Source organism: Hippopotamus amphibius, chromosome 9 (genome assembly GCF_030028045.1).
Source record: "Hippopotamus amphibius kiboko isolate mHipAmp2 chromosome 9, mHipAmp2.hap2, whole genome shotgun sequence".
Classification (NCBI taxonomy): domain Eukaryota; kingdom Metazoa; phylum Chordata; class Mammalia; order Artiodactyla; family Hippopotamidae; genus Hippopotamus; species Hippopotamus amphibius.
The window spans coordinates 120,057,269-120,129,357 of NC_080194.1; the positions used below are offsets into that span (position 1 = coordinate 120,057,269).

The window sequence follows — 72,089 nt, forward strand, 5'->3', positions numbered from 1 at the left end:
TATGATTTGCAAATATTTCCTCCATGGGTTGTCTTTTCATTTTCTTGATGGTGTCCTTCAAAGCACAATTTTTTTTTATTTTGATGAAATCTTTTGTTGCTCATGCTTTTGCATTATACCTAAGAATCCTTTATCAAATCCAAAGTCATGATAATTTACTCCATCTTTTCTTCTAAGAATTTTATAGCCTTAGCTCTGATGGTTTCTGATCCATTTTTTAATTAATTAATTAATTTTTATTTGCTGCGTTGGGCCTTTGTTGCTGCACACGGGCTTTTAGTTGTGGTGAACAGGGGCTACTCTTCATTGTGGTGCATGGGCTTCTCATTGCAGTGGCCTCTCTTGTTGCAAAGCATAGGCTCTAGGCATGTGGGCTTCAGTAGTTGCAGCACATGGGCTCAACAGTTGTGGCTCACAGGCTCTAGAGTGCAGGCTCAGTAGTTGTGGTGTACGGGCTTAGTTGTTCCACGGCATGTGGTATTTTCCTGGAGCAGGGATCGAACCCGTGTCCCCTGCATTGGCAGGCTGATTCTTACCCACTGCGCCACCTAGGAAGTCCCTCTGATCCATTTTTTAATAATTTTTGTATAAGGCAAGGATTCAACTCCATTCATTTACATATGGATATCCAGTTTCCTCAGCACAGTTTGCTGAAGTGTCTGTTCTTTCTCTATTTCTTGGTCTTAGAATCTTTGTTGAAAATTAATTGACCATAACTGTATGAGTTTATTTCTGGACACTCCTAACTAGTTTTGTGCCAGTACTACATTATCTTGATTATCATTGCTTTGTAGTGGGTTTTGAAACTGGGAATTGTGAATAATTTTACTTTGTTTTACTTTTCCAGTATTGTTTTGGTTTATTCTGAGTCACAATTCCATGCAAACTTTAGAATAAGTTTGTTAACTTCTGCAAAGAGGTCAACTAGGATTCTACTAGGGGTTTTATGGAAACTGTATATCAATTTGGAAAGCATTTCCCTCTTCATAATTATAGTTCTCTGATCCATGAACATGGGATTTTTTCCCATTTATTTAGGTCGTTAATTTTTTTCAACAATACTGTGCAGTTTTCAAAAAACAAGTTTTGGACCTCTTTTGTTAAATTTATTTTGAAGTATTCTACTCTTTTTAATGTTATGGCAACGGAATTGTTTTCTTAATTTCACTTTTGAATTGTTTGTTGCAAGAGTACAGAAATGTACTTAGTTGTTGTATCCTCATCCATCCTTACTAAACTTACTAGTTGTAATATTTTTCTAGTGAATTCCTTAGGATATATACAATTTTATCTGCAAATAGAGAGCATTTTATTTCTTCCTTTCCAATCTGGATGCCTTTTATTCCTTACTCTTACCTAATTACCTTGGCTAGAGTCTCCAGTACAATATTGAGTAGAAGTGGTAAGAGGAAACATTCTTGACTTGTTTCTGATCTCAGGGGGAAAGTATCCAGTTTTTGACCATCAGGTATGATGTTAGTTGTGATTTTTTTCAGAGATGACCTTTATCAGGTCAAGGAAGTTCCCTTATATTCATAGTTTTTTGAGTAAAATAACTAAAATTTTTTAAATTGATATTATCACCAATAGGCACAGGTGTGAAACACCTGAAACCTTAGTCATCTTCTAAGGGGAACCACTTCCAAGAACTGGAACCATCTACTAATATTGAACATATGCATGTGCTACAATTCATCAGTTTTACTCCAAAGCATCCCACAAATTCCACCCTCAATAAAACTGTATGTTCCTGTGCACCAAATAACATACACAAGAATACCCACATATTGTACATAATAAAAAAAAATAGAAACAACACCAATATAATAATGTAGAAATAAACTGAGGTATATTCTTATAATGTAATCTGATACAAGCAAGAACATACCAGTGCTATAGCAATAGTATCTCACAATTACAGTAAGAAGATAATCCCCACCCCCAAATTCATATAAATCCATGAACAGAAACTTTTTCAAAAAAACAAAATTAATCTATGAGGTTTAGTGATCAGAATAGGTGTTAGTTTGAGGGAAGAGAGGGGAGGTAGTAATTTGGAGGCGACATGAGAATGTTTTCTGGGATGTTAGTTATGTTTCATTTCTAGAGCAGAGTGGTGGCTCCATGAGTGTTTTCACTTAGTAGTAATTCACTAAGCTATATACTTATGATTTGAGCTCTTATGTGTACGTTATATATTTACTAAAAAGTAAGTTGTCTTGGGAAGATGTAGATATACTAGTCAAGAAGCAATTCTGGAAGACTCAAATCAAGATGGCAAAGTAGGAGGATGTGGAACTAACCTCCCCCAACAACCCATCAAAATACATCTGCATGTGGAACAATTCTAACTGAAATCTAACTGGAGACTAACATAAATAGTCCTATACAATGAAGGCTGTAAGAAAGATATACATGGAATCCAGCAGGAGGGGAAAAGAAGCAATCAAGTCAGGACCTGTGCTCCTAGGAGGAGACTCAGAGGCAAAGGGAGATTACATGGGCAGAGACCCTCTCTGGGGAGTGAGCAATTTGAGCCACAGATTGGGTGCTCTAGCTCTGGGGTCAAACAAAGGGAGTACAAGCCCCCATGGGTGGTTTGAGGGCCAGTGGGATTAACAGGAAGACTGTGGGAAGTTAGGATTCTGCTCATGAGGAATGCACCTATGCTGGCTACTAAAAAACAGCTCAGTGGTGAGTTGCTGTGGCAGCTCAAACCCTAAGCAGCAAATAAGAAGGGAGGGGGCAGCCATTCCTGATGATAGCATAGGCAGCCCATCAAAAGCATACCAGATCTCTGACATCAGCCACACTGCCACACCAGATACCTTGAGCGTCCATAAATGTCCACACCAGCCCCTCTTGCTCCAGGCACTGCTCCCCTCAGGGGCAAGGGTGCTATACTGGGAGGCAGAAGAGCATACACTTAGAGGCAACAGAGACAGCTCTGACCTCAGGCAAGTCTGCTCCAGCAGCTTGGGACCTGACCCCACCACCTATATGGTGGTGATGACCACTGAGCAGAGAGAAAGCCCTACCTCACACCTGGCTCCAGCCTTAGCATTTCCTTCTCCAGCCCCACCTCATACCAAGCAAAGAGCTGCCAATACATCCTGAAGAAAGATGCGACTTGTGTTCATGTCAAATTCAGCTCTCTCACCAAGCCACTGGGAACATGCAGGCTGTACAAGAACACTCCCACATAAGGACATGCCTTCAAGACTGCAATAGGTAACTGTTTCAGCTAATTTCATAGAGACAGAGAAAGATAAACAAAATGAGAAGACAGACTTATTTGTCTCATTTGAAAGAGCAAGAGAGAACCCCTAAAACAAATAACGAATCATAAATAAACAATTTACAAGATAAAGAATTCAAAGAATTAGTAATGAGTGTTAACTGAATTAAGAAAAAGAATAGATGAATACAGTGAGAATTTTAATGAGGAACTAGAAAATATAAAAAAGAACCAGTCAGACAGAAGATATGATAAATGAAATAAGAAACAGACCAGGAGGAATGAACAGCCAACTAGGTGACACAGAAGAATGCACAAGTGATCTGGAAGATAGAATACTGGAAATCATCCAATCAAAAGAGCAAAAATAAAAGAAAAATTTAAATGAAAACAGTTTAAGGGCTCTCTGGGATAACACCAAGCATACCAACATTCACATTATAGGGGTCCCAGAAGGAGAAGAAAGAGAGAAGGGGGTCAAAGTGTATTTAATAAAATTATGGCTCAATACTTCCCAAGCCTGAAAAAGGAAACAGATATCCAGGTACAGGAAGCAAAGAAAGTCACAAACAAGATGAACCCAAACAGACCCACACCAAGACATATCATAATTAAAATGACAAAATTTAAACATAAAGAAATAATTCTAAAGATAGCAAGAGAAAAAGAGAGTCAAATACATGGGAATTCCCATAACACTATCACCTGATTTTTCTGCAGAAACTTTATACAGGCCAGAAGAGAGTGGCATGATATAGTCAAAGCGCTGAAAGGGAAAAAGATGCAAGGTAGGATACTCTACCCAGCAAGATTATCATTTAGAACTGAAGGAGAGATAAAGAATTTCTCAGGGAACAATCAGACAAGAAAAAGAAATAAAGGGTATCCAAATTGGAAGGGAAGAGGTCAAACTGTCACTATTTGCAGGTCACATGATACTCTATATAAAGAACCCTAAAGTCTCCACTCAAAAAATATTAGAACTAATAAATAAATTCAGGAAAGTTGTAGGATACAAGATTAATATACAGAAATATGTTGCATTTCTACACACTAATAATGAAATATCAGAAAGAGAAAGTAACAAAGCTATCCCACTTAAAATTGCATTAAAAATACCTAGGAATAAATTTAACCAAGTATGTGAAAGAACTAGACCCTGAAAACTATAAGAAATTGATGACAAAAACTGAAGATGATTCCAAGAAATGGAAGGATATCCCATGCTCTCGGACTGGAAGAAGTAATACTGTTAAAGTTGCTATAAACCCAAAGCAATCTACAGATTTAATGCCATCTCTTTCAAAATACCGATGACATTGTTCACAGAACTAGAACAAATAATCCTAACATTTATATGAAATGACAAAATACCTAGAATTGCCAAAGCAATCCTGAGGAAAAAGAACAAATCTGGAGGTATAACCCTCCCAAATTTCAGACTATACTACAAAGCTACAGTAATCAAAACAGAGTTGTATTGGCACAAAAACACACAGTTCAATGGAACACAATAGAGAGCCCAGAAATAAACCCACACACCTACAGTCAATTAATCTACAACAAAGGAGACAAAAAAAAAAAAGATACAATGGATAAAAGGGAGTCTCTTCAACAAGTGGTACTGGAAAAACCAGACAGCCACATGTAAAACAATGAGATTAGAACATTCCCTCCACATCATATACAAAAATAAATTCTAAATGGTTTAAAGACATAAATAAGACCCAAAATCATAAAACTCCTAGAAGAGAACATAGGGGGAACACTCTATGACACAAATCATAGCAATATTTTCTTGGATCAGTCTTCTAAGCAAAAGTAAACAGATGGGACCTAATTAAACATAAAAGCTTTTGCACAGCAAAGGAAACCATGAACAAAATGAAAAGGCAACCTACTGATTGGGAGAAAATACTTTCAAGTGATGAGACTGACACGGGTTGATATCCAAAATACACAAACAGCTCAAACAACTCAATGCCAAAACACAAACAATTCAATCAAAAAATGGGCAGAAGACCTGAATAGACATTTTTTCCAAATAAGACATACAGATGGCCAACAAGCACATGAAAAGATGCTCAAAATTGTTAATCATTAGAGAGATGCAAATGAGATATCACCTCACACCTGTCAGGATGTCTATCATCAGAAAGCCTACAAATAATAAATGTTGGCAAGGATGTGGAGAAAAGGGGATCCTAGTACACTGTTGGTAGGTTCGTAAATTGGTGTAGCCAGTATGAGAAAACATATGGAGGGTCCTTAAAAAACTGAAGGCAGAGAATTCCCTGATGGTCTAGTGGTTAGAACCCAATACTTTAACTGCTGAGAGCCCAGGTTCAACCCCTGGTCAGGGATCTAAGATCCCACAAGCTGCGCAACATGACCAAGAAAGAAAAGAAAAGAAAAAAAAAAAAAAACCTGAAAGTATAACTACCATATGATTGCAATTCCACTGCTAGGTATATACCTGAAGGCAATGAAAACACTAATTCAAAAAGATATATGCACATAAACTACAAATAGAACTACCATATGATCCAGTAATCCCACTTCTGGGCATATACCCAAAGAAAACCATAATCCAAAAAGAAACATGTACCATAATGTTTATTGCAGCACTATTTACAATAGCCAGGACATGGAAGCAACCTAAATGCTCATCAACAAATGAATGGATAAAGAAGATGTGGCATATATATACAATGGAATATTACTCAGCTATAAAAAGGGATGAGATGGAGCTATATGTCATGAGGTGGATAGAACTACAGTCTGTCATACAGAGTGAAGTAAGTCAGAAAGAGAAAGACAAATATTGTATGCTAACTCACATATACAGAATCTAAAAATGGTACTGATGAACTCAGTGACAAGAACAAGGATGCAGGTGCAGAGAATGGACTGGAGAACTTGAGGTTTGGGAGGGGGCGGGGGTTGAAGGGGAAGCTGAGACGAAGCGAGAGAGTAGCACAGACATATATATACTACCAACTGTAAAGTAGATAGCCAGTGGGAAGTTGTTGTATAAAAAAGGGAGTTCAACTCGAGGATGGAAGATGCCTTAGAGGACCGGGATGGGGAGGGTGGGGGGGACTCGAGGGAGGGTGGGGGGGGAGTCAAGGGAGGGAGGGAATATGGGGATATGTGTATAAAAACAGATGATTGAACTTGGTGCACCCCAAAAAACTAATTAATAAGTAAAATTAATAAAAAAAAAAAAGATATATGCACACCAATGTTCACAGCAGCACTATTTACAATAGCCAAAGAAAACTAAATCATTGTCAAAACTCTGGGTACTGGGGAAATTAATAGGAAGAGACTTGTGTGTGTGGCCTAAGATTCTAGTGTTTGGGAAACACACTTTCTGGTGGAGAGGGAATAGGGATATAGAAAACCACACTTGGAGATTTTATGGCAAAGGGGAAAAAGAGAAGAAAGATGGAAATTAGAAGTTCTCTAGAAAGAAAAGAAAATCACAAAATCAGAAAAATCCATCAACCTCTTACCCACCAAAATAAAGAGCTGCATCAACTTTTAAAACTGAGCTTACACATGCAAACATGAGAGGGTGTTCCAGAAATAAGAAATCTTGTAGGCCAAGCAAAAATCTCAACCTTAAATATATACAACTTTCGTTCCTGCTTCTAAAATATAAGACACTTAAAAGTTAACAGAATCCTGAGTAGCCAAAGCCAACCTGAGAAAGAAGAACAAAACTGGAGGCATCACACTTGCTGATTTCAAACTTTGCTGCAAAGCTATAGTAGTCAAAACAGTATAGTACTGGCATTAAAAAGACACATAGACCAACCTGGTGTACCCCCCAAAAAAATAATAAAAAATTAAAAATAAAAAAAAAAAGACACATAGACCAATGGAACAGAGACAATAGCTCAGAAATAAGCCATGTATATAAGGGGAACTAATATTTGAGAAGGGAGCCAAGAAAAGTCAATGAGGAACAGATAATTTTTTCAATAAATGGTGTTGAAAAACTGAATATTCACCTGTAAAAGAATGAAGTTGGACCCCTATCTTATACTACTCACAAAAGTTAACTCAATATGGATTAAAGACTTAAATCTAAGATCTAAAACCAGAAAACCCCTAGAAGAAAACAAAGGGGGAAAGCTCCTTGACCCTTGTCTTAGAAAAGATTTTTTGGACATGAAACCTAAAGCACAAGCAACAAAATAAAAAATAAACAAGATGCTATCTCAAACTAAAAAGCTTCTGAACAGCAAAAGAAATAATCAACAAAATGAAAAGTCAACCTATGGAATGGGAGAAAATATTTGCAAACCACATATCTGATAAGGGGTTAATATCCAAAATATATAAGAAACTCATACAACCCAACGGCAAAAAATTATAATAATCCAATTTTTAAATGGGCAAAAGAATTGAATAAACATTTTTTCCAAGAAAGATATTCAAATGGCCAACAAGTACATTGTACAATGAAAGATGCCCATCATTAATCATCAGAAAATGCAAATCAAAACCATAATTAGATATCACCTGTTAGAATGGCTATTATCAAAAAGACAAGAGATAAGTGCTGATGAGGATGTGAAGAAAAAAGAACCTTGTACACTGTTGGTGGTATATAAACTGGTATAGCCACTATGAAAAACAATACAGAAATTCTTCAAAAAATTAAAACTAGAACTACCATGTGATCCAGCAATTCCACTTCTGTGCATATATCCAAAGGAAACTAAATCACTATCTTAAAGATATATCTATGCCCCACTATCACTGCAGCATTATTTACAAATATCCAAGACATGGAAACAACCTAAGTGTCCACTGATGGGTGAATGAATAAAGAAAATGTGGTATGTATGTGTATATACACACACACACACACACACACACACACATATATATATATGATGAAACATTACTCAGTCATAAAAATGGAGAGAATTCTGCCATTTGCAACAACATAGATAAACCTCAAGGGCATTATGTTAAAAAACATGTCAAAAAAGAAAAATACTGTCTTTCACTTATATGCAGAATCTAAGCAAAAATAAACCCATAGAAACAGAGACTAGATTGGTGGTTTCCAGAGGTGTTGGGAGATGAGAGAAATGGGTGAAAGTGTTCAAAAGACAGAAACTTCCAGTTACAAGTTCTGGAAATGTAATGTACAGCATGGTGACCATAGTTACCAATACTGTACTGTATATTTAAATTTGCTAAAAGAGTATATCTTAAAAGAATAAAATACCTAGGAATAAACCTAACCAAGGAGGTAAAAGATCTGTACTCAGAAAACTATAAGACACTAATGAAAGAAATCAAAGACACAAAAAGATGGAGGGACATACCATGTTCTTGGATTGGAAGAATCAACATAGTGAAAATGACTATACTACCCAAAGCAATTTACAGATTCAGTGCAACCCCTATCAAATTACCAATGGCATTTTCCACAGAACTAGAACAAGAAATTTTATGATTTGTATGGAAATGCAAAAGACCCCAAATAGCCAAAGCAATCATGAGAAGGAATGACGGAGTTGGTGGAATCAGGCTTCCTGACTTCAGGCTATACCACAAGGCTACAGTGATCAAGACAGTATGGTACTGGCACAAAAACAGAAATATAGATCAATGGAACAGGATAGAAAGCCCAGAGATAAACTATGGTCAAATACTCTACGACACAGGAGGCAAGGATATACAATGAAGAAAAGGCAGCCTCTTTAATAAGTGGTGCTGGGAAAACTGGACAGCTACATGTAAAAGGATGAAATTAGAACACTCCCTAACACCATACACAAAAATAAACTCAAAGTGGATTAAAGACCTAAATGTAAGGCCAGACACTATAAAACTCCTAGAGGAAAACATACGAAGAACACTCTTTGACATAAATAACAGCAAGATCTTTTTTGATCCACCTCCCAGAGTAATGGAAATAAAAAGAAAAATAAATAAGTGGGACCTAACGAAACTTCAAAGCTTCTTCACAGCAAAGGAAACTATAATCAAGACGAAAAGACAACCCTCAGAATGGGAGAAAATATTTGCAAATGAATCAATAGCCAAAGGATTAATCTCTAAAATATATAAAGAGTTCATATAGCTCAATATCAAAAAAACAAACAATCCAATCAAAAAATGGGCAGAAGACCTAAATAGGCATTTCTCCAAAGAAGACATACGGATGGCCAAGAGGCACATGAAAAGCTGCTCAACATCACTAATTATTAGAGAAATGCAAATCAAAACGACAATGAGGTATCACCTCACACCGGTTAGAATGGGCATCATCAGAAAATCTACAAACAGTAAATGCTGGAGAGGGTGTGGAGAAAAGGGAACGCTCTTGCACTGTTGGTGGGAATGCATATTGATACAGCCACTATGGAGAAGAGTATGGAGGTTCCTTGCAAAACTAAAAATAGAGTTACCATATGACCCAGCAATCCCACTCCTGGGCATATACCCATTCATTGTAGCACTATTTACAATAGCCAGGACATGGCATACTATCAGGTACTTACCCTAGTTTAAGAAGCACAATCAGAGACAAAAGATTTAGAATTACACAACTCAGTCATCTAATTTTAAATATTATATTTTGTTTAGATTATGCAAAGAATGTGTTCGATGTTATTTGACAAAGTTCATAACATTATATTTGAGATTAACATACAAGTTATAAAGGTCACTGAAACATGCCTCTTCTTAAACAAATTAATAATTATACTATAAAAAATATTTTAGACATCACAATTTCTAACCTGTAAGATTGGCATTTAAATTGTTTTTCACCATCTCAGTAATATTTTTTGCCACATCACTTTCAGAAGGCACATAAACCAATTCATATTTATGTTTCCCATCAGTGAGGAAAGTAGGAAGTCTATTCAAGGGAAGAGGACTGAAACGCAAAGCTTTTTGAAACTCCCTTATCGAATCTCTGCGATGAAACAAAATCAATCCACAGAACAACACTGTCATAGAAATTTCCACAATTAAAGAAACCATCTTCCGCTTCTGCAAGAGAAACAAAATTATGTTAATTAACCTTAGAGTATTGTGTGTGTGTGTATGTGTGTGTTTATACTCGTGTGTACACATGTATTCAATACATTTGTATATTACTCAGCTTCATTCTACAAAATGAATGGTTCTCTGGATGGTCTTTTTCACCCTTTTCCCATTTTATTATTGATTTTATAGGTTTACCCTATTGATATTCTTCAGGTTTAGAAACCTACCCTCAGCCATGGAACAAAAGGGGAAAAAAACCCATAAACTAAAATGAAATAAAGGAGCTATTAAAAATTTTTCCTTCCAATTTCATTAACATTTGCAACCAACTCTCATAGATACTTCCACTTACCTTTAACATGAAATTTTTCCAGAGGAGGACTGCAAACTGGTTAAGCCACAACACATCCATTTTACCACAAATAATGAAAGTTCAACTCTAAAAAGGAGGAAGAAATTTTAAAAATTTAGGTTACCTGCCAAAATGCTAAGTTTAGTCAAGTAAAATGATTAGCTAGCTCATTGTTCTACTCTTTTCTTTCTTCAGTCTTGAAAGATAATTTTTAAAAAATAACTTGAAGTAAGTACTTCTCTGCTCCTGTTTTATATTAATTCATTAAGTTCACATCTAATGATTTTCTAATATGTATGAAGATATTAGGCAAGAGAGATGCAGAGATCAATAAGTTGCAGCCCCATGTTCACAAAGAAAGATGTAAACTGAAAATGTAAAATATCAATTATTATTTTGAAAGGTTCTGAGAGACATTCTCACAAATTATAATGCTGAATATTATTTATTTAATATGTACTCTGTGCCTTGTTCTATGCTAAGCATTAAGTGTATTCAAAACAGTCATGATTTTTTCCTCATGGTGTGGGTAGAGGGCATAGTAACTAAAAATCTGAGATCTGAAGTTAGGCTTCTTGAGTTCAAATCCTAACTCTTTCACAAGTTGTATAATTTTGATCAAAAGTATTAACCTATATCTGCTTATTATCCCTAAAACAAGAAAAATTATAGTACTTACTTTATAAAGTTTTCCCCCCCGATATCATTTGCTACTGTAGCTGAAAGGTTAAGAACTTTTAATTATGATAAAATGTACATTTTAACCATTTTTAAGTGTACAATTCAGTAGAAGAAATCACATTCACATTGTTTGTGACTGGCTTATTTCACTTAGCATAAAATGTCTTCAAAATTCATCCATATTGCAGTATGTCAGAATTTCCTTCCAAAGCAACACTTTTAGCAGCCTCATTGGGCTATCAAAGTCAGAATTGACTTCAAGAAAACCAAGGAAGGATAAGGTTCATTAGTACTAAAAGGTGTTATATACTTTGAGTGAAGCAGAAAGAGTAGCCAAGGAATGCAAGGAACACCACCAGAAGTGGTACTTCTGAACTTTCAGTGGCAGTGGTGATTTCTGGCCAGAAGACAAAAAATGAGTGCCTCAGAGAAACTGAATGTACTAGGAAGACAGAGAAGCAGGAGTTCAGCCTTGATCTGAGCATAAGTGTATCTGACCCCAGTTAGAATGTCAATCACTTTGATTACTCAACTGACAGACTCTGCCCAGGTCCCGGAAGGATCCAAAGAGAACAATAAAATTTTTTAAAACTGAATTGACATTGCAAACACAGGCCACAGAGGTGGGTTGGAATTTGTGGCTTAAACCTAACCAAGAGGGTAGCCAGATAAAATAGAGGATGCCCTGTTAAATTTGAATCTCAGATAAATAACATTTTTGTTTTGGACATACTTACTCTAAAATAATATTCATACATTAAAATTCAAATTTAATTAGGTATTCTGTATTTTACTTGCTAAATCTGGCAACCCTAAAACCAGGTCAATTGCTTACTAAACGGAAGTACTGAGATTTTCCATAGAATTTTAAACAGGATCTAGAGTCTCATAGTTTAATACACAAAATATCCAGAATATAATCCAAATTTATACAGCTCACAATAAACCACCAAATCTCATCTTACATAGGAAATGATTATCAACAGATACCAATAATGACATGGCACATGTTGTAATTATCCGAAAAAGACTTCAAAGCAGCTTTTTCAAAGCAGATTGCTCAAGAAAGTAATCATAGACTGGACACAAAATTTAAAATAGAAAGATCGGCAAACAAATAGAAGATAAAAAGAAAAATCAAAGAGAAATTTAAAACCCAAAGTAACCAAAATAAAACATTCACTGGATAAATTCAATAGCAGAATGAAGATGACAAAGGAAAGAGTCAGTGAACCTGAAGATAGGTCACTAGAAATTATCCAATATGAAGAAAATGGGGGGGGGGGGCAGGAGAAAATGAACAGAATCTTAGAAATATGTGAAATAACAAAAATAAATAAAGCCTAGCATACAATTCATCAGAATCCCAGAAGACAGGAAAAAGTGTGATGCTCTTCCTCTTCCCCCTTTATACTATATTTTTCTCATATTGCATTTTAATTTATTGTGTACTTGATCAGTCCATGTTTTATTCTTTTTTTCAACCATCAAATATTCTAAAGAACTCAAGAAGTCAAGAATAATATGTTTTATTTGTCTAGAATCTTCCCACTTTTGTTGCTTTTTTTTTTTCATTTCTTATGTCCCAAGTTTCCTTCTGTTGTCATTTCTCTTCTCTCTGAAGAGCTTCCTCTAATAATTCTTGTAAATTAGACCAGCTGTCAATGGAATCTTTTAGTTTTCCTTCATCTGTAAATGTCTATTTCAAACTTGAAGGATTTCTTTGCTGAATATTCAATTCCAGATTGAAATGTTCATCCCTCCTTACTAGCCTCCCCAGTTTCTAATGGCAGTCTGCTGTTTTTCAAATTTGCATCTCCTTATAGGTAATGTGTTGCTTTCCTCTGTCTTTTTAAAAAGTTTTTGTTTATCTCAGTTTTTATCATTTTGATTATGATGTGGCGAGACATAAATTTCTTTGGTTTATCTTACTTAAGGATTTGCTCAACTTCTTGAATCTGTTGGTTTGTGTCTTTACACAAGTTATTTCTTTAAATATTCTATAAAAAATTTCAAAAACAATAGTTGGAGACTTCAATACTCCTCTTTCAATAATGAATAGGACAACTCAGGAGAAGATTAACAAGGAATAGAAGTTATGAACACTATAAATCAGCTGGACCTAATATATATAGAACAATCTAGCCAACAATGACAAAATAGACATTTTTCTCAAGTGTACATGTAACATTCTTCAGGATAGACCATTAGGCCACAAAACAAGTCTCAATAAGTTTTTTTTTTGAGGGTATTAAATCGTTTATTGATTACACATGATAATGGATGATACACAAGTTTCATTCCCATCTGGAATGAACTATATCTGGTACCATAATTCAATTTAGATATATTGCATAGGATGTGCCAACAATCATATTAATAACCAAAAAAACTCCATGACTTTGCTTGGGTGACCCTTTTAAAGGTGCACTCCAGGTCACAGAACAGTAACTGTCAGTTCAACTACACCACGGTTTCTGAAGACAATAGCTTCTCCACCAAAGCAGGTTGTAAATAAATTTCAAATGGAACCTGTCATCACCCTGAAGGAATTCTAACTTCACACTGTTGGGGTAATTTACCAAAATGGCTTCAGAGTAGACTAACTTTACACAGTACATTTTTAAAAAGACACATTTATTCAGCATCATGATCAGACCATTACATTTAGCAATCAACAGCATGGGTGCAAAAAAAAAAGTCTACATTAAAACCTTTTGTTGGAATGCTTTACACTTTCCACAGAACAGAAACTAAAATAACATGTTATACAATCAGTCACAAATACAGTCCTCGAGTTTTCTTTGCGCATACACATGAGTATTTTCTAAAACATGTCTTCTTCATAGTAGCTAGGCCCTGCCACTACTGTGCTTGGCTGAGTTCACAAATCTGTTGTAACCTATAGCTTCCCTGTCACTTCTCTGGCTCTCCTCTCCTGCTAAGCTTTGTCTCCTGGCAGTAATTAAAACCCACTGCCACTGCCATAGCTACTGCTGCTGCTGGAACCACCATAGCCGCCTTGGTTTCGTGGTTTGGCAAAGTATTGGCCTCCACTACCACAGGGGCCAGAACTTCTGCCGCTAAAGTTTCCTCCTTTCATGGGTCCAAAATTTGAAGATTGGTTGTTGTAATTGCCAGAATCATTGTAGCTTCCACCACCTCCAAAATTGCTTCCATCATTACCAAATCCATTATATCCACCCCCACTGCCACCATATCCACAAGCACCACGGCTGCCACCAAAGCCACCTTGACCACTGAAGTTTCCTCCACAACCAAAGTTGTCATTCCCACCAAAACCACCTCCACGACCACCACCAAAGTTTCCAGAACCACTTCGACCTCTTTGACTGGATGAAGCACTAGCCATCTCTTGCTTAGATAAGGCTTTCCTTACTTCACAGTTGTGGCCATTCACAGTGTGGTGTTTCTAAACAACAATCTTGTCTACAGAGTCATGATGATCAAAGGTTATGAAAGCAAAGCCTCTCTTTTTGCCACTGCCTCGGTCAGTCATGATTTCAATCACTTCAATTTTCCCATACTGTTCAAAATAATCTCTTAGGTGATGTTCTCCAGTGTCTTCTTCAATGTCACCAACAAAAATCTTTTTCACAGTTAAGTGGGCACCAGGACTTTGAGAATCTTCTCTTGAGATGGCCCTCTTTGGTTCCACAACTCTTCCATCCACCTTGTGTGGCCTTGCACTCATGGCCACATCCACTGCCTCCACAGTGGCATATGTGACAAACCCAAAGCCTCTGGAGCACTTGGTGTTTGGATCCCTCATTACCACACAGTCTGTGAGCATTCCCCATTGCTCAAAATGGCTCCTCAGACTCTCATCGGTTGTTTCAAAGTTTAAACCTCTGATGAAGAACTTCCACAGCTGTTCGGGCTCTTTGGGAGACTCTGACTTAGACATGAAGGCAGTGGAGAGGGGAGACGTCAACAATGCTTACTTGGCGGCATCCATGGGCAGAAAAGCCCAATAAGCTTTAAGAGACTGAAATCATAAGAAGTATTTTCTATGACCAAAGTGAAATGAAATTAGAAATCAGAAGGAATTCAAATTCCAGTATCAGAAGGAAATCTAAAAAATTCACAAATATGTGGAAATTAAAAAACACACTCAAACAACCAATGAATCAAAGAAGTCGTGAAAGAAATTAGAAAACAATTTGGAATAAATGGAAACAAAAAGACAACATACTAAAACTTATGGGATGCAGTGAAAGCAGTTTAGCTGTAAACTCTACATTTCAAATCAATAATAACTTCAAATTAATAACCTAGACTTCCACCTTAAGAAGCTATGAAAAGAAGAGCAAACTAAAATCACAGATACCAGAAGGAAATAATAAATATTGAAGCAGAGATAAATGAAATAGAGAACATAATAACAATATAATTTTTTTAAATCCTTAGTTCCTTAAAAAGATGAACAAAAGTAACAAAACATCTTGACTGACCAAAATAAGAGAGAAGACTCAAATTACTAAAATCAGGAAAGAAAGAAAAGACAGTTACTACTAATCTTACAGAAATTAAAAAAAAAAGATTTTAGGAGAATACTATGAACAATTGTGAGCCAACAAATTTAATAACCTAGATGAAATGACAAACTCCTAGAAACACACAAACAACCAAACCAACTCAAGGATTAAAGACCTAAATCTAAGACTGGATACTACAAAACTCTTAGAGAAAAACATAAGCAGAACACTCTGACATAAATCTCAGCAAGATCTTTTTTGATCCACCTCCTAGAGTAATGAAAGAAAAAACAAAAATAAACAAATGGGAGCTAATTAAACTTAAAAGCTTTTGCACATCAAAGTTAACCATAAACAAAAGGAAAAGACGACCCCACAGAATGGGAGAAAATATTTGCAAACGAAGCAACCAACAAGGGATTAATCTCCAAAATATACAAACAGCTCGTGCAGCTCAATATCAAAAAAAAAAAAGACACAACCCCATCAAAACATGGGTGGAAGATCTACATAGACATTTCTCCAAAGAAAACATACGGATGACCAAGAGGCACATGAAAATATGCTCAACATCACTCATTATTAGAGAAATGCAAATCAAAACAACAATGAGGTATCACACCGGTCATAACCGGCCATCATCAAAAACTCTACAAACAATAAATGCTAGCAAGGGTGTGGAGAAAAGGGGACCCTCCTACACTGTTGGTGGGAATATAAATTGGCACAACCACTATGAAGAACAGTATGAGGGTCCCTTAAAAAACTAAAAACAGAGCAACCATATGATCAGCAATCCCACTCCTAGGCATATACCCAGAGAAAACCATAATTCGAAAAGATACATGCACCCCAATGTTCATTGCAGCACTATTTATAATAGCTAGGACATGGAAGCAACCTAAATGTCCATTGACAGAGAAACGGATGAAGAAGTTGTGGTACATATATACAATGGAATATTACTCAGCTGTAAAAAAAAATCAAAATAATGCCATTTGCAGCAACATACATGGATCTAAAGATTATCATACTAAGTGATAGAAATTATACAGCCAGAGTGCAGATAATTTTTGACTCACCCTTGTATATATGAAATGGAATATTACTCAGCCATTAAAAAAATGAAATAATGCCATGTGGAACAGCTCCTACAGAACACCTACTGAATGCTGGAAGGGGAACCTCAGACTTCCAAAAAGGCAAGGAAATCCCAACATAAGTGGGTAGGGCAAAAGAAAAAAGAAAAAAAAGAGAGAAAGGAATCAAGACAGGACCTGCCCCTCTGGGAGGGAGCTGTGAGGAGGAAAAGTTTTCACATACTAGGAAGCCTCCTCACTCATGGGGATGGAGTTGGGGCGTGAGCTTTGGAGCCTCAGAGGAAAGGGGAGCAACAGGGGTGTGGAGGGCAGAGCAGAGAGATTCCGGCACGAAGGATCCATGACGATCAGCACTCACCAGCCTGAGACACTTGTCTGCTTGCCCACTGGAGTAGGTGGGGGCCAGGCACTGAGGCTTGGGCTTCAGAGAGACCCCAGGGAGAGGACTGGGGTTGCCTGCATGAAGACAGTCTGGGGGGTTAGCCCTGCCACAGCTAGCCAGGAGGGAGTCTGGGAAAAAACCTGGGCCTACTGGAGAGGCAGGAGACCATTGTTGCTTTCTCTCCGGGCACTCACAGATGGCAGGGCAACGCTTACACAAGTGCAAGCCATGGCTGTTGTCTTAGACCCAAGCATCTGCCACTGCAGCCACCAAGTGTCCTGTGTTCAAGGCAGGTCACTGCCCAAACCCTCCCAGCAGCCTGTGCAGCCCACCACTGCCCAGGGTCCCACAACCTGGGGCCAACTTCCATGAGAGAACGCATGGCGCACCTCAGGCTCCTGCAACTTCATGCCAGCTTCTGCCACCACAGGCTCTTCCCACACATTTCAATTGTACTGCCATATCCCTGGCCCCAGCCTGAGTGAGCAAATGAGCCTTAATCAGCCTCTGCTTTCTCCCCCTCTTGCCTGAGTGGGGAATAGATGTCTGAGGGTGGCCCACACGCAGAAGCAGGGCAAAAACCAAAACTGAGCCCTGGGGGCTTTGCAACCAAAGGAAAGAAATAGAAACCTCTCCATGCAGCCCCAGGACCAGTGGGTTAAATCCTCGCAATTGGCTTGGTAAACCCTGCATCTGTGGATTACCTGAATAGACAACTAGTGTTTCTACAGTTGAGGCTGTGGACTTTGGGGGCAACTGTGGACTTTGGAGGCAACGACATGGGGGGAGTCAGGGCAGATCAGAGTCTGAGCTGGCACCACAATGCCCACAGAAAATCCAGAGACCTACCAATAAGTACTGGAGCACTTCTTGGTTTGCTTTCTGCATTTGATTTGTTTCTGGTTTTATGCTTTTGTTAGTTTTTAGTGTTTGTTTTTGCTTTGGGTTTGTTTATTGGCTTGGTTGCTCTCTTCTTTCTTTTCTCTCTTTTTTTTGGTTCTTTTTTCTTTTCTTTTTGTGAGTGTGTGTGTATATATTTATTTGTGTGATTCTCTCTTTAGTTTTGCTTTTACCATTTGTCTTGGGGTTTTATCTGTTCCTTTTTTTTTTCCTTCCTCTTCCTCCTTTTCTTCCATGCTGAGCAGCTTGCAGTGTCTTGGTGACCCAGCCAGGAATAAGGCTTGAGCCTCCGAGGTGGGAGAGCTGAGTTCAGGACGTTGGACCACCAGAGAACTTCCAGCCACATGGAATATTAAGTGGCAAGAGCTCTCCCAGAGGTCTCCATTTCAATACTAAGATCAAGCTCCACCCAACAGCCAGCAATATCCAAAGCTGGACACCTCATGCCAAACAACTAACAAGACAGGAACACAACCCCAACCATTAGCAGACAGGCCTGCCTAAATTCATACTAAGTTCACAGACACCCCAAAACACACCACCAGATGCAGGCCTGCCCACCAGAAGAACAAGATCCAGCTCCACCCACCAGAACACAGGCACAAGTTCCCCCCACCCCCAACCAGGAAACCTACACAAGCCACTGGACCAACCTCACCTACTGAGAACAGGCAACAGAAGTAAGAGGAACTACAACCCTGCAGCCTGAGGAAAGGAGATACCAAACACAGTAAGTTAAATAAAATGAGAAGACAGAGAAATAAGCAGCAGATGAAGGAACAAGGTAAAAACCCACAAGACCAAACAAATGAAGAAGATACAGGCAGTCTATCTGAAAAAGAACTCAGAGTAATGATAGTGAAGATGACCCAAGATCTCAGAAGTAGAATGGAGGTACAGATGGAGAAAATGCAAGAAATGTTTAAGGACCTAGAAGAACTAAAAAGCAAATAAACAATAAGCAAAGGCACAATAACTAAAACTAAAAATACTCTAAAAGGAATCAATAGTAGAATAACTGAGGCAAAAGAGCGGATAAGTGAGCTGGAAGATAGAATGGTGGAAATCACTGAAATGGAACAGAATAAATAAAAAAGAATGAAAAGAACTGAGGACAGTCTCAGAGACCTCTGGGACAATATTAAATACACCAACATTCGAACTATAGGAGTCCCAGAAGAAGAAGAGAAAAAGAAAGGGTCTGAGAAAATGTTTGAAGAGATTATAGTTGAAAACTTCCCTAACATAGGAAAAGAAATAGTCAATCAAGTCCAGGAAGAGATTTCCATATAGGATAAACCCAAGGATAAACACACCAAGACACATATTAATCAAACTATCAAAAATTAAATACAAAGAAAAAATATTAAGAGCAGTAAAGGAAAAGCAACAGATAACATACAAGGGAATCCGCATAAGGTTAACAGCTGATCTTTCAGCAGAAACTCTGCAGGCAAGAAGGGAGTGGCAGGATATATTTAAAGTGATGAAAGGAAAAAACCTACAGCCAAGATCACTCTACCCAGCAAGGATTTCATTCAGATCCAATGGAAAAGTCAAAAGCTTCACAGACAAGCAAAAGTTAAGAAAATTCAGCACCACCAAACCAAGTTTACAACAAATGCTAAAGGAACATCTCTAGGCAGAAAACACAAGAGAAACAAATCCAAAACAATTAAGAAAGTGGAAATAGGAACATACATATTGATAATTACCTTAAATGTGAATGGATTCAATGCTCCAACCAAAAGACACAGACTGGCTGAATGGATATAAGAACAAGACCCCTATATAGCTGTCTACAAGAGACCCACTTCAGACCTAGGGACACATACAGACTGAAAGTGAGTGGATGGAAAAGGATATTCCATGCAAATGGATATCAAGAGAAAGCTGGGGTAGCAATACTCCTATCAGAAAAATTAGACTTTAAAATAAAGACTACTATAAGAGAGAAGGAGGGAATACATAATGATCAAGGGATCAATCCAAGAAGAAGATATAAAAATTGTAAATATTTATGCACCCAACATGGGAGCAACTCAGTACAAAAGGCAACTACTAACAGCATAAAAGGGGAAATTGACAGTAACACAATAATAGTACAGGACTTTAACACCCCACTTAAAATGGACAGATCATCCAAATAGAAAATAAATAAGGAAACACAAGGAAACACATTAGACCAGATAGACTTAATTGATATTCATAGGACATTTCATCCAAAAACTACAGAATACACTTTCTTCTGAATTGCACACGGAACATTCCCCAGGACAGATCACATCTTGGGTCACAAATCACGACTCAGTAAATTTAAGAAAATTGAAATTGTATCAAGTATCTTTTCCAACAACAACACTATGAGACGAGATATCAATTACAGGGAAAGAAAAACTGAAAAAAAATACAAACACATGGAGGCTAAATAACATGCTACTAAATAACCAAGAGATCATGGAAGAAATCAAAGAGGAAATCAAAAAATACCTAGAAAGAATTGACAATGAAAACATGACGACCCAAAACCTATGAGATGCAGCAAAAGCAGTTCTAAGATGGAAGTCTTATAGCAATACAATCCTACCTCAAGAAACAAGAAAAATCTCAAATAAGCAACTTAATCTTACACCTAAAGCAATTAGAGAAAGAAGAACAAAAAGAATCTAAAGTTAGCAGAAGGAAAGAAATCATAAAGATCAGGTCAAAAATAAAAGAGAAATGAAGGCAACAATAGCAAAGCTCAATAAAACTAAAAGCTAGTTCTTTGAGAAGATAAACAAAATTGATAAACCATTAGCCAGACTCATCAGGAAATAAAGGGAAAAGACTCAAATCAACAGAATTAGAATGAAAAAGGAGAAGTAACAACTGACACCGCAGAAATACAAGGATCATGAGAAACTACTACAAGTAGCTATATGCCAATAAAATGGACAACCTGGAAGAAATGGACAAATACTTAGAAAAGTACAACCTTCCAAGACTGAACCAGGTAGAAATAGAAAATATGAACAGACCAATCACAAGCACTGAAATTGAAACTGTGATTAAAATTCTTCCAACAAACAAAAGTCCAGGGCCAGATGGCTTCACAGGCAAATTCTACCAAATATTTAGAGAAGAGTTAACACTTATCCTTCTCAAATTCTTCCAAAATATACCTGAGGGACGAACACTCCCAAATTCGTTCTATGAGGTCGCCATCACCCTGATACCAAAACCAGGCAAAGATGTCACAAAAAAAGGAAATTAGATGCAAAAATCCTCAACAAAATAAGACCAAAAAGAATCCAACATCACGTTAAAAGGATTATACACCATGATCAAGTGGGGTTTATCCCAGGAATGCAAGGATTCTTCAATATACACAAAACAATCAATGTGATACACCATATCAACAAACTGAAGGGAAAAAAACATAATATCAGTAGATGCAAAAAAACCTTTTGACAAAATTCAACCCATTCATAATAAAAATGCTCCAGAAAGTGGGCATTGAGGAAACCTACCTCAACATAATCAAGGCCATGTATGACAAACCCACGGCAAACATCATTCTCAATGGTGAAAAACAGAAAGCATTTCCTCTAAGATCAGGAACAAGACAAAGGTGCCCACTCTCACCAGTATTATTCAACATAGTTTTGGAAGTGTTAGCCACAGCAATCAGAGAAGAAAAAGAAATAAAAGGAATCCAAATTGGAAAAGAAGTAAAACTGTCACCGTTTGCAGATGACATGATACTATACATAGAACATCCTAAAGATGCCATCAGAGAACTACTAGAGCTCATCAATGAATTTGGTAAGGTAGCAGGATACAAAATTAATGCACAGAAATCTCTTGCATTCCTCTACACTAACAACAAAAAATCAGAAGGAGAAATTAAGGAAACACTCCCATTTACCATTGCAACAAAAATAATAAAATACCTAGGAATAAACCTAACCAAGGAGGTAAAAGACCTGTATGCAGAAAACTATAAGATACTGATGGAAGAAATCAAAGAAGATACAAACAGATTGGGAGATATACAATGTTCTTGGACTGAAAGAATCAACATTGTGAAATGACTATACGACCCAAAGCACTCTGCAGATTCAGTGCAAGCCCTATCAAACTACCAATGGCATTTTTCACAGAACTAGAACAAGAAGTTTTACAATTTGTATGGAAAGACAAAAGACCCCAAATGCCAAAGCAATCTTGAGAAAGAAAAATGGAGCTGGAAGAATCAGGCTCCCTGACTACAAAGCTACAGTAATCAAGACACTGGTACTGGTATTGGCACAAAAACAGAAATAGAGATTATGGAACAGAATAGAGAGCCCAGATAAAAACCTATGCACGTATGGGCACCTTATCTTTGACAAAGGAGGCAAAAATCTACAATGGAGGAAAGACACCCTCCTCAATAAGTGGTGCTGGGAAAATTGGACAGCTAAATGTAAATGAATGAAATTAGAATACTTCCTAACATCATACACAAAAATAAACTCAAAATGGGTTAAAGCCCTAAATGTAACGCCAGACACCATAAAACTCAGAGGAAAACATAGGCAAAACACTCTCTGACATAAATCACAGCAAATCCTTTCTGATCCACCTCCTAGAGTAATGGAAATAAAAACAAAAATAAACAAATGGGACCTAATGAAACTTAAAAGCTTTTGCACAGCAAAGGAAACCATAAATAAGATGAAAGACAACCCTCAGAATGGGGGAAAATATTTACAAATGAAGCAACTGACAAAGGATTAATCTCCAAAATACACAAGCAGCTCATGCAGCTCAATATCCAAAAAACAAACAATCCAATCCAAAAATGGGCAGAAGACTTACATAGACATTTCTCCAAAGACAACATACAGATGGGCAAGAAACACATGAAAAGATGCTCAACATTACTAATTATTAGAGAAAGGCAAATCAAAACCACAATTAGTTATCACCTTACACCAGTTAGAATGGCCATCATCAAAAAATCTAGGAACAATAAATGCTGGAGAGGGTGTGGAGAAAAGGGAATCCTCCTGCACTGTTGATGGGAATGTAAATCGATAGCCACTATGGAGAACAGTGTGGAGGTTCCTTAAAAAACTAAAATTAGAACTACCATATGACCCAGCAATCCCACTCCTGGGCATATACCCTGAGAAAACCATAATTCAAAAAGCTACATGTACCACAATGTTCATTGCAGCACTATTTACAATAGCCAGGACATGGATGCAACCTAAATGCCCATCAACAGATGAATGGATAAAGAAGATGTGGCACATATATACAATGGAATATTACTCAGCCATAAAAAAGGAACAAAATTGAGTTATTTGTAGTGAGGTGGATGAACCTAGAGTCTGTTATACAGTGTGAAGTCAGAAAGAGAAAAATACCGTTTGCTAACACATATATATGGAATCTAGAAAGATGGTACTGATGAACCTAGTGACATGGCAGGAAAAAAGATGCAGAAGTAGACAAATGACTTGAGGACATGGAGGGGAAGGGGAAGCTGGAACATAGTGAGAGAGTAGCATTGACATATATACACTACCAATTGTAAAATAGATAGCTAGTGGGAAGCTGCTGCATAGCACAGGAAGACTGGCTTGGTGCTTTGTGATGACTTAGAGAGGTAGGATGGCGAGGGTGGGAGGGAGGCTCAAAAGGGAGGGGGTATGGGGATATAACTGATTCACTTTGTTGTACATCAAAAACTAACACAACATCGTAAAGCAATTATACTCCAAAAAAGATGTAAAAAAAATGTTTTTTAAATAAATAGAGGGGGCAACTTCGTGAGGTGATTTATATGTTAATGAACTTGAATGTTGGAATTCTTTCACAAGGTATATGTCCATCAAATCATCATGTTGTACACTTTAAATATAGTACAATTTTGTCAATTATACATAAATAAAACTCAGGGGGAAAGAAATTAAAGAAGACCTAAATAAATGAATACATCCCATGTTCACAAGAAATTCAATATTGTTAACATGGCACTATTCCCCATATTGATCTACAGAGTCAGACAATTCCCAACGGACTTTTTTGCAGAAATGAACACACTGATCCTAAAATTCATGTAGAATTGCAAGGAACCCTGGATAGCCAAAAATTTCTTTAAAAAAGAAGATTGAGGTCTCACACTTCCTGATTTCAAGACTTCTACAAAAGTCACAGTAATCAAAGCAGTATGCTAGTTGCATAAGCATAGATACACAAACCTAATGAAATAAAATTGAGAATCCAGAAATAAACCCATACATCTATGGTCAATTGATTTTCAACAATAAATAATAGCGTTTTGAACAAAAAGTGCTTAGAAAAACTAACTAGGCATGAGACTGGAAGACAAGAGTACGGCCATTTTTGAAAAGGATGGAGAGAATGGCCTTACACAAGCAGGCTTCACAGGCCCCTTAAAACAAAATGCCTAAAGGCTTCCAGTTCCCTGAAAGATATAAAGGCCTGACAGACATTCCCAAGTTGTTTTTGCAGGAAGCAGATCCCTACCAGATGAAAACTGCTGACTGAAGATGCATAGACCCCACACCAGCTGAAGGTTAATGATGCTTGAAACTTCAATTTTGATGCCAACCAACCCAAGAATGAGCACAAGCTGATCAGGCACGCTGCAGCCCCCTCCCTCACACTACCTTTAAAACCTGTTCCCTGAAAGTCCCTGGGGAATTGGCACTCTATCCTGCCTTCTCCTCTACACACAAACTATCCTTTTAATAAAAAGCTTCGCTTGCCTAAGAGCCTTGTGGGAGTGATATTCATTTCTATGGTATTGCTGTCCAAGAATCCGGAGAGGGCCTGGTAACAGGCACATGCAAAAGAATAAAATTGGACTCGTACCTCACAATACACACAAAAATTAATTTAAAATGGACCAAACACACAAAAGTAAGTGCTAAAATGATAAAATCTTAGAAGAAAACATAGGTAAATCTTCATAACCTGGATTCAGCAATGCATTCTTAGATATGACACCAAAACAAAATGTACATTATTTGGGCTTCATCAAAATCAAAAACGTTTGAGCATCAAAGGACAAGAATGTGAAAAGACAAGTCACAGAATGGAATAAAAGATTTTCAAATCATATATCCGATAAGGATTTCATATTATGAACATACGAAGAACTCTTACAACTCAACAACAAAATGGCAAACAAATAAAATAAAGGGCAAAAGGATCTGTAGACATTTCTCCAAAGAAATTATACAAATGGCCAACAAGCACATGAAAAGATGCTCAACATCATCGGGAAATTTAAATCAAAACCACAATGGGAAACCACTTACCCACTAAGAGGGCTATAATTTTTAAAACATTTTAATTTTTTAAACAGAAAATAAGTGTTGGCAAAAATGTTAGAAAACTGGAACCCTCGCACAGTGCTAGTGGGAATGTAAACTGGCAGAGCAGCTGTGGAAATTTTGGTCATTCCTCAAAAAGCTAAACATATAATTACCATATTGTAATAGCGGCCTCCCAGCCGGAACCGAAGCGTGATGGGCCCTTCCCTCCTTTCTCCCTGGCGCCAGCCCTGCGCGGTTGGGGCCCCAGCCGCTCTGCCGCGCCTCTTCACTTTGGGGGGTGGGAGGGGAGCTTAGCTCACCAGACTGGCGGGCGCCTGCCGCCCACCCACTGCACATGGAGGCAGGCAGGAGCTCTGCTACCAGGACACCAGCTCTCGGGCCACCTCACTGGTCACGAACTGACCGGTGAAGCCAGCGGCGGGCTGAGGCCACGAAGCCTGCCACCTCAGACAGGGATCCCAGTAACAGGTGCGACAACCGCCTCCACATGGCCGCTGCGTTCTCCAGTGCTTGCACCCCTCCCTCCACCAAGAGCTGGAGGACGCCTTTGCTAGGGCAGCCCTTTCAGACCTGGCCACTTTCTGGCGTCGCGCCTTTCTACTCAGCGTGTAATAGCGGCGAAGCAGCCCCGCTCAGGCACTGGTTGACGCCATAGTGGCCACTTCCCCAGAAGTGACCAACCAGTGACCACCGTTAGTGGGCCCGCCCGCTCAGCCATTGGTCGGTGCCAGCGTTGGCCCCTCCCCCTTCCCCTCCTATTTGAAAGGAGCGCAAATTTGGACTGAGGTAAGATGGCTTGGTGCCACCTTCTCAGTCGGCTAGCTTTCCAATTAAAATCATTATTCCCTGTTCCAACAACTCATCTCCCGATTTATTGGCCTGTTGTGCGGCTAGCAGAACAAGCTTGGGCTCTGTAACAATAGGACCTTGCAATTCCATTCCTAGGTTTCTAGGAATAGAAAACATATGTCAACACAAAAACATGTACACAGGAGCATTATTCAAAATACCCCCCAAAATGAAAACAACCCAAACGTCCATGAGAATGGATAAGCAAAATATGGTATTATCCAAAATATAATATATGACACAACACTCATGAATCTTGAGAATATGCTAAGTGGAAGAAGCCAAACACAAAATCACATGTTATATGATTCTATATATATATGTGATGGAAGAAATTTTCACATATTCAGTTATGAGCAAGTCGTTCTAGCTTATACATGATTTAACTTGAATTTTATGCTAACTAAAACAGCCTGTTTGTAGCCTATCAAACTTACATTGTACATCTGTTTTAATCATTAAAGAAAAGCGTACATTGACCTGAAGTATAGAATGTCCTTGTTAAAAATAAAGATTAAATGCCTCGCTTCCTGGGATGTCAGTGCTGTTACTTCTTTGATGGTAACACTGCCTTCCCAGGTGCCAAGGCCATACTGACTCATTGCATATATATATACTGATCTGTTTTTTTGTTTTCTGTGAAACCTTGAAGGAATGTATTCCTGGCTTGTTTGGTGTTCTTTGATCTGCTGAGATATAAAACTATGCGGAAAACCATGCTTCTCTGGAGCAGTTCCTCAGTTATCTGAAAGGCCGTCTCCTGGGCTATGGTCCTCAATTCAGCGCAGATGAAACTATTTTTTATTCCTATTGTTGATATACAAGTAAATTGGCTTATTGATTATTTCCATCCAAGTAAGAAATGCCCAGAATTGGCAAATCCATGCAAACAAAAAGTCAATTTGTGGTTGCCAACGGGTGGAAATACGAGGAATGAGGAACGACTGCTCAGCGCGTACAGGGTTTATTTTAGGAAAGATTAAAATGTTCTGGATTGAATGGTAACAGTTTCACAACATTGTAATAAAAGGCACTGAATTCTAATACTTTAAAATGGTAAAAATCGTGAATTTTACCTCAATTCTTTCAAAAAGAGAAAATCCTATGGGCTTCATAAAATGATATTCCTACATTACAGCTGAGATTCAGAGGTCAACTCACTTGCCTAAAGTCAAATTAAAATCAAAGCTGACTGAACCTCCTAAAATCTTCCTTCTAATCACTGTTACAACCAAAATAAAAACAGTTAAAAGTTAACTCTAATAGTGGGCTTTTGCGTATTTGCGTGTGTTTGGGGGGGGGGAGGGGCGAGAGCATGCTCTTGGGCTGGCAGGCCGACGAGGTAGGCGGAGCATCCCAACTGGGAGGGTTTAGGGAGGAGGAGGAAGGCCGAGGTGGAGGAAGGCCGAGGAGGTCCGTACACTCACGGCTGAAGCCTCGATAACTGCCTCCGCTCCGCCGCTGAGGGGCGCCAGTCGACTCGGCGCGGCGCCTGCTGGCAACGCTTTCCCCAACCGCCCCTCCAGAGGCCCCGCGGACTGGTTTGCAGCCTCTGCCTCGCGCAGACCCCGCGCGGCCGGACCCGTACCAGGCGGGCGGGAGGAGCCAGCGAGGGATGCCTCGGCCCTTTCCCCGCCCACGAGCCCTGGCTTCTCAGTCCCCAGCTCTCCCTTCCTGGCAACCTGCCAGCTCCCGGGACTCCGGACCCACCTTTCTCAGGTTTCCTAAGTATATATTTCACCATTTGCTCCTCCTGCCCCACCACACAGTCCCCCACTTCTTGAAGGTAGACTAGGAGTGAGTGGAGTGAGGCCCTTGCCTTGGCTATGCCATTTTAGGGGAAACCAACTAAATAATCAAGGTAAATATTTCAATATGACACTTAAAACTTTTTCAAAATAAAAAACTTAAAAGTATCATGAGGTGCTATGTGGGAGGCTAAAACAAAAGGAAAAATCAGAAATCCTGATCCTATCTTTATTTAAAATGTTGGTATTTTGCTTACCATGGAATTTTTTTTTCTCTCAATATTGCATTTAAAAAAATTTTTTTTTCACCTTCAGTACCGAGGATCTTGAATTCTGAGTGTGTCCCCTAAATTTTGCGCTGGAAGTACTGAAGTGACTGTGCTTGCCTCACCCTAAGTGACAGCACTGCCCTAGTGTCAGCTTCAGTGTGGTAGTGGCAGGAAGGCTAGGGAAGTGCAAGTGGCCACCTTCTCCCCAGAGTCTGTAGGGGGTTAGCAAGGAACTTCCAAAGGTGCAGGCACAGGGACCTGCAAATCCTCTAGGCACGTCTCAGCACAAGGTATCAGTGTTTAATTGGTATCAATTAAACATTACTAATAAGTTTATTAATATTCTTTCTATTAAGTCATCACTACTAATAGTAGTTTGATTATGTTAATAATATACACTAAAAGCACCAATAATACTTGTATAATACTTATTAAACACCTACCAGCTAAACATTTTACAGAATGATTTCGTTTATTCACCAAAACTCTGGGAGGTTGGATTTAATATTACTAATACTATTTGATTTAATATAGTGCAGGAAACAGGATCAGAGTGGTTAAATCTCTTGTTTAAGGTCATCTAGCATGTACAGTGGCAGAGTTAGGATTCAAATCCAAACGGGCTGACCCCAGAGTCCTTACTTGGGAATCACAAAGGACACAGCTCTTAATCCTCTACCTGCAAGTGATTTGGTGGGGATTTTGGGTAAAAAGTATTAGAAATCCAATAAAAACCTTAAAAATAAATTGAGATGTTAGAATATCTGTTCACACAAGGCATCACATCAATGAGTAAAAAAACAATAAGATCATTTCCATGGAAGCTCTTTCTAGGCTTGTAAACTAAGCCTAGAAAGGTACTTGTTTACATGTTATAAAAAAGTATGCTAACTCCATAGCCCAGCCAAGTGGTGTGACACCAGCAACCCCCTCTCCCTCTGGAGCATTTGGGCCAGTGTTGTACACACGGCAAAACAGCTTTTAACCTATATTCTAGATCATTGCTCTACACTTGGCCAGCAGACCTGTGCCGGTCCCTTGGAATCCCACCAGCCTCCCCAGAACCACTGCAGCTACCACCAGACTGGGGAGGAGGAAGAAGGCTGCCCTCCCCTTTTATGATGACTTCTTTTCAGACTCTTGACCTAAAACCAGAGCAGCACGTTTGGCAGCTAAAACCTTGCTGAGAACCTGGATGATATTACCCAAAGCCACATAAAGAAGATGATTTGAGGTGATTCACAGATCTACTGCCTTTTGAATAATCATGCATTTATTTTGATGCAGATTCAAAATGACTGAAATAGCAATAGGCTAATATTGTTCCTAGTGAAGCTAAAAAGAGTAGTAAAAATTTTAACACAATATATTTAAAGTAAATAATAAAAGAGTTCTCAAGGAGGTATTAGAGCTTCCACAGAATCTGGCAGTTGAACCCCTAGCATATATGATCACCTAAGAATTCCCTTCTATCTGCCCAGGTTGTACAATTCCTAACCCTACCAGATATTGCATATTGCATAACTTTCATTTTGGAAAGGCTCTGGATACTTGGGACCAGTTAGTTCCCTGGATCTCCGGTCCCAACAGAATTCATTCAAACAAGACCAATTTTCCTAGTGCTACTTTACTGAGGTCCTGGGTGATGTTATACAAAGCTTTATAAGGAACATGATTTGAGGTGATTTACAGACTAGTCCTATTCCTACAGGATTTGCTAGAAACAAATACAAAAGCTTCCTACTTGACCAGGGCTCAATGTTTAAATTCAAAATGGAAACAAACAAAAAAACCCACCTGGTTTTCCTATTTCATTTCTCTTTTAGTTGGTATTTGGTTTTGCTTTTTTTTCCCCCTCAAGAATATTGAGCCAAACTGCTATTTTCTTTACACCTCTGTCATTTTTTAAGCCCAGTAAATGTTACATCATAATAATTAAGCCATAAACACTTCTGTAAGGCCAGCAGGCCTGGGCCTGCATTTCTAGGGATGATGAACTGAAGAAACAAAATTGTGTAATTGAAATAATCTTTTCCCAACCATCACCTGTTTTGCCGAAAGCCTTACTTTTGGTTTCAAGGTTGGTAGGATTTGCTGGCAAAATAACCACTCTACACTCAGTTAAATAAGAATTTAGAGAGAGTTTATTGAATTAACAAAGATTACAGTATACTAAGAATAGTAAAGACAGTTTATACATCACCGAGTTGGGGAAGCAACTACTTCCAGATCCAAGCAGCACTGGGAAGTCCTGAGTGACAGTAATCAAGAGCCCCAGTTGGTAAGGATCCCGGGCAGTGTGTCCACCCCACCGGTGAGACTTCAGAGTTCTGGGGGTTTCTGCTTATAATTCCAGGCCTCAAACCGATATCATCAGTTTGCGTGCAAAAATGCAGGTCTGGATTTAGTTTAACAATGTTGTTGGCTTCACCATGTGAATTACAAGACTTTCCAGACCCTGGGGACTGGCCAGGTCCCCGGGGCTCAAGAAATCCCGAGACCCATTCCCTCTCTTATTATCGTAAGTGCTGCTTGACTTAATAGCAGCAATTGTTAGGTCTATAAGCAGGTGCGCAGTCCAGGCAGGGTCACAGGTCGGTCAGAGGCCTGCTTCTGTCTCTGAGGCCTGAACAAGACTATATTACTAACTTCCCCAGTACCACCACATCGTCTCTCTTTTTTGATAATACAAAAGGTTCTCATTTATTATGTGCCTACTCTGTGCCAAGCATTGTGCTAAATATATTACATATGATTTATTATTTCACTGGTACATATTTTGACACGTACTACACTGTTTTTCATTATGATGTGACCATTTCCTAAGAAATGTGCTATGTAGCTCCCAGTGAAAGTATCAGGGGAGCACAACTTAAGCACTGGAGTCTCCTGACCTGCCTCCCAGGCTACACTCTTGATCATTTGTTTCATCCTCTGCATTGTCACAAGACCCATCTTTCTAAATGTTTAATCTCTTTAACCATGTAATTCCCTTCCAAAGAATCACCCTTCTTAGCTGCTTGACTTCAAGAAGCATCCCAGTTTTGTGTCTTGGTGCTCCTAGATATCGGTCCCTGGTTCCAGTCCAACACTGTCTGGCAAGACACTGTTCCCATGGAGGAGACAACATTCCTTCCACCCCTGGGTTTCACCTGGCGGGAAGTGTCCTCTTCCACCCTCTCTGCCCATGTAGCCTAATGGTTAGGAGTAGAGTTCTGGAGTCTCACTTCAAGGGCAAATCCCAACTCCTCTGCTGACATGACATCTTATGTATTTGGCAATTTGTGGCTAAGGCCATTATATCTTGTCCTGGGAACGTCCCCGTTTTCTAAAGGTGAAGGTTAGTTGAGTGAATTAGCCGAGGAGAAAACTGTGCACTGGAAGCAGTCAACAGCCGGGAATCTGGGGGTGGGGATGGGGGCAGGGGTGGGAGAGAGGTTGGGATAAGAGACTCCAGATGGGGACAGAATTGAAAGGAAAATGGTTCCTAATAACCTTCTATCTCCTTTCATCTAAGATCTCCTAAGAAGCAGGCAATAATTTAAGAAATAAGGGAGCCCGTCTTTGCCCCATCTCCTCTGTCTCCTTTTCCCCAGGCAGCTGGACCTAGACAGCAAATAGTGGAGTTGGTGGGGAGGGAAGAAGGTAGGGCGCCAAACTAACATGTTTTGTAAGGAATGTGACTACAGCTAACTACAGGAATTGAGAAAGTGGACCCAAGAATACTCACTCCCAGCCAGCCCGCCGCCTCACCTCCAATCCTGGGGAACCGGTGGCTGGAGGAGACGCAGCTCGCCCACCCCTGGGGATGGGTATTGGAAGAAACCGGCTTCGCTCCGCCCCCGGAGCTGGGCGGTGACCTGTAGGCGGCAGCGCTCCCCGGGCGCTCTCAAATAGGGCGCAGTCCTGAAAACGCCGGATCGCCGTGAGCGCGCTGAGGTTAGAAGGCAGGCGGCGACATGAGCTCGGTACCAGCGTTCCTGAGCGCGGCCGATGTGCAGGACCACCTCCGCAGCTCCAGCCTACTCATCCCGCCTCTGGAGGCGGCTCTGGCCAACTTCTCCAGCGGCCCCGACGGAGGGGTCACGCAGCCCATCCGCACCGTGGTGCCCGTGGCCAAGCACAGGGGGTGAGTGAGGAAGGCCGGGCCGGGGGGGCTGGAGAAATTGGAAAGGAGGAAGAGGAGGGGTGAGGAGGAAAGCAGCGGGAGAAAGGAAGGGAGGGTTTATCTAATCACTGCTAATAACAGCCTCCACCTAATCAGTGCAGCCCCACGGTGCCAAGTGGGCGCTTTACAGGAATTACTTTGTTTAATTCAACACACTTCATATATAGGTAGGTACTGATGCAACCATTTACTGATGGGAAAAGCGAGACTCAGAGAGGTTTTGAATTACCCAAGGTTACGCAGCTGATAAGTGGCAGAACTGGGGTGCTTTTTCTCCTCCAGAGCTAGACTCTTGAGCATACTCAGCATACTGCCAAAGGGAACGGCAGAGGGATGCAGGGGTGGGGAGTGGAGGGAGAAGGCCAGTAGGGCAGTGACTGAGGAAAGAGGAAGGAAGGCACGTGGGGACTGGAGAGGACACCTCCACATTGACGGGAAGGGATTAAAGCTGCTCCCTCTCTTCTTGTAGTTTCCTGGGGGTCATGCCCGTCTACAGTGCAGCAGAGGACGCCCTGACCACCAAGTTGGTCACCTTCTATGAGGGCCACAGTGCCACCTCCACTGTCCCCTCCATTCAGGCCACTGTGCTGCTCTTCCAGCCAAGCAATGGCTCCCTTCTGGCGGTGAGCAACTCCCTGCCCAGGGGTAGGGCGGGGCCCCTGTGCACAGAGCTAGGCTCAGAAGTTAGGTCTCCATTGACCAGGGGGAGTTTGACTGTGACCACATATGCCCCTCTCTGAGTGACTGGATGCCAGTGAAGGTTATCTGTGACTGTGTATCTGTTTCTAGGACTGCCTGCGGATACCTAACCCAGCACCAGAGCCCACTGCTGCTTCGGGTGTGTGACAGTGTGGAAGTAATAATCTCGTCATTCTTGTAATATTCTTCTCCTATACCAGTTACTCCAAATATACAGCTTGCACAAACCCAGTAGCCAAGGAAACATTTATTTAGTGAATCTCTGTAACGTGGAGTTGCAAGAGTTACAGTGGAGGGGTGCTCTCTAATACCTGGAAGTTTTTTTCTAAGGGGTAGATAGTGACCTGTTTTAACATTTAATGATAATATCAAAAAATAGTAGTAGTCCATATTTATTAAGCACTTTGTGTGTGTCAGGCACTGTTCTAAATACTTCATACGTGATAACTCTCTTAATACGTAGAACCACTCTGTGAGGTAAGTAAATTTATTACCCCCATTTTACAGATGTGAAAACTGAGTCATAGAGCAACTCTGCCAAACTTACCCAAGTTTACATAGCTAATAGTGGCATGGTTGGACTTCAGACCTACTCTGTGTAAATCTAAGACGTATACTGTCTTAAGACTATGCTCTACTGCCTTTCTAACTGCCGCTTACTGAGCACTTATCGTGTGCCAGGCAGGAGAAATTGATCTCATTCAATTCTGACAACACTCCTCTGTAGGAGTTTTTATTACACCCTCCCCTGCCCGCCCCCTTTCTTTTGAGGTTCCTGAGGCTCAGAGTATTAGAGTCGCTTTGTTTGAGGTCACAGAGCTGGTTAGTGAAAGTGCTCTGGGCCCTCCAGCCTGACTCTGTGGGCAGCCAGTGAGGCCCCCATCAGATACAGACTCCTTAATGCTACCCAAACCTCCCCTGGATCCTTAGACTCTCCTTCTCAGAATTTCTGGTTCCCCAAGGAAGCTGGCCATTTACTACTCCTCTGAAAAGAGTATTTAGCTCTTCCCAACTTCTGTTCATCCAATGGAAATGGCATCCATACCACCTACCAACAGTGCTTCCCCAGGAAATTGGGACCACCTCAGGCTTTGGAACTAAATGACAAGGCTTGAGAATTTTCCTGAATCTGATCGGTAGCCAAGAAATTCACTTCCTTGTCCATAAAATGAGAATACTGATGTTACTTGGTGAGGACAAATTGAGGTGAATAACATAAACAGAGGAAGACAGTGCAAAGGATGGTAGTTATTACTAGCCACGCATAATTCAGAATCACCTGGGGAGCTTCTAAAAACAACGATGTCTGGGTCCCATCCCTAGTGATTCAGGTTCCGTTAACCTAAGGGTCATGTCTGGGCATCTGTACTTCACAAACTTCCCCACATGTGCAGGAGAAGTTGAGAGCCACTGAGGCAGAGTTTCAGGACCCTTGCACAGATGCCAAGTGACTTACTCTTATGCCTAAAGTTTCTCCTTAATTTGATGTTTTGAGAATCCCAGGGCAAGTAAAGCAAATGGGCAATTCTTGAGGGCTTGCCATATGCTAGATGTTTTCATGTATGCCAGTGCATTTAATCCTCACAAAAACCCTCTGAATGGTTGCCATGATCTTTGTTTTTACAGTTAGGAAACCGGAGCTTAAAGATTAAGATATTTGTTCGAAGTTGCATTTCTTATAAGTGGAGGAACTGGATCCAGACAAAATACTCTCTTTGTAGAATATTATGATGCCTCCTGGAGCTAACTCTTTTAGAGCATCTTCTCTCTGCTTAAGTGGTGGATGGGGTGCCCGTTGCTCACTCTATCCTTTCCTCCAAGGTCATGGATGGAAATGTCATAACAGCAAAGAGAACAGCTGCAGTGTCTGCCATCGCCACCAAGGTAAGATTAGTGCCTGGCTGTGCTGAGCTGGTGGGTAGGATTGAGTGTCTCAAGTTTGAATGTCTCAGATAGAGGTGAGGAACTCATTTTGATCTTCTTTGGACATAGTTGGAACTTTATATGCCAAATATGGGATGTCAGGTGAGCACAGTGACTCACGAAATGATTGGCTACCATTTAATGCCGAAGATTCCAGGTACCTTACATGTGCTATTCCTGATCTTCACATCAACCTTGCAAAGTAGATATGATTATCCCCATTTGCCAGGTATAGGGAATATGGCTCAAAGAGGTTGTGTGAGTTGATCAGGGTCACACAGCTAATAAGTGGTAGAGCAAGAATTTAAAACTTGACCTTTCTGATTCCCAGGACCACTTTCTTGCCTCTGTACCAAACTTATTCTGGCAAATCAGTGCAGTTGCCCCATAGGCCAGGGTCAGTACTGCACAAGACGTAGAGGGGGAGATAAACAGATCCGAGCCAGACAAATGTATTCATTCAGCAAGTATTGACTGAGATCCTACCACGTATCAGGCACTGTTCTAAATGCCAGAGATGTGGTAGTGAACAAAACAGGGTGACATACAAGGGGAGGTGAGACAATAAGTAAAATAAAAAGTAAAATACATAGTATGATTTGCTAAAAAATAATTAACCAACAACAAACCTCTGTTGAGTTTAATAATAGGCTAGGACTTCCTTTAAAAAAAACTACCACCATCCCCACCACCAGTTAGAAGGATGAAAATAAAGCAGAATTAAGAGTATTGGGAAAGGGTGCTATTTTAGATTATTGAGGAAAGACCTCACTGAGAAGGTGACATTTGAGTAAAGACAAAAAAAGAAGTGAGTGAAACAGGAAGAGGGGAGGAGCTCTCCAGGCAGAAGGAAAAAGCAAGTGATAGAGGTAATGATGTTTCTAAGCACTGCAAGCACATCCTGCAAGAAGAACAATATGTTTAGAGGTTAGGGGTTAAGAAGAAGAGGTATCTGTAGGAACAGTTAAAGTCTGGAATCTTTCACATTAAAGGTCTGGGAATGCTGGTTTATGAGGCCTAAGCATAAAGGAAACGTGGGGTCTAGCAGAGGGTTGGAGCAGCAAAGACCAGGTGTTCAGATTGTGAGTGTATTAAGGTCTTCTAAACACAAGATGGGGAGGCAAGAATGTGGGAATGAATCTGGTAGTTATATAGGAAGGGAGTAGACTACAGTATGCACCTTGATGAACTGGTTTTTTTAAATTATATCCAGACCTAACTCAGATTGAAATAATCAAGGGACTCTGAGGTATGTTCCCTGGTAACTTAGGAACAGAGGGACTCTAACAATACTGCCCTACATTTGAAAAGGGCTTTGACCTTTGCCAAAATAATTTCCAAACCATTGTCTCGACTTATTTTTGGGTTTCTGTGAAGAAGGCAGAGAAAGTATTACTGGCCTCGCTTTGTGCAGAGGGAAATGGAGACTAGGGTTTCCTGAAGTCAGACAACCCAGGTAGCTGTGGGTCTTCTTGTCCCAGAGGTTTTGCCAAAAGACCTGCCTTCAGCTTCAGGTTCAGAGGATTCAACAGCAAAATAACCACTCCACACTTTAATAAGCAAGAAATAAGGAAATTTATTATATTAATAGTAAGTTACAGTATGAGGACAAGCTACATATATACACACACACACACGGACATCGTCAGTTTGGGAGCACTTACATCGCCATGTAGGTTACTAGTTCAAGAGAACATTTATCACAAATTGAGAGAACAAGCAACATATAAAGAGATAGAAGTGCATACATCACCAATTGGGGAGAACTTCATCCAGATCGAAGCAATGCTGGGAAGTCCCTGGAACAGCAATCTGGAGTCCCAGGTGGGAAGGTCCTGGGCGGGTCCACCCTTTGGGTGAGACTTCAGATTCCTGCTCAAAGGAGTTCTGCTTTTAAAGCCAAGCCGCAAGCGGATAATCATCAGCTTCCGTGCACATGTGCAGCTCTGGCTATTATGTTAAATGCTTGTATTTCTAATTGTAAGTCTCAGAAGGTTCACTGATCCCCGGGAACCAGCCAGATTCTCAGGGCCCAGGAAGCTTTGTGATCTACTCCCTTTGCTGGTTCTCAAGACCTGCCGGACTTACTCCCTTCCTTATCTATTGGTTCTCAAGACTTACTTTCCCAGCTTCTGCTGGCCTGCAATTTGACATGTAACTCTTTTTAGGGTCTCTGTTCAGTCAAAGGCCTATTACTGCCTCTGAAGCCTGAGCAAGACTACTTTTATTAACTTTCCTGACACCAGATTAGTAGTTTCCAACCCAGGCTATGCAGCAGCAGCATCTCGGGAATTTTTTTTTTTAATTCAGATTCCCAAAAACACTGAATTGAAATAGCTGAGGGTAGGGCCCAAGAAACTAGATGTTTTGGTTTTTTATGGTCTCTGGCTGATTCTGATGATCAACCAGGTTACTTCTTCTAGACCCAGCTCTCAGTTACACTGTGCTTTTTGCATGGATAAAAATCCTTACTCCCAGAAGAGTTGAGAATCATTGAGTTGATGCGTCAAAGTTTAGGCTGAAATTCCACCACTTTATTCCTAGGGGCTCAGAAGGGCTATTTCAATAAGGAACAAGGATTTATTTTACTTTTTGTGCTGTAAGAGTAGAATGTTTTCTTTTCCATCACTTCTGTTTCATTTAGGGCTTTTGGGAGAAGGATGAGAAATAATAGGAAGTTCTCAGGTTTGACAGACACTGTAACTTTGAATTTGGATTGCACATAGCCTGAGTTAGGGACTCTGACATGCTTTCTCAAGGTGACAATACATATCAGGGTTTATCCCTGATATGTATTTGTTCAACAAATACTTAGGTGCCCACCAGGGGCCAGGCCCTGTGCTCAGCATGGACATAGAACGGTGACTAAAACCAGATACGTGAGCTGCCATCATGGAGCACAGAGTGCATTTGGGGAGACAGATATTAATCCAAAGATCACACCAATTAATGTGAAAAGTACACCCCTGATGAATACAGTGAATGAAAGGAGCGAAGTGCTGTAAGAGCGTAAAATGGAGGCTGTGGGGTCTGGGAAGGCTTTTCCTGTGTGAGGAATATCTGAGATTAGATTTGAAGGGTAGTAGGACTCACTTGTGAGGAGCAGAGGGGAAAGTACTCTCAGCAAAGGAAAGAGCCTGTGGAGAGCAAAGGCCTGTGGTTGATGAAGACCTACGTGTTCAGGGAACTGCAAGGAGGCCCGTGTGGCTGGAAGACAGGAGGTGCAGGGGAGCGTGTCCTGGGGGGAAGCTGGGGAGATAGGAGGACCCGACCGTGCAAGGCCTTAGTGGACGCACATGAAACACAGTCTTTCAAACTCTTTAAGAAACCTAGCAGATTCATACACATGTTTTTAATTATCTGCATGCTGTGGGAAAAGAATGAAGTTCCACTAATCCTATGATGATTTAATAAATTTCATAAATGTTATATCTTTTAGGAAAAGAGATGTCAGTTACAACATTATTATCAGGGCAACATAGTATCAAGTAAGACAACCAAGCAGAATTACAGATTTACTCTCAGAGGTTAAAGGTTACTTTTACCAGATACGGCAGCCATTTCTGAAGCCCATGTGTACTTCCAAGAATAGATTCATAGTAACTGAGAACAGGGGAAAAAAATTTATTTAGTTAAGGAAAAATTACCTAATTCTCCTTATTGGACAGGAACATAAGATTACTAGTCTTGTGGATATTGTCATTTTGAAACCTTTTTAAATCGAGGTTCTTTGAACTATCATTGATGGCACAAAATGGTATCTCTCCCTTCTGCAGCTACAGGAGAGATTTTCTCTAATCACCTGCTAATATTTGAGACTCCTTTTTGCTAGTGATTAATAATTAAGAATAGTTTCATTTTTAAGGTTGCACTCCAGAATCTCAATAATTAGCACTGTAAGAAAGAGCAGACCCAAGGAGCTCTACTTTCATTAAGTGAAATAGAGAAAAGACAGAATATGGTCTTATTTAATATGGATGGTTTGAGGGGCAAGTGATGTCCTTCCTCAATGCCGGTAGTTCTTAACTGAAAACAATTTGGCCAACTGCCCCAAAGACAATTAGCAATATCTGGAGACATTTTGGTTGTCACAACGGAGGGCAGAGGGGGTGCTAATGGACAGAGGCCAGGGATGCTGTTAAACATCCTGTAACGTACAAGACAGCCCACTCACCTGCCAACTCCTCACCCCCTGCCAGCAAAGAATTATCCAGCCCAAATACCAGTAGTGCTGAGGTCAAGAAACCCTGCTCTACAATCTGTCATACAGAGTGAAGTAAGTCAGAAAGAGAAAGACAAATATTGTATGCTAACTCACATATACGGAATCTAAAAATGGTACTGATGAACTCAGTGACAAGAACAGGGAAGCAGATACAGGGAATGGACTGGAGAACTCGAGGTATGGGAGGGGGCGGGGGGTGAAGGGGAAACTGAGAAGAAGCGGGAGAGTAGTACAGACATATATATACTACCAACTGTAAAATAGTCAGTGGGAAGTTGTTGTATAACAAAGGGAGTCCAACTCGAGGATGGAAGATGCCTTAGAGGACTGGGGCAGGGAGGGTGGGGGGGAATCGAGGTGGGGGCGTCAAGGAAGGGAGGGAATATGGGGATATGTGTATAAAAACAGTTGATTGAACCTGGTGTACCCCCAAAAAAAATAAAATAAAATAATAAAAAAAAAAAAAAAAAAAAGAAACCCTGCTCTAGTTCTTGTAGGTAATAGTAGATATGTGCCAATTCTGTGCAAATAAGACTGTCTCTGTTTTCATGGGGCTTACATACCAGTACAAGAGAATAAATCTGTAAACAAGTGCTATGAAGTGGTAAATTCTATCAGGGAGGTCAGAAAGACTTTACTGGAGAGTTGATTGTAGAACCTCACTCTGAAATAAAGGCACACATACACCCTTAGTAGGTGCCACAAATGCCATCTCTACATTCCTCTTTAAAGGAAGATAGAGGCTGAGACAGAATCAACAGGGAGTGACCACAGCAAATATAGCTGAGAACCTAGGCTCGCAAGGGTTCATGAAGTCCAGAAGCAACTCACATCTCTGAGAAGTAGGTGTGGCTTATCAAGCCCCTGAGATGGGGTAGCACAGGAGAAAGAATGTAGGCTTTGGAGAGCGAAAGATGTGGTTTTAGAGCCTCCCTGTGCCACTTAATAGTAATAGGGCCCTGAGCAAGTTACTTAACCTCTCTGGACCTCAATTTCTTTATCTGTAAGAGGAGAATAACAATAGGAGTATCTAGCCCATAGGATCAATTGTCTGGACTAAATGACATCATGAGGGTTAAGCATTGGCATATGTTAGGTACCCAACAAAGGTTCCTTCCCTCCCTCCCCACTCTACAGAGTGGAAACAGAAATACAAAATGGCATCTCCTTGATTGCCTGAGAGGTCTTGAAGGTCACCTGATTCTCAAACTATATTTGATCTTCTCCTGGCTACTGGAGTCTGCCTTGACCTTTTCTATCTCATTTCTCTCAAATAGTTTTTGAAACCCCCCAACAGTGAAGTGTTGTGTATCCTTGGAGCTGGGGTCCAGGCTTATAGCCATCATGAGATCTTCACAGAGCAGTTCTCCTTTAAGGAGGTAAGTCCAGGGAGGGTTGTGGGGGAAGCGGGGAGGAAGCAGCAGTGACCTTTCTCTGTACTCCTTTGTCACAACAGGAGTTATGCTGAAATTGTCAGGTTGAGAGTCTCACCATCTAGACCATTCTTTTAACAACTTGCCCAGAAGTCCCATTGGAGGTGAAGAGTGGGGGGAAGGCTGAATCACCTCCTGCAGTTTCTCAGTCTGCTGAAGTACGAGAGCGCCTACTCGGTTACTTGAAGGATTGTGTTATATCCATTACATACATTCAGTTGGTCTTCTGGCCCCTTTCTGTTGTTTCTCTTAGGAGAATCTGGGGTCTTTAAGTATTCAGGGTTAGGTATCCAGGAACTGGAAATGAGGCCTAGACAGCAGGAGGCCACAATATGCCCCTTCTTCAGCCTAGATATTAGTCCACCTTTCCCCATTCTGGCTGGCTCACACTTCCTATTATTTTTGATACATTTGATGCTACTTTTTTTTTTTTCTAGGTGTGTGAGAGGGGTGGGGCAGATTTAAAGTATGATTTCTTATGATAAAAATAATATCTCTGCTTTGAGAAATGAAGACTATAAGGAAGAAAACAAAAGGAAAATTCCCTTGTATCAGTTTTCAAAGACAAGTAGTTAACATTTCCAGTCTTCTTGCATCTGCTTTTTACGGCAGTTTTATGGTTTTTTTCCTGCTTTTTTAATTAAAGTATAATTGACATACACTATCATATTTGTTTCAGGTATACATCATAGTGAGTCTATATTTATATACATTTTAAAGTGGTCACCATGATAAGTCTAGTTACCATCTGTTCACCATTCAAAAATATTACAATATTATTGACTATATTCTCCATGCTGTACATTATATCCCCATGACTTAATTATTTTATAACTGGAAGTTTGTACCTCGGAATCCCCTTACCTATTTCATCCATCCCCCAACCCCTCACCCCTCTGACAATCACCACAAGTGGTTTCTTTAATTTGTTCTTTGTATCTATGAATCAGTTTCTGAATTATTTTGTTTGCTAATTTGTTTTGTTCCACGTATAAGTGAGATCATACACTGTTTGTATTTCTCTGTCTGACTTATTTCACTTGGCCTGATACCATCAAGGTCCATCCAAGTTGTCTCAGATGGCAAGATTTCATTACTTTTATGGCTGAATAATATTTCATTGTGTATATACACACATACCACACATTTTTTATCCATTTATCCATTGATGGACACTTATGTTGTTTCCATATCCTGGTTATTGTAAATAATGCTGCAGTGAACATGGGGGTACATATATCTTTTCGACTTAGTGTTTTGTTTTCTTCAGATAACTACCCAGAACTGGAATTGCTGGATCATATGGTAGTTCTTTTTTTTTTTTTTAATTTTTATTTTATATTGGAGTACAGTTGATTTATAATGTTGTGTTAGTTTCAGGTGTACAGAAAAGTGATTTAGTTGTATACATCCATATATCTATTCTTTTTCAGGTTCTTTTCCCATATAGGTTATTACAGAGTATTGGGTAGAGTTCCCTATGTAATACAGTAGGTCGCTGTTGATTATTTTGTATATAGTAGTATACATACATTAATCCCAAGCTCCTAATTTATCCTTCCCCATGACTTTTCCCCTTTGATAGCTATAAGTTTATTTTCGAAGTTTGGGAGCCTATTTCTGTTTTGTAAATCATTTCATTTGTATCATTTTTTTTACATTCCACATATAAGTGAATCATATATTTACCTTTCTCTGTCTGACTTACTTCACTTAGTATGATAATCTCTAGGTCCCTCCATGTTGCTACAAATGGCATTATTTCATTCTTTTTTTATAGCGGAGTAACATTCCATTTTATATGTGTACCACATCTTCTTTCTTCATTCATCTGTTGATGGACATTTAGGTTGCTTCCATGTCTTAGCTATTGTAAATAGTGCTGCAATGAACATTGGGGTGCATGTATCATTTCAAAGTATGGTTTTCTGTGGATATATGCCCAGGAGTGGTATTGCTGGATCATATGATTGCTCTGATTTTACTTTTTAAAGGAACCTCTATACTGTTTTCCATAGTGACTGTATCAATTTACATTTGCTCCAACAGTGTAGGAGGGTTCCCTTTTCTCCACACCTTCTCCAGCATTGTTGTTTGTGGACTTTTTGATGATGGCCATTCTGACCAGTGTGAGGTGATACCTCATTGTATTTTGATTTGCATTTCTCTAATAATTAGAGATGTTGAGCATCTTTTCATGCTTTTCATGTGCTTTATGGTCATCTGTATGTCTTCCTGGAGAAATGTCTATTTAGATCTTCTGCCCATTTTTTAATTGGGTTGTTTTTTTGATATTGAGCTGCATGAGCTGTTTGAATATTTTGAATATTAATCTCATGCTGGTCACTTTGCGAATATTTTCTCCCATTCTGTGGGTTTTCTTTTCATTTTGCTTATGGTTTCTTTTGCTATGCAAAAGCTTTTAAGATTAATTAGGTACCATTTGTTTATTTTTTTTAATTTTCATTCCTCTAGGAAGTGAATCCAAAAAGTTATTGCTGGGATTTATGTCAAAGAATGTTCTGCCTATGTTTTCCTCTAAGAGTTTTATAGTATCTGATATTATATTTAGGTCTTTAATCCATTTGAGTTTATTTTTGTGTATGGTGTTAGAGATGTTCTAATTTCATTTTTTTACATGTAGCTGCCCAGTTTTCCCAGAACCACTTATTGAAGTAATTGTCTTTTCTCCATTGTAAATGATTGCCTCCTTTGTCAGAGATTAATTGACCATAGGTCTGTGCATTTATTTCTGGGCTTTCTATCCTGTTCCATTGATCTATGTGTCTGTTTTTGTGCCAGTACCATACTGTTTTGATTACTGTAGCTTTGTAGTATAGTCAGAAGTCAGGGAACCTCATTCCTCCAGCACCGTTTTTCTTTCTCAGGATTGCTTTAGCTATTCAGGGTCTTTGGTGTTTCCATACAAATTTAAAATTTTTTTGTTCTAGTTCTATGAAAAATGCCATTAGTAATTTGTCAGTTACCTTGGGTAGCATAGTCATTTTGACAATATTGATTCTTCCAATTCAAGAACATGGTAATCTTTCCATCTGTTTGTGTCATCTTCCATTTCTTTCATCAGCATCTTATAGTTTTTGGAGTACAGGTCTTTTGCCTCCATAGGTAGGTTTATTCCTAAATATTTTATTCCATTTAATGTGATGGTAAATGGGATTGTTTCTTTAATTTCTTTTTTTGTTCTTTTATTGTTAGTATATAGAAACGCAACAGCTTTCTGTGTGTTAATTTTGTACCCTGCAACTTTACCAAATTCATTGATGAGCTCTAGTAGTTTTCTTGTAGCATCTTTAGAATTTTCTATGTATAGTATTATGTCATCTGCAGATAGTGACAGTTTTACTTCTTCTTTTCCAATTTGGATTCCTTTTATTTCTTTTTCTTCTCTGATTGCCATGGATAGGACTTCCAAAACTGTGTTGAATAGTACTGGTGAGAGTGGGCACCTTTGTCTTGTTCCTGATCTTAGAGGAAATGTTTTCAGCTTTTCACTGTTGAGTATGATGTTAGCTGTGGGTTTGTCATATATGGCCTTTATTACGTGGAGGCATGTTCCCTCTGTGCTCACTTTCTGTAGAGTTTTTAATCATAAAATCATGTTGAATTTCGTCAAAAGTTTTTCTGCATCTATTGAGATAGTCATATGGTTTTCACTCTTCAATTTGTTAATGTGGTGTATCACACTGACTGACTTGTGAATCAATCCTTGCATCTCAGGAATGAATCCCACTTGATCATGGTGTATGATCCTTTTAATGTATTGGTGGATTCAGTTTGCTAGTATCTTGTGTTGAGGATTTTTGCATCTATGTTCATCAGTTATATTGACCTGTAATTTTCTTTTTTTGTGGTATCTTTGTCTGGTTTTGGTATCGGGGTGATGGTGGCCTCATAGAATAAGTTTGGAAGTGTTCCTTCCTCTGCAATTTTTTGGAACAGTTTCAGAGGGATAGGTGTTAACTCTTCTCTAAATGTTTGATAGAATTAGCCTGTGAAGCCATCTGGTTCTGGACTTTGTGTTTGTTGGGATTTTTTACAATTTGATATGTTTTTTTCTTATTAGTAATGTATATATGGCAATCCCAATCTCCCAATTCATCACCCTCAATGTCCCCCTTCCCCCCCACTTTCCCCACTGTTTATTGGGATTTTTTATCACAGTTTCAATTTCAGTGCTTGTGGTTGGTCTGTTCATATTTTCTATTTCTTCCTGGTTCAGTTATGGGAGATTTGTCCACTTCTCCTGGGCTATCCATTTTATTGGTATATAGTTGCTTCTAGTAGTCTCTTACGATCCTTTGTATTTCTGTGGTGTCCACTGTAACTTCTCATTTTTCATTTCCAATTTTATTGCTTTGAGCCCTCTCTTTTTTTTTTCTTGATGAGTCTGGCTAAAGATTTATCAATTTTATTTATCTTTTCAAAGAACAAGCTTTTAGTTTCATTGATCTTTTCTATTGTTTTCTTCATCTCTAATTCATTTATCGCTGCTCTGGTCTTTATGATTTCTTTCCTTTTACTAATTTTGAGTTTTATTTGGTCTTTTTTCTCTAGTTGCTTTAGGTGTAAGGTTAGGTTATTTGAGATTTTTCTTGTTTCCCAAGGTAAGATTGTATTGCTATAAACTTCCCTCTTAGAACTGCTTTTGCTGCATTGTGTAGGTCTTGGATCATAGTGTTTTAGTTTTTATTTATCTCTAGGTATTTTTTATTTTGTATTTGATTTCTTCAGTGATCCATTAGTTGTTTAGTAGCATATTGTTAGCCTCCACGTTTATGTTTTTTACAGTTGTTTCTTTTTTTTTTTTTTCTTATAGTTGATTTCTAATCTCATAGAATCATGGTTGGAAAAAAATGCCTGAAATAATTTTAATTTTCTTAAATTCACCAAGACTTGCTTTGTTGCCCAGCATGTGATCTGTCCTTGAGAATGTACCATGTGCACTCAGAATGTGCTATTCTGCTTTCAGGTGGAATGTTCTATAAATATCAATTAAGTGCATCAGGTCTAATGTGTCATTTAAGACCTGTATTTCCTTATTTATTTTCTGTTTGGATGATCTGTCCATTGGTGTAAGCAGGGTGTTAAATTCCCCTACTATTATTGTGTTACAGTTGATTTCCACTTTGATGGCTGTTAGTATTTGCCTTATATACTGAGGTGCTCCTATGTTGGGTGCATATATATTTACAATTGTTATATCTTCTTCTTGGATTGGTCATTATGTAGTGTCCTTCTTTGTCTCTTGTAACAGTCTTTATTTTAAAGTCTAACTTGTGTGATGTAAGTATTGCTACTACACCTTTCTTTTGATTTCCATTTGCATGGAATATCTTTTTCTATCCCCTCACTTTCAGTCTGTATATGCCTCTAGATCTGAAGTGGATCTCTTGTAGATAGCATATATATGGGTCTTGTTTTTGTATATATTCAGCCAGTTTGTGTCTTTTGCTTGGAGCATTTAATCCATTTACATTTAAGGTAATTATTGATATGTATGTCCTTATTGCCATTTGGTTAATTGTTTTGGACTTGTTTTTGTAGGTCTTTTTTCTTCCCTTCCTCTTTTGTTCCCTTCTCTTTTGATTTGATCACTATCTTTAGTTTTGTGTTTGGACTGCTTTTACTTTTACTTGTGTATATATTCAAGATTGTTTTAAGTTTCTGGTCTCTTAATTTCAAATACATTTCCAATATCCTGCACTTGTACTCTCCTCTTTTCATGATTGCTGGTTTTGGCATACATTCTTTACTGTATGTTTGCCTTTACTGGTGAGCTTTCCCTTTTGTAATTTTCTTGTTTCTAATTGTGGGTTTTCGTTTTCTGCCTAGAAAAGTTCTTTCAGCATTTGTCGTAAGGTTGTTTTGGTGGTGCTGAATTCTTTTAGCTTTTGCTTGTCTGGAAAGCTTTTGATTTCTCCATCGAGTCTGAAGGAGAGCCTTGCTGAATAGAGTATTCTTGGTTGTAGGTTTTTCCCTTTAAATCACTTTAAATATATCATGCCACTCCCTTTTGGCTTGCAGAGTTTCTGCTGAAAAATCATCTAATAACCTTATGGGGATTCCCTTGTATTTTATTTGTTGCTTTTCCCTTGTTGCTTTTAGTATTTTCTCTTTGTCTTTAATTTTTGTCAATTTGATTACTATGTGTCTTAGCATGTTCCTCCTTGGCTTTATCCTGAATGTGACTCTCTGCACTTCTTGGACTTGGGTGACTATTTCCTTTCCCATGTTAGGGAATTTTTCAGCTATTATCTCTTCAAGTATCCTTTCAGGCCCTTTCTCTCTCTCTTCTCCTTCTGGGACCCCTATAATGTGAATGTTGGTGCACTTAATGTTGTCCCAGAGGTTTCTTAGACTGTCCTAATTTCTTTTCACTCTTTTTTCTTGACTCTGCAGAAGTGACTTCCACCAATGTGTCTTCCAGCTCACTTATTCATTCTTCTGCCTCTTTTATTCTGCTATTGATTCCTTCTAGTGTATTTTTCATTGCAGTTATTGTATTGTTCAACTCTGTTTGCTCTTTAAATCTTCTAGCTCTTTGTTAAACATTTCTTGTATCTGCTCAGTCTGTGCCTCCATTCTTTTTCTGAAATCTTGGATCATCTTTACTATCATTACTCTGAATTCTTTTCCAGGTAGATTGCTTATCTCCACTTCACTTAGCTGTTCTTCTGGGGTTTTATCTTGTTCCTTCATCTAGAACTAGTCCTTTGCTGTCTCATTTTGTCTAACTTTCTGTGTCTGCAGTCCCACAGGCTGCAGGATTGTAATTCTTCTTGCTTCTGGTGTCTGCCCCTAGTGGGTGAGCCTGATCTAAGAGGCTTATGCAGGCTTCCTCATGGGAGGGACTGGTGCCTGCCCACTGGTGGATGGAGCTGGGTCTTGTCCTTCTGGTGAGCAGGCTATGTCAAGGGGTGTCTTTATAGGCAGCTGTGGGCTCAGGAAGACTTTAACAGCCTGTCTGCTGAGGGGTGAGGCTGTGATCCCTCCATGTTGGTTGTTTGGTCTGAGGTCCCAGCACTGGTGCCTAAGGGCTCTTGGGTGGGGCCAGGTCTTGGCATCAAAATGGCAGCCTCCAGGACAGCTCATGCCAATGAGTACTCCCCAGTACCTCTGCCACCAGTGTCCTTGTCCCCGCAGTTAGCTGCAGCCACCCTCCACCTCCCCAGGAGACCCTCCAAGTCCAGCAGGTAGGTCTGGCCCAGGCTCCTATGAAGTCATTGCTTTTTCCCCTGGGTCCCGGTGCGCATTAGACCTTGTGTATGCCCTCTAAGAGTGAAGTCCATTTCCCTCATTCCTGTGGAGTTCTTGAGATCAAGACCTGCTGGCCTTCAAAGCAAAATGCTCTGGGGGCTCCTCCTTCCAATGCCAGACCCCCAGACTGGGGAGCCTGATGTGGGGCTCAGAACTCTCACTCCTATGGGAGAATCTCTGCAATATAATTATTTTAGTTTTGGCTCACCTACCCGGTGGGTATGGGATTCGATTGTATCATGAATGCACCCCTCCTACCTTCTTGCTGTGGCTTCCTCTTTGTCTTTGGAAGTAGAATATGTTTTTTTTTTTGTTGTTGTTGTTGTTATTTCTTTTTTTTTATTTATTTTTTTTGGGGGGTACACCAAGTTCAATCATCTGTTTTTATACACATATCCCCGTATTCCCTCTCTTCCTTGACTCCCCCTCCCCTCGAGTCCCCCGCACCCTCCCCGCCCCAGTCCTCCAAGGCATCTTCCATCCTCGAGTTGGACTCCCTTTGTTATACAACAACTTCCCACTGACTATCTATTTTACAGTTGGTAGTACATATATGTCTGTGCTACTCTCTCGCTTTGTCTCAGCTGGAAGTAGAATATGTTTTTTGGTAGGTTCCAGTCTTTTTTGTTGCTGGTTGTTCAGCAGTTAGTAGTGATTTTGATGTTTTTGTGAGAGGAGGTAAGCTCAGGTCCTTCTACTCTGCCATCTTGTCCTGGAATTCTCATGGTAGTTCTATTCTTAGTTTTTTGAGGAGCCTCCATGCTGTTTTCCATAATGGCTCCACCAATTTCCATTCCCACCAACAGTGAACTTGATTTCCCTTTTCTCCACATCCTTGCCAACACATTATTTTTTGTATTTTGGTAGTCATCACGCTGAGAGAAATGGAGGCAATATCTCACTGTAGTTTTGATTTGCATTTCCCTATGATCCAGTGATGCTGAGCATCTTTTCATGTGTCTGTTGTATGTATTCTTTGGAAAATTATTTATTCAGGTCCTCTGCCCATTTTTAAATAAGGTTGCTTATTTTTTAATATTAAGTTTTGTAATTTCTTTGCATATTTTGAATATTACCTCATAACATAGTTTTAATCGTGTTAGATATACACAGTTGTATATACTGTATTTTCACTGAATGTTGTAACACCATCACTTTTCCAGATTAACTAATTTTTGTATAGTATTTCATATTTTTCTATCCAGAAAGGTGGTATGGTTAACTATTCTCTTATAACTGGGCATATTGTGTTCTTTTTCACCTTAGTTAATGAACTTACTCAGACATAACATCTATTTTTATTTTTATTGTATATCCTTATGAGAGATTCTTTAGGCCTTATTTTCAGTTGAAGGCTGACAACTGCCACCACAGACATCAAAATCTGTTAAGCACGCTAGCAAGTCCCCACCTCCTAGAGATGCCAATGACCCACCCTCTCCCCACCAGCACTTCCCCAGGAATCTAATTGTAGCTACTAGTCTTGGCCTTCTACTCTGCTGCACCATTCACTCCTGAAACCCTTCCAATTTTTAATTCCCTACATCTCTTTCAGAGATCAAGCTATTCCATGCATAGTACTACACATCCTGTTTGTGAATCTCACACCTGTTGTGACTCCCTTACAGAGTCCCAAACGGTTTGTTGCTGACTTTGCCAGTTATCATTTGCATTTTATAGATATGAAAACTTAGGCTGAATGAGGTTAAATAACTTCAGAAACAGTAGGTGACAGAGCAAGGATTGATTCTAAGCCTGTCTAGGTCTAGAACTTGCTCTGCTAATCATTAAACTATATAGTAGCCATTAAGCTACCGAAGCTGTGTGTCCCAAGCTAGAACTGAAAAATGTATCCCCTTCTTGAAAGGGGAATGGGATAGAGAAAGGTCATTTTCAAATATCTGGCCCAGACAAATGTCCATTCACCGTAGGGAATGATTTAAATAACTATAGCCCTAACCCCAGATTGGTTCAACTTCTCCTGGCACCCCTGGGCTTGATGAAACATAAACAGCCAAATAATCATGGCACCAATGTCCCTCTTGTTACCCCCAATGAAGGTGAGGATATGGAACCGCACCAAAGAAAAGGCGGAGAAGTTTGCGAACACAGTGCAAGGAGAGGTACGGGTCTGTTCATCGGTTCAGGAGGCTGTGACAGGGGCAGATGTGATCATCACAGTCACCATGGCAACAGAGCCCATTTTGTTTGGTGAATGGGTGAAGCCTGGGGCTCACATCAACGGTAAGCAGAGTGGCTCCATGAGCCTTGGGTGGCCAGACTCTCCCTTGGCTGGACCAAGGGGCTGCATCTGCAAAGCTTTTTTACTCATGCAAAATGCCTGAGTTTTTTAATGACTTCAGAAACATTGGAGCCCAGAAAAAACGATGTTCACTCCAAAATATGAAACAAAAATCACAAACCTGAAACTGATAAATTTAATTAATTAAAGCCTTATAAAGTGTAACATTATAGCAAATGATCAATTATAGCTTTGTTCTTAAATGTCATGAAATGTAAATTATAAAAGCCAAATGACTCACTTTTTCTTAACAGCACATGGAATTACAAAAACAAATTTTTAAAAATTACAGCACAAAAGACATTTAATGTGACATGTGGATGTTTTTTAATATGTGGAAATAGGATGGTTGGGACTCTAAACGTGAAAGTTCCTGGGGCCTCTGAAGAGCCTTAAATGCCCTTGGGGGTTTTATAACAAGATCTGGTCTATATGGAATACTTACTATTGCAGGTGCTGTTCTAGATTCTTTGTATGTACTATATCACTGAATCCTTACAACAGCCTTATGAAGTAGGAGCTGTTATTATCATGACCCCCATTTTATAGGTAGATATACCAAGGCATGGAAAGATTAAGTAACTTGCCCAGAGTCAGAGGTTCTTAGAGGCAAAGCTGGTATTTGAACTGAGGCAATATACCCTCAGAGCCTAAGATCGTAAATGATACCCTATGTCATCTTTCAATAAGAAGACTGGATTCTGATGAACCAGCAACTGAAGACTAGAGAATTTAAACAGTATTTTAGTGACAAGCACATAGGGTAAACTCAAAATCTAAAATCTCTGCACACATGTGCAAGGACCAAGTATCATGATCATGCATTCGTTCACAAATGTGTGTTGAATCCCTACCATGGGTCAGGCATGTTCTAGATGCTGGGGATGCCAAAGTAAACCAGCAATCAAGGTCACTGCTTTCCTGCTGCTTACATTCTAGAGAAGGGAGGTAGCCAACAAACAAGTAAACAAATAGATGAGCTAGATAGTTCCAGCTAAAGATAAGTTCTGTGAAGGAAACAAAATGTGGTATGATTGAGGAATGGGCCATAGCAAATTGAAGGTCTCAGCCTGTGTGAGACTGGTATTATGAATGTGGGTCCAAGGAGTAGGTCTTACTGTTCATAAAGCCAGATTCAAACAGTAAGACCATTTCTAGAAGGACTTAGGAAATCAGGAGGACCCAGTTCTTGGTGAAAAGAACAAGAGCAGAATCTTCAACAAGACTGACTTGATTTTTTTTTTTTTTCAGCTTTTTTTTTTCTAGCTTAAAACATGTACTTATTATCTCAGTTTCTGTGGTTAGGAGTCTGGGCATGGCTTAGCTAAGTCCTCTGCTCACACAAGGATGAAATCAAGGTGTTGTCCAGGCTGAAATCTCATCTAGAGCTCAGGGTCTTCTTCCCAGCTCACATGGTAGTGGCAGGTTCCTTGTGTTGTAGGACAAAGGTGCCCATTTCCTTGGGGCTGCTCTCAGCTCCTAGAAACTGTCCACATTCCTTTTCATGTAGACATTCCACCTTCAAAGACCGACAACAGAGAATCTCCCTCATGTCAGATACCTCTCACCCTTTAAATCTCTCTTCAGGAAGGGCTGACATGATTTTGAGTCAAGGCATCTCATATCTTTCCCTAGCCTAAAGACAAAATTGGTTTATGTGCTCACAGAGGCATTAAATATACTTAAGAAAAGCATGGCATAAGTGCGGTCAACAGGGAAACGCCAACAACAGATTTTACTTACTTTATAGCTTGGCTGAGATATAGGCCCAATTCCAACCTCCCCTGCATCTCCCTCATCCTGTCCCCACACCCCAGCAGCCAGCATCTGACCCTCGCCCATTCTAGCCCCAATGAATGAAGGCCAAAGCCCAGCCTGAGTCAGGCCCCTCCATTTGCTGCCTGGACCACCTCCATCAGCCTGAGTGGCCTTATGCAACCCTTTGAGAATTCACACTGATCCAAATTGGGGGAACAAGTACAATCAGAAGAGGTGGCTTGAGAAGCTAGGGTTTTTCCCACCAGCTTATGATTTATTTACGAGCTTCATTAGTTGGTGCTTCTGTTCTATAGAAGTCCTCACACAAACAGCCTTCAAGATGGACATTTTTACATCACTCTCTTTGAAAATTAGAGTGAGGGAGAACAGCAGGAGAGGGAACAAGTAGAGAAAACTGGATGGCAGTGAGAGAAGTCTTGTAAATGCTGCCTTATATTTGTAAAAGCTTTATAGCACTTTCCAAAGACTGGCTGGCATGGGCCAGCAGATATGTTTTGTTTAGACCATAGAGCATTCTGAAAATCAAGCAATAACACATGCAAATAGATTTCCTGTTTCTCTTTTTAAAAGGGAGCAGGGAGGTGGGGGGCTTTCTAACAGTGGCCCTGCATTCTCACATGGCAACAATTAACTTGAGCTGAACAATAACTGTGCCCTTTACAAGGGCCTGCTTTCTTCTAGGTACCTCGGTCTCCACCATTTCCAATCCAGTTCCTCTGACCAATTCTGCTCATTTTCATTACCTTCCTGGCCCTGCAGGCATTTGGTTGCAGCCTCTGTGTCCCAGTGCCAGGAGGCATGATTCCTTGGATTCATCATTATGGTTCTGAGCTCTGCAGAGCATGTGAAACCTTGGTGCCAGGGTGCAGCCAGTTTCCTCTTTATTGGGACTTTTCTGTGACCTTGACACTGGGCTTTTTTCTCATGAGTTAAGAGGGAAGTGGAATGGGAGTGACTGAAGAGAAAGCAGACAGAAGATAGAGGAGTGTAGGGTATGAATAAGCTCCAAGTGATGTCTCTGTTTTAGGGTTTTTGTAAGGAAATTGCTGCTCCTGATAAGTGGAAGAAGCATGAAAGGCATGTGCTCTCTCAGAGCTATAGATGCACTTATTAGATACATAACCTCGGCAGGTACCACTTCTTTGAGCTTCAGTTTGTGTACCTTTTAAATGGGAATCTGATGTGAAGTGTGCTTGTAAGACTATAAATAGTATGTGTGAAACATCCCACAGATAGTAGACACACAGTAAATGAATCCTAAGTTGCCTCAAAATCTTTTCTCAGTAATGAGAACAGATATGAAATGGAAAGGAAAAAATGCCAGGTATGATTCTTACTAGTGAATTCAGTCTTGTTGGTTGGGAGGGAGTTGGCCTGGGGAAATGAGGCATCCACATCTGCTCCCACGTGTCCTCTGTCACCTCCTTTTCCCCACCATGTTCATTCTTTGGAGCGTTTGGTATCCCTTGTGACTCTTTCTAGGCTCAGGGTCTGTTTTGCTGTCTCTTAGCCATCGGCGCCAGCAGACCTGACTGGAGAGAGCTGGATGACGAGCTTATGGAACAGGCTGTGCTGTACGTGGATTCCCGGGAGGCTGCCCTGAAAGAGTCTGGAGATGTCCTTTTGTCAGGGGTGAGCCTCCTTTCTGGTGGGCTGTTGCCCGGCTGGCCTCACCTGGATCCCAGGGGTTCATTAACACCCCCTTCTGTCTGACCTGCTCCAGACCTCAGTCACCCCCACCTCTTTGTGGGGTGACAGCTCCCAACCACCTCTCAGCCCTTCCTAATCCCTCTCTAGGATGTGGCCAGTATGTGGTGATGTGTTTTCCTGTCCCCTTTGCCTGAAGAGAGCAGCTTGATGGACTTTTCTGTTGGACTGGGCTGTCCCATAACGCAGTAGGCTTGGAAGATAGGAGCCTATTACGGCCTGGAAACTTTCCCAGTGTGGCCAACAAATTAGGACTAGGGTTGGCCGCTTTCTGGCCTTTTTTTTTTTTTTTTTTTTTGGCATCAAGGCATAGAACCAAGAAGGGGGCTGCCAAAATAAGTGTTCAGATAAGAACAGGCCTATTTCCTCATTGACACAGTGTCCTAGCAGGACATTCCCCTGGCTACAAATATGTATGTCTGCAATCATGGTATCACAAAGGCAGATGCTATCCACCCACCACCGCCCCCCCCCCCCAAAAAAAAAGAGATGTAAGGGGGAGGCATCTTCCCTGACATCATCCAATTTACAAAAGCTTTTTTTTTTTTTTATCAAGTTTATCCCTTATCCAGTTCAGGGATACCCTGTCCTGCCTTCAGAAGCGGGCCCTGAGCAGACATTAGCTCCGTGCCCTGGGTCAGCGTGTGTTCATTTGACAGGCCAAGATCTTTGCTGAGCTGGGAGAAGTGGTGAGGGGAGTGAAACCAGCCCACTGTGAGAAGACTACGGTGTTCAAGTCTTTGGGTAAGAGCCATTGCTCCCAGGGCATAAACTGAACAAGCCCACAAGGTAGGTTTACCCATTGATGGGAAAAGGAATGAGTCAGCAGGCTCCGCAGCTGAATCATTGTGAAATCTATCACTCAGGTCAATTATTTACGTCTAGGAATAGCATGAAGCCCATGAACTCTGGAACTGGGCAGTCCTGGGTTGGATTCCCTTCTCTGCCATCCCCTGGACATGCGTCCTTGGGCAAGTGACCTCACCACCTGTTACCTAGAGTTTTTGTGAGAATTAAGTGAGACGTGTGTATTAAATGATTTGCACATAGCAAGTGTCAGCATTAAAACATTTAGACTTTGATCTAAATGAAACTCAGAAGAAGATATCCTTCAGAGGTGGGAGGGCAGGAGAAAAAGATGTTTAAAAACAAGGAGCTTAAGAGAAATAGCAGGGAGACCCAACCTGACAGAGACCCAGACGGGAAGTACAGCCTGAGACCATTTTTTCCGTCCTTCCCTACCTTTCTGCTTGCTGACTTAAGAAGGTCTTCAGTGGAGAGCCCCATTAACACCTGAGTTAGCACAGGCAGAAGCCCAACAAAGAAGGGGCTCCCAGTGGCTGGTTTGACCCTCAGCCAGCTCTCCCACCCCAACAGATTTAAGGAAATGGACACACATGTAACAGAGCTAATATTCAGCTCCTACACCTAAAATATTGAAATACCTCAAAATGGTTGATAAATAGTTACTGTCCTGAGCCCCTCAACCTTACCAGACCTTACACATTTTTTTAATGATTGAGCAACCAAAGCTTTAATGCTTGGCAGAGTATTAAGAGTACTCCAGCCACCCAGCACCCAGCACCCACGCCAATCAGTCAGTATCCATGCCTTGCCATCTGTTAAATATTTTTTTTTTAAATCTCTCATGCACAGAAAGACAGGCAAGCACAGCATAAGCTTTATCTAGAGCCTGGCTCAAAGACATCACACTGATCTAGTTGCGTCTGAAAGTTTCACTGTTCCTAACAGATCAGAGGTCAGCCAGTCCTCTCCAGGAGACACAGCACTGCAGAAACCTGCTCTAAACTTCTGAGAAATTTTTACTTTCTCATTTCTGGGGACTGGTTTATTGGCACATCCTTTCATCTAGCAGATGCATATTAAATACCTACTATGTGTCAAGCTCCGTACTGGCTGCAGTGGTAGCTACAAAAATTAATAAAAACCAGCCCCTGGCCTTTAAGAACATATGCCCATTCGAGGTTAAGGTATGTGCCCAAAACTATTAGACAAAGGGGACGTTGCTGAAGGATTCAGTGTTTGGACTAGTCCAGGGGTCCGACAAACTGCAGACCACGGGCCAAACCCAGCCTACCATGTGTTTTTGTACAGTCCACAAGGGAAATGGTTTTTACATTTTCAAATGATTGGGGAGAAAATTAAGAATAATTCCATGACGTGAAAATTATAAGAAATTTGAACTAGAGTGTCCATGAAGGAGGTTTTCTTGGAGCACAGTAGGCTCATCTGTTTACCTGTTGTCCATGGCTGCTCTTGCACTACAACGGCAGAGTTGAGTCATTGCAAGTAATTGGCCAGCAAAGCCTAAAATATTTGCTATCTGGCCCTTTACAGAAAGTTTTCTGACCCCTGACCTAACCTCTGAAGGATACGTAAAGATTCTTTGGTGGGCATTGCTTGGCTTGTTCTGTCCTTCACAGACTCATCAAGCCTGACCTCACCTCTGGGTGTCAGTCCTTGTTACCCTGATGGACACTATATCAGAGTATTGCTAGTTCTGGGACCTGGGCTGTTTGAGGAAAAATTGTTCTCACAAAAGGTGAACCAAATTTCTGTCCATTCCAGGAATGGCGTTGGAAGACATGGTTGCAGCCAAACTAGTGTACGATTCCTGGTCATCTGGTAAATAAAACAAAGGAACTTGTGTTGAGTGGATGCTACAACTCAAGGGATGTTAACACTAATTGTCTCATAATCTCTAGATTCAATGAGGAAGCCCAGTACCCAGTGATCTACCAGTTTTGTGCTTATCGTGTCTTACCTTAAATAAGGAGATCCCCTTTTGTGTTTGTAGTTAGAAAGCAAAACTAAGTGGCCATTCTCTGTTATGCCAGATTATACTAGCACTCCCTTTACCCTGTATTTCACTACCTTTTGTAATTCCTTGAAATAAAGCTTTTTCCAATTCTGCAGTTCTTTTTGGTTTTTTTGACTGCGTTGGGTCTTCATTGCTGCACGCGGGCTTTTTTCTCTAGTTGTGGCAAGCTGGGGCTACTCTTCATTGCAGTGTGTGGGCTTCTCATTGCAGTGGTTTCTCTTGTTGCAGAGCACAGGCTTCAGTAGGTGCATGGGCTTCAGTAGTTGTGGCACATGGGCTCACTAGTTGTGGCTCACGGGCTCTAGAGTTCAGGCTTTGTAGTTGTGGCGCACGGGCTTAGTTGCTCCACGGCATGTGGGATCTTCCCAGCTCAGGGATCAAACCCATGTCCCCTGGATTGGCAGGTGGATTTTTTTTTTTTTTAGGTATGAATTTAATAAAATATACACAAGATCTATTGAGGAAAACTACAAAACTTTAATGAAAGAAATCAAAGAAGAACTAAACAAATGGAGAAATATTCCATGTTCATGGATAGGAAGACTCGATAGTGTCAATATGTCAGTTCTTCCCAATTTGAGTTATAGAGTCTGTGTAATCTCAATCAAAATCCCTGCAAGATTTTTGTGGATATTGACAAAGTGGTTCTTTTTTGTTTTTAAGAACTTTTATTGAGATATAATTGACATACAATAAACTGCATATATTTAAAGTGTACAATTTGATCTTTTTTATCTTATTAGTAATGTATATATGGCAATCCCAATCTCCCAGTTCATCCTGGCAGGTGGATTCCTGACCACTGCGCCACCAGGGAAGTCCCGATTCTGCAGTTCTTGCTTTGATAAGTTCTGTCCCTCACAGCAAGGAAAGTGAGGGGATCAAGTGCTCCCATTCACTCCCTGCAGAAGCTCCAATGGCTATAGTTAGATTTTTTTCTATTTTATTAACTGAGATAGAATTTACATATCATAAAATTCACCAGTTTAAAGTATAAAATTCAGTGTTTTTTAGTATATTCCCAGGATTGTGCAACCATCACCACTGTCTAATTTCAGAATATTTTCATCACTCCAGAAGGAAACCCGATACCCATTAGCAGTCACTCCCCATCTCCCCTTCTTCTCAGCCACTGGCAACCACTAATCTTTCTATTTTTATGGATTTGCCTTTTCTGGACATTTGTACAAATGGATTCCTATATTATGTAGCCTTTTGTTTCTGGCTTCTTATAATTGAAATTTCAAGGAACAGCGGAGCTTCTCTATTGGTCAGAACTCATTTAGTCACAACTGGTAGAGACCACAACTGAAACTACCTTAAGCTGAATGAATGAGTGGGGAATGGAATTTATTGCCTCTTATAATTAAGAAGTACACAGGTAACTGATTTCAGCTATAGCTGTAAAGTTCCAAGTGTCATCAGGACCCAGACTTGCTCTCTCTGTTCCTTGGCTCTGTTTTCTTCAGTGTTGGCTCCATTATCAAGTAAGCTCTGCCCTGATAGTGACAGGATGGGTGCCAGCAGCTCTTGAATCATAGTCTGTCCTCTTCAGCAGCCCTAGCAGAAATAGACATTCTCTTCCTCAACAGGTAAAAGTCTCAGAATGGAGACACACTGGACCATTTTGCCTATGCCAATATGCATAACATAGTGACTAAAGGAAATGGAATACTCTGTCTGGCCATGTCAGGTCCGTGTGCCTATCCCTGAACCACTGCATCATCCCAGGAGGATCTCTATCCAGGCCTGGGTCACATGCCTCCCTTGAAGTCAGCAGTGCAATCAGCCCATCTGACCACATGGGCTGAAAAAAGGAGGGGGAGTCTCTTATCAAAAAGAGGGAGGACTGTATATTGGGTAGGCAAAATGTACAGATGTCCACTACAGTATTAGTGTTAAAAGGGCCATTAGGAATCATCTAGTCCAACCTCTTCAGCTTACAGATGGGGAAACTGAGGTGCAGCGATGCTTTCCTCAGGTCCCTGGAATCACTAGCAGAGGTATGTGTCCGTATCCTGCCAAAGACCCGTTCAAATCCTCCCTCTCCAATCCCTAGGCTGGTTGTAAGTCAGCAGGAACAAAAAGCACATTATTTTGCTTTGTTTTCTCACCCTAATTCCTCCAAATCCCATTTTCTAGGTAGCTTAGCTAAAAATTAATCATGTTTACCAGGCTGTCTAGCCTTTGTGCTAGAATAAAGTACCCGCGTGATCTGCTCTGCACACCTCAAGTGACTATGGTGTCTTTCTGGGGATCTTAATGGTCACAACTCTAAGAAATGTGTAGAGAAAGGGTATGTGATGACGAGATTATCAAAAGCACCTTAGTTCATTCATAGATTCTTCTTTCATTCATAAGAGTCCCTACAATAACTTGTGCTAGGCTGCTAACAGAAAAGAAATAGTCCTCACCTCAAAGAGCACAGATGACTTTCTCCAACTATATTAGAGTAGGGCAGGAAATGGATCGAGAGTAGTTTTGCAATAAGTTTTTTGCCTTTCAAAGTTACTCTTTTCCATTTCACATTGCCCACCCACCTCGAATGCCGTGTGAACCAGTGAAGTTGGTCAAAATCCTAGAACTCACCAGACCAGAGTAATCTGCGTCCTGCCTCCAGCCTAGGCATCACTTCCAGTTGTTCAGCAATGTTATTGAACACCTGCTGTGTGATGGATCAGCACTAGGTATGAGGGATATATCAGTGAATATAGGACAGAGGAAATTTATTGTCCTAAAGGAACTTACATTGTAATAGGGCAGAACCTACCTTCTCTGCTAGGGAAGTGGGCATAGGAGGGTTCCCAGGAGCTGGAACTCTTTAATTTGCCTCCTCTGCTCCTTAATATATAAGATCCAAGGTAATTCTGTTGGGCTCATACACTTTAAGCCAACTTTTGCAATAATCACCGATACAGTATTTGCCCTTTAAATGGAACAGGAGTTATTCAGAGAATGGTAGATGAGCCTACGGAGTCTATAAGCTGGGATATTTTTACTTAGCAAAAATAAAATGCACCAATTTAAAAAAAAAAAAACCCTTCGAACAACCCATTCTGGCCTCACCATGTTTTATGTTATTCACTGCTATTACATAAAGGAATTATGTTTGCTCCCTCCTTTTTAATCCAGCAATGTGATGGAAGGTTTATGTGAGGTTTTAAAACCCACATGTTCTTCAAATTCATATCTCTTTATCTCATCACAGAATTGACATAAAAGCCAATGGGATGGTCCTGGTGAGAACTTCCAGGCCTGCTGGGCAAACATCCCCTTCCCATATTTCGGAGCAAATTGCTACCCCTCCAGTAGGGCAACGTGGAAAAATTCCAACTAGAATAATCAAATCCCATGAAGCAGGACTAGATCATATAATGTTCTGCTGGCCTGTCTTTTCTTATTTTCCCTAAGAGTACCTTTCCATTTCCTATTCTGTCTTCCAAGTAGCAATGCTGGTTTCTAGCTCAAAATTCTTTGTACCACCCCACACCACCTCTCATTTGCTAGAATACATCATCAGACTTTCCATTATTATTTTTACCTCTGACAATGAGGTAAAACTTTACCTCTGAAAATGAAGGAAAAGTTTCTGCTGGAAAGCATCCTTTTTGTTAACAGTAACACTCTCCTAGTGGCTTATACTTCTCCTATATCCTAGCAATGATTGTCTCATCAGGCAGATTCTGGGAGATACTTGGAGAGAGGATGCAAGGCATCTACAATAATGAAATACTGATAGAGAAAGACTCAGACACTACAAACTTTTTTTGACTGCCTTCTATGTGACTAATGCTTTTGTGTACATTATTTTGTGTACAACTGCAGTTTATTCCAGAACAGTGAAATGCAATATTTGTAAACTAATCATTCCCTAGTCTAACATATTTATTCAGTGACTGATGACCTTTTCAATGCATTCATTGAGGAATAACATGCCAATTGTTCATCAGATTTAAGCATCTGTATCATCCATGGTGCCTCTTGAGGTAACACAAACAGCTGTGAATCAGGAAGCATACAAAAGCTAGTTCTATATTATACACATAATCAATGGTAAATTCCATTTAATGCAAATCTGGCTATAAAAATCCAGTGAAGCTTAGCTAGTCAAGTAGGGTTTCAACTTGAATTTGGGACTGCCATTCACATAACAGCAGCAGCAGTGTTAGTGTTGACAATTTATATTGTAGAACCTTCATGTATTCAGACATGCCGAAATGGTGATAGACAAGAGTAAATAAAAGATATGTGTATATACACTACCAAATGTAAAATAGAAGGCTAGTGGGAAGCTGCTGCATAGCACAGGGAGATCAACTCGATGCTTGGTGATGACCTAGAGGGGTGGGATAGGGAGACTGGGAGGGAGGGGATGTGGGGATATATACATAAATACAGCTGATTCACTTTGCTGTACAATGGAAACTGGCACAACAGTGTAAAGCAATTATATTCCAAAAAAGAGCTTAAAAAAAAAAAGATCTGAAGAAACAAAAACGTATAAAATAAGCATAAAAATGTAAAATTTACTTTTACAATTGAATTTTACCTACAAAGTACCTAGATTTCTTTTTCCTTTTTTTAAGTTTCAGGAGGCACTTACCCTTAGGAAAAATCATCTAACAAGCCAAACTTCTTTTCTGTATCCTTCTTTCTCTTCTCCCTGACTGTCTTGCTTAACCATTGTTTTAGTCTGCTAGGGCTGCCATAACAAATTACCAGACTGGGTGGCTTAAACAACAGAAATTTATTTTCTTATAGCTCTGGAGGCTGGAATTCCAAGATCAAGGTGATAGAATGTTTGGTTTCTCCTGAGGCTTCCCTCCTTGGCTTTCAGATGGCTGCCTTCTTGCTGTGTCTTCACATGGTCTATTCTCTGTGCCCATACATCTCCAATGTCTCTACCTCTTCAAAGGACAACAGTCATATGGAATTAGGGCCTCACCTTTATGACCTCATTTAACCTTAATCACCTCTTTGATAAAGGTCTTATATTCAAATACATTCACATTAGGGCTTACAGTTTCAACATATGAATTTTGGTGGGACAAAATTCAGTCCATACAGGTACCATACATTCTGTTTATTTCTTCTCACTCTCTACCTGCCATTCTGTCTCTGTTCCCAGGCAGGAGTATTATAGACCCATTTCTATTACTTGTAAACATGTAAACATCTGTTGAAGGGTTAGCCACATTTAAGCTGGGCATCAAGCCACAGACCAATGGAGAAACTTTAGTCTCCACCAACAGGTAAACAAAGCTAAGGACAGAACTGGAGTTAGAATCCCTAGACTATAAGGATCAGAAATTAGCAGCAGCTAGTGTAATGAGAGATTATAATTTTAAGTCCAGAGTTAGGAAAGTAAAGAAAGTTTTTTCCCTTCTTTGTCATTCATTTAATCCTTTCTATATTCAAAAATATCAAAAAGATAATTGAAGAGAAATGTCTTTTTCTTATTCGCAGGTCTCCTTGAGTTTCTCATTAGTGGTTTATATGCACAGGTATAGAGTATTTCTCAGAGTAGAATTTGGACCTCTTTCTTCGATGGACACCTCCAAAACCCTAGAAACCCAGTAGTCTGGTATTGGGTTAGTAGTGGATATTGGCTGGCATGTTTCCAGTGGGCCACAGCATCACCCCACTGCTGCAGACTCATCCAGTTGACCCAACACTCCATCAGAGGCTGGTGTCCACCAACTGCCCAGGCTGTTGTAGCACCTGCTTCCTTCTGCTTATGGCATTAAGAATTTTCTTCCTGGGACCCAGCTGCATTTGTATGCTCTGAAGGTCCTCATCAGAGCAAAGCAACAGAGCTTCCAGATCAATCTGCTCTCTCATGAAAATAGGAAGGAGTTCTTCCAGGTAGTGGGACTGTAAGAACACTTCCAGGGGAGTAGCATCAACCACATCTTCCTCCCATTCCACTTCATCCTCATCCCAAGGCAGATCATCTTCATGGTTGTTTTCCTCTCCCTCTTCATCAGCCTCAGCTCCTTCTTGTCTCTGAAGCAATTCACTGGGCATTTTAAACCCCAACTCCCTCTTGTTGTCTGAGATCTCTTCAGGGCTCAACATTCTGTTCCTTCTAAAAACAACATTTCCTAGACCTGGACGTTTGAGAATGGATTCGTGTTGCACACAGCTGTCCCCCTCTGCTGAGAACTGAAGCTTCTCTTTGAAGTCGCCTGAGAATTCATGTTCCTCTTCCTCCTCCTCTCTGAATACTTCCATCACATTCTTCTGCCTACTTCTGCTCTCCTCCCCTAACCGCTCTGCTGTGTCTTTATTCTTCTTGAACCTTAACTTAAAGGTGTCTTTAATGCCCTTAGACAGTGATCCAAATGTGTTGGAAGCAGAAGCATTCGAAAGGGGTGACCTGGAAAAAGTGCCCTTGGAAGAAGAAAGAGTCCCAGATTCCTCCTTGTTGTAGGTGCGGGCCATCTTATTTTGGTGTTTCTCCTGGAGCCTCTCACACTCTTTGATCTGCCTCCTAGCATTCTTCTGAGCCTGCTCCTTCAGCCTGGTGACTTTCTTGGGATTCGTGGTGTTCTGGGTAGTGGCAGCCCTATCCAAAAGAGCAACACATTCATTCTGCTCTCTGCTGGCAGCAGCATCCAGTGGAGTCTGTAAGTCATTGTCTAGGGCAAAGATGTTGGCACCAAAGTTGATCAGGAATGAGACGCAGTGGGCATGACCATTGGAGGCTGCATAATGTAAAGGAGTATTTCCCCAGATGTCACATCTATCAGGATCCCCTCTAGAAGAGAAAATATAAAAAATACATGTGAATTTTTTCTCTGAATATGAAGTCTAAAAAATAAAAACTAAAATAAAGAACAAAATGCATGTTAATCCTGCCTCGACACTGTTACAAGACAACTTCTGAAAGTCCACATATGTCACATCCAGACATCACATGGCCAGAAATAGAAAGAGCCCATGTCTACCCTGTATCTCCTTGTTAGAAGCAAGAAAAACTTTCTAAGAAACTCCCAAAATGAGCAGCTTTCATGTCTCATTGGCCAGAATTGGGCCACTTGCCTAAGGGAAAGGAAATAGAGCTACCTTGTTTATCTTAGATCAATTAGATTTTTCCCCTGGATAGGATTACCACGTGGTGTGCTAGTAAATGTGAACACCCAGGAAAAAAAAAATCAAGCTCTGATTTATAGCATACGCCAATTTTTGTGCACAGTAGCAATTGATTATAAATTATTCCTACCACATAGATATTTAATAGATGTGCATAATCTTAAAAGCAAAGACAATACTAACATTTGGTAAAATAATTAGAAAGTAATGTTTTGAATATTACCCTTTTAATCTAATTTATTAAATTTTAAGTTTACATAATTTTATTTTTAATAACGGATTGTTTATCTGATTCAAACTTCCTGAAAATTCAGCAGTCGGTCCTCTCTCCTGAGCTGGTGAGAGTTGGTTCTGAACCTATACCCTGTACCTTAAAGGATCAAGGTTGAAACAAGATAGAGACAAAAATGATAACATCGAGAACACCAACATCGAGAACACCAAGCTTGTTTCACAAAGTATCGGGGAAACCACAGATATGGAAACAACTTGCTGACAGCCCCCTCCAACCTAGCATGAGCATCACACAAGCGCACTGAAGGACTAGACTGACTGATAGCACACTTTGGATGGCACAGGCTGAAAATCCATAGCATGTTACGTACTGGACCCCTCCACCTCTGAAATCGCACATGCAACCCATGAAAGAGGCATGAAGGCCTGTCTGGCCTGCCCAGAGAACTCTTGAACTCTCAAAACTTACATTGAAACTTACACTTACAATCCATCAGCCATTTCTGAGCACCCTCCCGGTCTTGTTCCCTGCTTCAAAGATAAATACCCCACTCAAAAGCCAATCAAAGAGACGAATTTAAAGCAGTGCTTCTTGTCTCCTTGTTTTCCACCCTGCAACAAAACCTCTTCCCTCTGCAAAAGACCATTGCCTTGGTATTTCAGTTGAGCATTGGGCAACGAGCCCACTTTCTCAGTTCTAGTTCCAGCACACCACTGCTACCCTCCTCTGAGTCACAGGTAGGGAAATAAATAACTGAACAAAACTGGTTCCCCATCAGCAAGAAAGAAGAGAGGAATGGATGTTGGGCAGGAAGCAAACAGTGTCTAATACAACTAGTATTTGTACAATGGGTCTGTTGATCTCAGTTTACTTCCATGTAATTATGAGTAGTTCTGCAAATGGTTTCAGGTAAAATTGGGGGCAGTATTAGATGATATTATGGCCAGGGACCCCATGCCTGACACAGAATCAGGCATATGGTAGATAAAAAAGATTTGTGGAATGAATGTTTACTGGAAACCTGCCCCAGGCTATAACCTCCACTCCTTGCCCTTCTCCTGTGAGGGCTTGAGTTACAAACAGGCACAAATGAAAAGTAAAGTAATAGTTTATTGTTAACGATGGCTCTGACCCCAAGCCGCTGTTGAGAACTCTGATAATATAGGTACTAAAGGGCACTTTCCTTTGTCCTAGTCTAGACTCCAAAATCAGGATCTCAGTAAACTTTGCCCAGGCTGGCCCCATGGGATGGCAGGAGAGAGAGCCTGAGAAGGCCTCTTCACATTCCTGGTAAGTAGCAGGTGGAAACAGGAGAGAAGGTCCATGGCCTTGCAACTGGCATGTTGAGGCACTGTGACCCTTCTCTTCCTTGCTACTTAAAGTTTGGTCCCTGGACCACAATCAGCAACAGCAGCAGCAGTAACATCACCTGCAAGTCTATAAGAAGTGCAGAATCTTGGACCCCATCCCAGACTTCCCGAGTCGGAAACTGAAGTTTAACAAGATCCCCAGTTAGGCTCAAAGCAGGTTAGCAGCTGCACTGTAAGGTGACCCAACCAGTGTCCTATAATTTGGTGAATTAGATATATAATTCCTCCATGGGAACCCTTGGCTTCTTCATGCTTTTTAGTTGCAAAGCACTTACACATTCTCTGCCCCCACGACCACCAACAATCACAATCTTTCTCTTAGAGAAGGAAGAAAAGAATAATTATCAAGAGGGGTAAAATAAGACTCCAAGCACTTAATTGATTTGCCCACCAGTCACAGGCAATACACTTTGGATCAGGCCTACCTCCCAGCCTGATGGTCTCCAACAGAATGTGGTCTTATGTTAACTCACCTCAGCTTTTCCCTTTTACCTGCTATGAGGCCTCAAGTTCAACTTTTCTAGGACTCAGTGTCCTCATTCATAAATTGAGGATAATATTGCCTACTCATAGAACTATTGCTTGAATAAGCCAACATACATAAAGCATTAGAAGAGTGCTTGGTACATAGTGAATACTCAGTAAGCTTTACCTGTTACCATTTCCCTCGTCTATAAACTCAAAATCCTTAATTTCATATATTTATTGTTTTTCTCACACCCATCTAGTAAATTCCTGCAGCACTACAATGACTCTTGTGGTTTTTTAACACTTACAGTCTTAATTTGTCAGGTATGCTCTGCCCCTTAGCTAGATAATATGTCTCAGAGGGCAAAACCTGTGTCTTTCGTCCTTTGTATCATCCATATAGCAGATGTCTCAAACTCAACCTAAAGAAGCCAAGAATATAATGTAAGTCAGTTAATGGGGCCAGGTTTGTTCTTTCGGCAAAATCATAGCTAAGTGCAACCTCCATCTAAAAGAACAGACATTGATCAGCTATGGCTGATTGCTACCTTGAATAAAAGCAGACACAATATTGCCAGAGCGTCCATTTTCCAAACAAACCCAGAAATCCAGAATTCCACGTGAAACTTTTTGATTTTTAAATGTTGGCTCAAATTTAAGAGAATAATACAGTGAAGTCCAAATAAAACATATTTGTGGGCTTAGATCCAACCATAAGCCAGCAGTTGGCAACTTCCTTCTGAGCAGAGAGAACAGTGTAAGCAGATGCACATATAGGCAACATTACATATCTGTGGCACCAAGGATGTACTTCAGTGTAACCAGAGATAGGAGAAAGGAAATAAGTTCAAAAAGGAAGGAAAGAAAACAGAACTGAATCTAAGGAAAGCAAATATTAAATAACACAGTTCTGTTACACAGCCATTTTCCTGATTTAATTGTCTTAGATCAAAGGAAATCTCTTTCAACCTTAAAATAGTTGTGTATCTTAGGGGAGCACAGTACCTCACCCCCAAAGATGGAGTTTCACTTTCTATTTATTTTAACCAAACACCACATTCAAAAGACATCAAAGAGGGATTGTAAAACATCTAAGACATTACTATAAATATAAACATATGGATTAAATTTGCCTGAAATTAGATTGGGTAAGTTAAAAAAGAAATTATTGAGAGGAGTGAGCTGGGGTGAGGATGTTAGAGGTATTAAGAAGTTTGGGTTAAATCTACATGCTTCAGGTCATAAAATAGTAGAATTTTCCCATCCTAAGGGTTGTTAACCCTTCAAAATAGGAGGGACGTGAAGAAAACCTGAGGTGACCCCAAAGATGATTCTTCTCTTAAGAAACACAAAATTCCAAATTTAAAGATGAAACTCTCAGTAAGCTGATTCATGAGTTTCCCTGGTACATTCAAGCTATTTCCACTTGCAGAAGTTCTATTTTTAGACAAGTTTCCAAATTGATGTACAACTTAAAATGTTGACAAGTTGGGGGTCCTTCTAAACTCAATCTATGTCCTTCAATCCCTGGTGTCCTTTAGATTTCTTGATAGAACCATTACACATACCTGTCCAGATAGTCACAAACTCGTCCCCTCACTTGATGATCTGAGTCCAATATTGATGTTATTCAATATATTGTTTCCTTGGACTAAATTCATAAAATTTTGATTTGATATTTTTCCTATCCTTTTTTTTTTCAGAAGAGAAATTCAATGAAAAGATTCTAAATAATCATATTTTTCCCTTGCTTTTTGGTAGATTGGTACATTTAGGCAATAATTTTTAAAGCTGATTGGTATTATTGTCACAAAATGGGCAATTTGCTTATATTAAATTACTCTGAGCATCTGTTCCATTTCAATTTCTCCTTTTGAAGTCAATTTTATTTTTTTGGAGTTGTTCTCAGAAAAAAAATCACTCTTTCAAAAAATGTTTTTCTACATAACAAGGAATATTTAGACTCACTAGTAATCAAATAAATGCAAGTAAAAACAATGCACCACCATCTATTTGCCTATCAGATAGGCAACAAATAAAAAGAATAATAATCTTCAGTTTTGGCAGGAGTGTGAGGAAATGAACAGTGCTGGAGGAAGCATAAAGTGCTTCAAACTTCCTGGCACAATATCTGCCAAAAGGCTGTACAACATGGCACCCTTTTGAATCAACAATTCTGCCTTAAGGAATTTATCCCGAGAAAATACCAGACCCTTGTGCAAAGAGGAATGATCAAGGATGTTCTTTCCAAGTTATACAAAAACTGGATTCAAATTAAATTAAATGTCATGAACAAGCAACTGATTAAATAAATTGTGGTGAAACCATAAAACAGAATACCATGTAGCCACTAAAAATAATGGCATGGATCTCTACTTTTAAGTGCAAATGGTCCATGATGTATTATTAAATAATTAGAAGAGATTTCAGAACAGTTTGTATAATGTGATTGCTTTTTTAAGGGCTGAACATATGCACATTTAAGTGCATGTTCTCAAAGGGAAACATCTGAAAGTCTATGCACCCAAATGTTAATGACTGTGAGAATTCATGTGATTGTTACTTTATGAAGTATATTTTCCAATATGACATGAAATGTCACAAAAAGTTTGTATTCCTTTGAGAATCAGAAAGGAAGAAAACATTTCCATTTTAGAAAATGAAAAAAAAAAAAACTAAAAAAAAGAAAATCATGCACATTTTAAAGGCAAAATGAAATTTTGTGTAATTGAGGCCATCTTCCCAGTGTAGGATAGTACATGTAATTATTGCTTTCCAGCTTTAAAATTTAAAAAGAAAGGAAGACAGTTTTTAACAAAGCCAGAGTTTGAGTATTAATGGTTGCCACATGATCCATGGTTCAATCAGATAGTGACAGGAAAACACTAAAATCATCAGATTGCAATAGACCTCAATAATGGATTCTATTTTTGATTGGTTTCCCTTTTTAGCCCCTTTAAATTTAATGGGCAATTTGTTCTCACACAAGGACATTGGCTATGGTCAAAATGGGAGATGACCTATGAAAATTCTTACAAGATATTTTTATAAGGCTACACCAGACCAACTTAACATATCTTAAATGCTTCTGGAGAGAAGGAAGCAAAATCTGGGATGTACTAGAATTGATCCAGAAGATAAGAGTTAAGAAGGAAGGACTAGAGAGATCAGGGTTAGAATGTTAATCTCCATAATCAGTTTTTAATAAATATAAATCAGTGAATGGACTGGATTTTGACATTACACTGAGAGAAATTACCATGTCAAGTAAATAGGTAAAGGGTAGACTATATAACAAAATGTTTAGGGACAAATGACTAACCACTTGGAAAAGGCATAGTTAGATCATAACCCCAAATCTTAAACCAAAGAAATGATATATGAATTATTTAAAATAAAACTTAAAAAAGTACTAAAAAAAATATCTGTCAATATTTAGGCATGACCTCAAAGTTGGAATTACATATTAAAATTGCCAGACTTAAGTATATAAAATATATACTTAAGTATATTTATATTTTCATTTACATTAAATATCTATTGTCAAAAATATGAATTATGAATTGTGAGAATATTTGGAAATATAATGATAAAAGACTGATATTCTAACTTGAAAAAGCATATTTTAATAAGTCAATGAGAAATGTTGAAGACCCCAATGTATAAGTAGGACAAAGTTTTAAATACATAGTTCACAAAAGTGGAAATATAATGGCCACTAAATATTAAAAAGATTTCAACCTCACCAGTAACTGGAGAAAAGAACACTGAAGGCACATTGACATATTATTTTGGACCTATAATATCAACAAAAATGGGTGCTCATTTTCTGAAGAGCAATTTATCAATAGACACCAAAAAAGTCTTTAAATACATGCTAATTGATCCAGAAGTTTCACTTTGGAAAATTTGTTCTCAAGAAAATGTGAGCGAATATTTACATACAAGGATAACCGTTACAGCACTGTTTAAACTGTGGGAAACAAGTAATTTGTCTGAAAGAGAGATTGACTTAGAAATGTATTTATATACTATATTAATTAACTAGAATACTAAGAAGTCCCTGAAATTAAATTGTAAAAGAATATACACTGACATGGAAAAAAATGTTCATGATGTTTGGAGGAGTAAAAAAAAAACAAAAAGCTGCCTACCACAAAAAAATGTCTACCTAGTATATTATTTTGTGTGTATGTGTGTGTGGGTGTACAAATATACATGTATATTTATTTATACATAATATATATACACATATATTTATACACACTATATATATGGCAGTACAGGACATTTTATTATTTAGAATTTGTGTGCATATATATGGTTTAATTTTCTGGGCTTAGCTTATATTACTTTTGTGAAAACTAAAGACCAGTAGAACAATTCGTATAAGAAAATGTTTCAGGCATACAAAGCGAAGAGAGAGAGACAACGTCTAGGCATTCTCATTCGAATTGGACCTCAAAGGGAGCAAGGGCTTTCACTGGTTGTGAAGTAACAACATCTTGCACTTCTGCAGAGGTAGTATATCTTGAGTAGGTGAAAAAGGTTTGGGAGAAGAGGAGAGGTGATACAGTGTTACCATCTGGAGAAGGCTGACTGACAGGGTTGGGGTTGAGGGTGGTGTCTGTGAAATGGAAGTTAAAGAAAAGAAATGGAGTACATCAACTCCACTCACTTCCTCATTCAGTCTTCAACTCAGGAACTCTCTCCACCTTTGGTTCTTACAACTTCCTAAAGTGCCCCTCACTTCAACTAAGGGTACCAACATTCACAAGCTGTCAAAGCCAGAACCTGGGGCCTTGATCCTCCTCTTCCTTCCACCCACCCAGCATCCAGTCAATCACAACCAATTCTACATCAGAATTGCCACTCAAATCCATCTGCATCTCTCTGTTCCCACTGCCACTATCCTAGTCCAGTTTGTCCCTCATCTCAACCATTAAAGCAGCCCTGGAACATTTTCTCTGACCACTGTACAACTGCCTGAGCAAATTTTATAAACAAAAACTTAAGATGCACATATAAATATGTATAAATAAATATGTATCTAATTGAAATAAATTTCACTTGCCTCCTTTACTCACATTTTCTTTTTTTTTTTTCTTTCTTTCTTTAGCCTTCCTGGGTTATAGCTGCCAACACTGCCTACCCCCTTCAGTAACAAGCAGAAGACAAGAGCTAGCTAATTTCTGCTTTAGAATTTTCAGGAAGAGTATGTGTGCGTGTATGTATCTTACAGCCAGAGAGGTAATGAAGTTAAGACATGCTGAAGGTCCCTTTTATAGCTTATAAACCCAGAAATTTCATCTAAGAATCATGAGCTTGCACTAGGATTGAGTATTTTTTAAAAGGCTGTGAGATTTTAATGGCATAGATGAAAAAATAAAAACACATCATTTGTTCCAATCAAGGTTGACATCTTAAAATCAAGTAGATCAGTGATCTCTTTTTAAAGAGTCAAGCATTTGCATGTCATGGAAAAGATATTTAAAGACACAGAATTAAAATATTTTCCCCCCCAAAGCAAATAATAGTGCCTTAGAGTTCAGGATCTTTGTGTGTGGCTCATAAAGAATCAGCCAACCCATGGTGCCAGTTCTCAGAGTGAAAAGAGAGCATCTCTGCAGAATTTTCTCCTTTTCTCTAAAAAGACAATTATTTACACAGACAAGAAAGAGAGCAAAGTTTTTTCACTGATTCCCTGCCTCTTGCGGCTGTCTGCAAAATCCTACCGGAAACAGTTTCCAATCAAAACCATCAGGTTGAACTTACCCTCTGCTGCAGATTATTTCTAGGGCTTCCAAGTTCCCATGGTAGGCTGCCAGGAGTGTGGGAGTCATGCCATCTTCATCAGAAAGATTCAGATCTCTCTTGGTAGCCTCTTTCAAAAGCTCCAGGTAGCTATCACTAGCAGCTTGGTGGTAGCGAGTGGACATTTTTTCTGCTCACCAAAGCTTTGCCAAATATCACTCTCCAGGCAGAGCAGGATGTCAGTGAAGCAGCCTTCCTGCAAAACTGGTTAATCAGTGACAAGGAAGATTGTCAGCCCAGGGCAAAGCTCATTCCAGCCTCCCTTCATGGAATGCAGCCAGAAAGATTCACAGCACTGAACTTAGACCTTTTCTTTCTGGAATGGCCATGCCATTGAATACTGAGGACTGCTGTGTTCATCTTGAAT

The 72,089-nt window shown here is 39.8% G+C and overlaps 3 protein-coding genes across 5 annotated transcripts in view; 1 reads left to right on the forward strand and 2 right to left on the reverse strand.

The window, feature by feature from the left end:
- LOC130861025 (phospholipid-transporting ATPase ABCA3-like) overlaps positions 1-10,676 on the reverse strand; it is a 216,268-nt gene extending 205,592 nt beyond the window's left edge. The window contains exons 1-2 of the mRNA XM_057749529.1: positions 10,617-10,676; positions 10,012-10,267 (exon numbers count right to left, since the gene is read on the reverse strand). Of these exons, the coding sequence (XP_057605512.1) occupies positions 10,012-10,267; positions 10,617-10,676 (316 nt within the window). The remainder of the gene's footprint in view (positions 1-10,011; positions 10,268-10,616) is intronic.
- Positions 10,677-32,259: 21,583 nt separating this feature from the next.
- Positions 32,260-56,834, forward strand: CRYM (crystallin mu). Of its 3 annotated transcripts, none has more exons than XM_057695939.1 (8): positions 32,260-32,513; positions 33,342-33,408; positions 35,073-35,135; positions 40,677-40,778; positions 50,171-50,354; positions 53,702-53,823; positions 54,558-54,642; positions 56,488-56,834. In XM_057695939.1, exons 1-8 carry the CDS (start codon positions 32,344-32,346, stop codon positions 56,550-56,552), a joined length of 858 nt encoding a protein of 285 aa, XP_057551922.1. In that variant the 5' UTR covers positions 32,260-32,343; the 3' UTR covers positions 56,553-56,834. The 3 variants fall into 3 exon arrangements, with proteins under 3 accessions (XP_057551922.1, XP_057551921.1, XP_057551923.1); XM_057695938.1 differs by lacking the exon at positions 33,342-33,408 and adding an exon at positions 33,022-33,175 and having other exon boundaries at positions 32,261-32,513; XM_057695940.1 differs by having other exon boundaries at positions 32,261-32,513; positions 33,342-33,390.
- Positions 56,835-61,682: 4,848 nt separating this feature from the next.
- ANKS4B (ankyrin repeat and sterile alpha motif domain containing 4B) lies at positions 61,683-71,905 on the reverse strand. Its single transcript, XM_057748589.1, has 2 exons — positions 71,684-71,905; positions 61,683-63,500 (listed from the first exon to the last, which is right to left on the reverse strand). The coding sequence occupies exons 1-2, from the start codon at positions 71,845-71,847 to the stop codon at positions 62,420-62,422; spliced, it is 1,245 nt and encodes a 414-aa protein (XP_057604572.1). The 5' UTR covers positions 71,848-71,905; the 3' UTR covers positions 61,683-62,419.
- Positions 71,906-72,089: the final 184 nt, after the last annotated feature.

Bases quoted from the DNA above. Each gene is read 5' to 3' on its own strand.
- CRYM (XM_057695938.1), top strand. From the start codon at position 32,344: ATGAGCTCGGTACCAGCGTTCCTGAGCGCGGCCGATGTGCAGGACCAC. The intron at 53,824-54,557 runs GTGAGCCTCCTT...TTCATTTGACAG, and splicing joins GAGATGTCCTTTTGTCAGGG to GCCAAGATCTTTGCTGAGCT. The intron at 54,643-56,487 runs GTAAGAGCCATT...TGTCCATTCCAG, and splicing joins TACGGTGTTCAAGTCTTTGG to GAATGGCGTTGGAAGACATG.
- ANKS4B (XM_057748589.1), bottom strand. From the start codon at position 71,847: ATGTCCACTCGCTACCACCAAGCTGCTAGTGATAGCTACCTGGAGCTT. The intron at 63,501-71,683 runs GTAAGTTCAACC...TTTCTCTTCTAG, and splicing joins GAAATAATCTGCAGCAGAGG to AGGGGATCCTGATAGATGTG.